Here is a 72,089-nt window from a genome sequence, read left to right as displayed (position 1 = left end):
TGTGACATAGAACTACATTTAACTTAATAAAAGAAGCAAAACAATCAAAAATTTTGTATACAACCTCAGCTAAGCCTGTTACCCGATACGTCGTTTGGTTTACTCTTACCTTGCACTGTATTGTAAATAATTTACCTACCTTATATTCTTCACCTTGCGCTATTCAATTATGTCCATGGATGTCGCAGAGCTGGTAACTGCAGATCGAGTACATAATATTGATAACAGGGTGAGGGATATTACGGCAGCTTGTACTGTACTGATTGTAGATTTTTAGTAGAATTAAATGTGCATTATGCACTGAATTGGACCTATATGTATGGGCATACATATGTAGTCATGACTACAGCACGAAAACTATAGAAAAGTATCGTGTTTTAGGATGATTTAGATTGAGATTTTTAGAAATATGAATTTATATTTGTATACTTTTGTTATTACCAATGTATTAGCAAATCACACCGGTAGCCGCATAATAGGCTTCGCTGAGGTCACATTCTAAATTTAACATGTATACCTCCTTTCATTTTCAAGATGTCTTCCGAAAAAACAGTGATGCTTGATGTCTAATTTTATATCCCCCTGGCGGGCAAAAGGAATCTTTCATGATTACTCAGTGATAGATTTGAATGAGACTAAACCAAATTTAATCGTTGGACATGCAATATCATAAAACTTATTCTTGTCCATAAAAAAATAAATTGTAATGCAAAAATTTTACGTTTAAAGATGAAATATTTCTCTAGATATCTTTCCAAATGATATATTCAAACTTTTTCATTAAATAGGGTCTCGTAGCAGTTAAAAAATGTTGAACACCTCTTCTTTTTAATCTATGCCACACAAAGAGATAGGAAACGATTATTTTGGAGAAATTAAACTGCATATGTAAATATCTCACATGTTAAAATCTCATATGCTTGTATTCAGTTTGCTTACAAATTGATTTATTCTGATACTTCATCGTTGCTATCATTATCGCCCACAAGACCAATTCAAAAATATTTGCTAACGTTAAGCCAATGGAGTAACATTCAGTGTTTGTATTATACAAATGAAGCTTCATGCACAATCGCAAACTAAGGGTCAGTTCGATTTCGAGATATTGTGTGGACTGACAAACTGAAATAATAGGCAAAATTGTTACATGATTTTAGAATAATTGTACAAGACTCTAATCTCGTAAAATTTTGCAGAATATTCCACGTGTTTATAATGCCTTGTATCTAAAATAAGAGATATTTATTCATGGAAAGAATCACCAAATTAAAGGTGCAATTTTCTGTTTTTCGGAACGAAAAATACTTCACTAATTTATGATTTCAGGCATAAAAAATCCATTTTTGGATAAAGATAATTTATTTTTTATAATATAGAATAACTCTCTTTATTATTTGACTTATTAACACGTGCAGCCTAACTATCATACTATTTTATAATGTATTTAATATTAATGTTTTCCTTAAAGCTAAAGTGATTTATTATCGAAGAAAAACTTCTTTCTACTCCAGAAAATGTATACAAATATCAATACTTAAATACCTATACACTTCCAACAATAATGTACCTAGCGACAAACCATTATTATATGTGTATCGTTATTTTCAACTCAGACACTACAATTACAGGAATAACTATCAGTAGTTATAAAAAATTTCTGTGGCAACACTCATGAAGTGCTCGTTTCTGATGAGACAAACAAGAAACCACAAGATGAAAATAAACTTTGTTTTCATAAAACAAACAAGGCTAAACAAATCCGAGTGGAAAGCTCTTGCCATGATACTTGAGGCGATATTGAATTTATCAAGGACCGGTCTCAACAGGTTCATTGCAACAGGTTTTTAAATAAATATATTGCCAAATAACACCGTATACTCGTAAACTCTTGTAGAGCTCATCCATTTCGTGTAAGTAAATTTTATAAAATAACCCAACATATTACAAAATGAAGAAATCAGTTGAAGGTTTGGAATATATCTGTTGATTTGTTATTATTATTATATTTTCATAAATAAAATCTTTTAAATTCATATTTTGCTCATATAAATGTATATACAAATTTAAAATCCAAACTAAACAGAAATTTCTTAGTTTGAAATATTAAATGAATCGGTTGTAATATTATTTACGTTAAATGGACATTTTTGTTTTACTTATATGGATTTCTTTAATGCTTAAATTATGTTTAAGCCTCCTTATAGACAACTCTTGTTATCTTTCTATCAGGATAAAAATTTCTAGACAACTAAAGGAATATAATCTATTACAAGAAATGTAAAAAAAATTATCAATGAGAGAAATATCCATGGAAATTCAAAACAATTCATGTTATTATAATTATTTTCATTTAACCTCATTGCAAAGCAAACCCTAAAATTAAATCTTATCCTTTTGTTTTCTAAAGGAAAATCCAATGGAATGAATGATAAAGTAACGTTTATCTATAAAATTGAATATCTGTCACAAAAAGTAAGATTCATAATATATTTTAATCAAAAATTAGAAGAGCCTTTATTTTCTCTACAGTCTTAATAAACATATTATGTAGAACGGGGAACCTTGTCTACTGCGTTAGTTATATCAGTCTATCAGCCAATTTTCTGGAAAATGAATTCCAAATGGACTGCTTGCCTATTACATTATATAGTGTGCATTTAGGCTACCACTAGTTATTAGAAGAGTCTTTAGAACAAAGTAGAAGTAGTATTGATTGTAATAGGAGTATAGTGAAGTAGAATAGAAGAAGCATTGAAGTAGTATAGTGCTATCATTGTAGTATGGAAAAGCTTTTCTATTTTCAAAGTTTTTTTTTATCAAGGAACAAATTATTTATAACTTCACCTATGCTTACTTTTTCAAGTATCCCTTATGAGATGGCTCTTTGATGTTTGCCTCTCAGGTAAAGTATAGCAGTTGTGAGAGAAATAGTATATTTGTGTAAAATGTATTCAAGTGGTCTAAAATAAAAAGTTAAATAAGTTAGTAAAAATGTTAAAGTTTGTTGGCAAAACGAAGGGAAAAAGTTGGCCTCTGCTTGTTTTTGTGAGGTATAATTACCATCAGGAGTGCATTAAAAGCATTAAACTTAATAAAAATGTATATCTTCACTAAGTAAAAAACTTTAATGATTGACAGGCTACGATATGAAACATTTAAGTGCAAAAAGTGTATTTTATTAATAACAATATTATTATCAGGTAGAGTGATTTTAATTTATTATTATTATCTACAGACGGTGATTCAAGCAGTGTGCTCAGCCCGGCAATGAGAAATAGAAGACTATAATCACGTAACCAAAATGCTAGTATTCTCAATATCCAAATTTCAATTCAGGACAGAGTTACACATATTTTATTATTTTAAACAAATTATTTTTGGTATTATATAATTATATTTACTTAAAGCAATCTGTATTATAGGAAATATTAGAGTATTATGAATCTTTACAAAGTTCATAATTTGAAACTGTTGACTAAAGCATTGTAATGCTAATGAAGGAAGTTGAGAAGTCTTGCTGTAATTGTCCGGAGACAGCAATCATGATCTAACCGTAATTGTGGCCATTAATATTGTCAGATTCTCACATTGGCAACATACTGCGTTAACGTGTTGATCTTTCCAATTAATGAAGGAAAAATACAAGACTGCTTTGCGTTTTCTTATTTATATAACTAATTAATTGTTAATGTAAGGCGTGTTGTATACAAAGACACTAAATATTTACTGTAGATATACTGCGTAAATCCTTAAAAAAAATTACCATTGGGTTAAATATAGTCCAATTTTGTTAGGTAATATAAGCCCAAATAAAGACATATTGCAAGTCATTATAATGTTTAATGTGTATGTTAATAAAGTATAATAATATTAATTTAAATATATTTCTTCATAAAAATTAAAGATGCCTTAAAAATGTTTAAACACCCCAATTACTTATCAAACATGTATTTAAGGAATAACCTTTTTCAACTTTACAGCCCCTGTATGTACACCATACTGGATAAACACTTCAAAATCTTTAACTATTACTTTTGGGTGAAATTTCAAACCCATATAAACATATTATAAGACATTATAGTGTTAAAGACGCATGTAACTAAAAATATGCTAATTTTTATTTAATGTAAATGACAATTTTTCAATTAAGTATTTTGTATTATAATAAGAAGAGTAGTAGATTTTATTTTTTTAAACACACGCTATTAGTTGAAATATACCATTAATTATTTTTACTTATGTTAAAATAATCACTGTAAAGAAAAACAAAAACTATTTACTGTGATTAAAAAACTATTTATTCGCTGATGACATTTTTAGTTGGTATAATTAAACCGTTTGTAGAGAAACCAAACTAATGATCCCCAACTCATATGAGGGTGAGTCAACATCATTAGGGGTTGTCGTGGTTTAAGCCGCAACTCCGCTAGACTACACCCTGATAACAAACGCCGTTAAGTACGTCAATCATTACACTGCGTGTTTTTCATTTCGTGCTACTAAGTTACATTTACGATATTTGTGATGTTAAGTTTCTGTATAAAATAGGACGTTTCAATCAAATGACTTACGTATCAAAAATACTAACGAGAACAAATATTTCAATATGTAAGAACTAAAATACAGAAGTTTCGAATTACATAAGGTTTTATAAAAATTAATCATTATATTCATTAAAATTATTTTAAAAATATTCGAAATATTTTGAATGACAATTTAATGCTTAATCCTAACTGTTATTAAATAAAAATTAATATAATAGTGCCTTTTTCAAATTCCTTGCGTGTTATTGCTATATTTCTCAAATAAACAATTGACAATAACTATATTTACCATAGTTTAGTAATTGAGTAAAATTATATTATTCTACATTGTTCGTTTTAAGTTTTAAATTCATATAATAGAATTATACCGTAACAAGATATTATTATTTCGTTTTACATTGTTTGGTTGAAATAATAATTGCTATTGAATCGTTTAATGCTTTAAAATAATAAATATTATTGCGTACACAATTTAAGAAAATCAATATACATGTAGTAAAATAAATTTAACAGTGTAAACCAATTTAAATACACACCTCATTTCACTTATTAAGAATTTTGCAGCTATGCTGTTCCACAGTTTAGAACAGAACTAAAGGACTAGACCAATTCATTTAAATTAGATTCACATTTAACCCCAGCGGCTCATCATAAACTCTTCAACAGAGTAGAACACCCTCTACACCAATAGGTTTCTCAATCAAAATTTAAATTTTTTAGAATCATTTAAATTTTTTATTTCATCAGGGAGCTTATCTATCAACGCCAACCTCGGATTACCATCAACTCGGATGGTAACCGTTCGAACGTGGCAGTTCTGTGCTGTTGAATACGGATGTTGTCCCAGCCCTTAGTCCTATATTACTGAAAGTCCCTGCCTTGGACCAACTCACACTTGAATCGGCAGTACAGATAAACGTCAAGGATATAGAGACAGGGTAAAGTCAGCAATTCAAGGTCTCTGAAGGAAACTTCTCTATTAGCAATTATCATGTAAAGAACACAACAATTTTGTATTGTTGGCTTTTGTGAATATCTTTTTTTTAAACGATGGCGATTAAGATTCTGATCAAGATCCTTGTCCATTATGAAACTGCAAACGTATTTAATCGCGAATTTACATTTATTTTGGTCAGAATAGAAATATTTGTGTTATTTCTTAACATTTCAGTTTATCCCTAAGGCTTAGGATACTGTAATGTTGCCAGGGGATTACTTCACAAGCACTTTACAGAGTGCCTATAGGGTAATTATGTTTTAAATTTAATTTACTGTTTGTATCTTACCGTGAGTTTGAAGTGAAAGTTGCGCTTTGACATTGGTGTCATGGGATTATTCAACATTATTGTGCTTTGTTGTTACTGTGTGTGGAATGATCCCTTATGTAAAGATTACGTTAGCCATTAACAAGATTTTGAAAGGGAAATAACGCCACCTTAAAACTTATTTAAGATATTTCATAGTTTAGTTGACAAATTTCAAACACTATATTTATAAGAGCAGATTTATATTAATGTAATATTTCAGTGACCTAATAATTTGCATTATTGTGAAACAAAACTATAACTTCCTAAAATCAATTTTACCAATGTATATGATATTTTCACTTTACACAGTGGCATCCACATCATGAAAAACCACGAAGTACTATGTTAGCTTTGTTATCTAATTCAAACAGTACTTATAAATCAACTATGTAAGTTCAGTATACAACTGCTTTCTCGCTTCGTGTACTACACATAACCGTGTTATATAATCTCTCTTATATAATTTTATGTAAAAATAACCTGTCGTATGTTTTCTGGTTAGGGTTAGAATCTCTTACCATCGGAAGGACATATAATGGATAGTTATCACAGGATTATTGGCCGAGCATGTCTAATATCTTACACGGGACAACAACTCATGAAAATAAAGATTTTTACATAACACTCGTTCACCTCACACATATGAACATTATTCGCAGAAAAATACAGTTTTTGTTTAATGCAAATTATATACTGTACGTATTTAAATAACAAGGAATGAGTAAGCCAGACCACGTGTTACGTAATAGGATTCGCCGAGTTTGTGTAGCTATTTCTAGTCTATAAACTATTCTATAAGAATACATTTGTTAGGCTATAATATAACCTGTGCCAATTTCAAATGCTCACATTTATATAGGATTTATCCTGCAATTTTCATTGTTTTTTTTGCAATGTTAAAATTTTCACAAACGCTTAGCAAAATCCCATCTCCAAACTCGGTGTTGCCTAGAAGGCTAAAAGTCGCTTTATTTACGAGATATCATGCGGACAGATAGAGCAGATAGAGAAACTGAAATAAAAAATACAGCACCTGATTAAAAGGCTTTGCTACCGCTCAGCCAATTATTTTTACGTTTTAGTGAAATTTTTCAGTATGATTTTAATTTCCTTTGACTCCATTGTGTTTTTTGTTACTAAAAAGGCATAGGATAACTTATTTTGCTTGATTATTACTATACATTTCATAACAGTAATTACCTTATTTATTTACAATTATAACAAATTTGTTTACATTATTAGATTTACATTCTTACAATAACTTCTAATAATAACACCTAAATCATCTTGTAAGCAATAAGTAACCAACTAAACTAAAAGAGTAGTATTTTAATTAGGATAGAAAGCAATCAGGTGATAGTTGTAGAGAACTATCAGTAATTAATTAGTTTGCATCTATCAGCCATTAGTGTCTCCGATGATCTTTGCTCATATTGTACTTCCATGATGCAAGTCACTCCATCTCAATGTGTTAACATCAGAGACAAGAGCTACAGTGATATCTCATGTATTCACTTGTGCTCTATTGGAGAGTTCTGTGACAGTTGAATAGAACTTCCTCTAAGCATTAGTTACTTAGGAGCAAAACAGTGTTGCATCATTAATAGTTCTATTATAATTTTCCAAAGATATTAGCAATAGTATTATTATTTAATAAAACTATTGTTTTACGTATATAAGGGTTTTAATATTTTTAATAGTTCTTAAAAGGTTTAATACAGCTCTTATTTTACCCTAACTACATTGACAAAGGCATAAGGCTCTTCTTTACTGAAATGTGGTGTGAAGATATATTTTTAACATTTTTACTTGAATTCAATATTTATTAGAATCTATTAATCATACTTGATGTGCTGATCGTCCCTAGATAGATTAAGGATAGATAATATTATTTCGATTTTTTAAACACATGCTTTCGGGGGAGTTTAAGACAAAATTGTATATATCAGAAGTTAAAAATTGGAAGAAGAAGAAGATATTTTATTCAAAAGTCTATGACATTGTTTTAGAAAAGATATTTGGAAAGATAAAGATTGAATTTGATAGGCTGTTTATATTGATAGAGCCGAGCCTACTCAATTTTAAGGAAGGATATAATATGTTGAAGCTATTATTCGTAGCTAAAGATGCTTTATCAAAGTGATATTAATGTATTGTTATTATTCATTCCAAGATGATGTATATATATATCAAGAAATAAAAACGTCAGTATTAATGTGATTTTGAAGCTTACGATTTTGTCGCTTTTTCATATTTTTCAAAATAAAATATTAAAGCAATTTTTATGATTCCTGAACTGTAATTGCAACATATTTTACTTTCTTGAAAACGAAAAATATTAATAGTTCCCATTATTTGTGGAAATTTATCCTTTATGGTGCAATAAGACCAATTTGTTGTAGATTTCTAGACTATTATTGAACATGGAAGGGGCTTCTTTAAAAATACTGTCATCCTCTGGACATCTCCGCGTAGGATTTTTTATCAGCCTACAAAATCCAAAGATGAAAACAACATTATCCGGCTGAGGAATTACAGTGCCTGTAAGAGTTGACAATGTTTGGACTTTCTGCTCATATCATCTGGTCAACATAAGACCGATGATATTATTAAATGTATCATAAGGTGTTTTTCACTGGTTTTAAAACCCAAGCCTGGGAATATAAACAGTGACTGCGTCGTTTTATACTGCTTTAACTGCATACACTGAGGGTAGAAGGGGAGCTTGGTGATGTAGAATTTAACATAGTGGTGAGATACTGTTGACAAATACGTTGGTGAGAAGCCATCACTGTGGCTAAGAAAACCAGCCCATTTCTCAGCAGCCACGTTTTTTTTATCCAGGAAGTAACTTGAAGCAACAGTCTGCAGGAAGCTTGAAGACGAACACTACATTAAACAGAGAAATAGCCAAGATTACCTAGACCAGTGATAGTAATGCTACATTATGGATATACTTTCTCTGTCAGCCGTGATAAACTTCTGTGTGGTTTCATTTTGACGACTTCAGCTACTTTTCATGTTGTATTATATGCAGTGCGTGATATATTAATGTATAAATTAGTGTATATTTTGAGTTTGAAATTTTATATGGTTTGAAATGATTTTGTGTTGTGAATTGATTTGGCGTGGTTGAAATATTTGGTAAATAAATTGAGGTATATGGAAGCTTTTCATACCTCATATCTTGATTTAAGTATGGCATTGAAATGTGTATTATTGGTATTTAATTTCAAAAGGCCTACGTTGGCCTGATACATCCATATTTGTCTTACGGTTTGAGACTGTGGGGCAGCTGTTCTAATTACAAATTCGAAAGAGTATTTATAGCCCAAAAGAAATATGTCAGAATTATTTATAAATTGAATCAGAGTCGTGCAAAGATACCTTCAGAGAGCTTGTATTGTTAACTTTACCCTGTCTCTATATTCTCGACATCGTTCTATACTGTCGACTCAAATGCGAGTTGGTCCAAGGCAATAACATCCACCAATACGAGACCAGAGGTAAAGACAACTTTCGGATTGTACAACATAGAACGAGAGCATTTGAACGCTTGACGTCCCAAGTTGGTGCGAAACTGATAAACACCTGCCTGAGGGATCTCAGTGATTATGAACGAATCAAATCTCGATTAAATCATCTCCTGGTGTCAAAGGCGTTTTACTCCATTGAAGATTTCCTGTTAAGTTGCTGGGATGAACATTATTGAAAATTATTGAAAACAAGAATACAATTAAACCTCCAGTATTATACCTAATATTAAATAGCTATAACTGCAATGGAATTAATGCATATGTATATCATTATAAATGTACCTGACGCATGCATGTAATCTTATAATTGTTGACGCAATAAAGATTATTGTTATTATTAAATAAGGCTACATAGCTTTATTGCTGCTCTGAAAGTATCCAGATATGCGCTTCCTGATGGTACACACCGGCTGCAATAGAGATATCACCTTATTACAATGCAAAATACAGATTTTCCTACTGGAGGAAGACTTTTAGAGGTAAATATTGATGCATTTACCTTAAATATTGATGCATCGCTTTTAGTGTCGTTCGAAATTAGAGCTCAGAAGTATAGTCTTTATTGATATAATCTAAAATTTAAGGTAAATGCAATCAGGTACTTAATTTCTGTAGTTTTAAATAGACACAGACTTTTGGAGAACACGGCTAAAAATGCTTTCAAGAAGTATTTACCACTCAAAATTGTTTTAAAAGTGTCTATAAAAATCTGATCAATGTCCAATTTGTGTCTGACCTTTTTCATTGTTTAGAGATGAACATGTCAATTTTGCAATCTAAAAATTAATGCTCAATCGATTTTAAAGATTCTTTCATTTGAAGCTAATCTAGAAAATGATGATCAGGTGGTAACATTTGAATTTCAATGTAATTTACCTATTTTTCCCTGTTCATTGCAATTGTGAGTACTTTGACAGTTCAAAGAAGTCCAGCCTTTTAGATATACGATTTTCATTTGAATAATATAAAACGTTACCTTAATACTACTCTTAGACAGATTCCTTAATCTACATTTTTCGTGAGGACTAAAGATCAGCGTAATAAAAAGGAGCAAATGATGCGTAGCAGAGTTACCGAATAATACTCTTCTCACAAAGAGAAATAAGTCTCAGCTAAGGAATCAATCTCTCTTCACAACCACTTTGTTACAAAACCCAATATTGTGATAAATATAGTATATTATTACTACTGTATCAATTTTTATCGTCTTATAAATACTTTTTGGAACCATAGTTATATTTTTCTTCTTTATTTATCGTTATAAATAATTAATTATGGATTAAGGTTTCCATATGCTATACAAATATCATACTCCTTCAACGTGGATATCGATATTTTCAACGTCTAGTTCCATTTTGAGAGATCTTCTTAAATTTTCATTGAATACAATTAATTAAAACTTAATTTTAACCCTCTGAACGGATCAGCATAAAACTATACACGAATATTTCGAGTTTTCTTTCAAATTAAATACCACTAACTTATTACTCCAATACAACGTTATAAAAACCATTTTAACAATGTTGATTACACTTGTAACTTAGATGTCTATTTGTTGACAAATGTGAATACGAATCTACTTCTGTTTTTGATCTCAGACGATTTTAACTCGTTTAATCTGGACGAGGGCTTCTTCATCAACTAACTAACGTTGACTGCTCTCTTGCTTCTATGCATATAAAAAATGGGCTTATAAAGGTTTAAAAAATTCTTAAGTTAGGCTTTGCAGTATAACTTGACGAAAGAAAATATTATTTAGTTAACCTAGTATTACGGGTCTGAAACATGCTTTATTGTTATTTAAATACTTTATAATAAAGAAAGAAATGTGATTAAAGCCATGAAAATTGAACTATTACAATCGTCAAACATACAATAAATAATACCAATTTAATTAAGATATAATTTTATTATAGTAAAATAGTATACTTGTTATCCTAACACATAATTAAGTGTTCATGGAAACAAGACTCCTTTATCTTTTAATACACAATTTAATCTGCATGTGTCTAAAGAATTAACCAGTTTGACAGAAACCTGCAAGATTTATTTAAATTCTTAAAACAACGTGTCTGTTTTGAGTGTATTTATTTTAGACATAAATAACTGTTGTGTTACTTCTATGTTTTGGTTATACTTTTGTGTAGACATGGTGTACTTTGCTGCGATTTTGTATAAACATAATATTTTCAGCATTGGATAAATTAATTGGTTGTATTTTCAATTACAATACAATTGTATTATATAACTATATTTGCTTAAGGCCACTTCATATATAGTAAAATATTTAAAAATCTAATAAGCGACAACTACAGGTACATTATAAAGACTAAACTAAAATGTCACATTTAATGAACATCTAAGCCAAACTCGTTTAATATACGACTTGATCAATTATACATGTTGTACATGGTATATAACTACTAGCAGTAATTAATTGATTTGGTTCCCTCAGACAAGTTTCTAAGATTCTCGTTGGTTATGGTGTACTTCCAAGAGTCAACCTGACACAGATCTACAGTGATATCTCTTGTATTTACTCCACAGTAAAAATGGTGAGATTGGTAACTGGTTAACAGGGCTTCCTCAGAGATTTAATAACTGATAACACCGTATGAGAAAACAATACTATGCACTTTAGAGGAATTGTAACATTTTCAATGAGCAACTTTAACACTTCAGATTATTCTCGTTCTCAGGTAATAAGTCGTTGGACTTTTGATTAAAATCTTGGGATTCAAAATATGCCATTTAAACTAGGCGGATTACCTTATGGTATGTTTAACTTCTTAAACATTATATTATTATTAATATATATAATATATATTACTATCAGTAAAGAAATAAGTCAAATCATTTTCTTGAGGTAGTGAAAAATTACAATTCGTGTTTCGATTTCCCAAAAAACTTTTTGTTATAAAGTTTGGTACTGTCAAAATTATTATACTTTGATTGATTGGTTGCCAACATCTGAACCCTACTAAATATTAATATAGTGAACATGCTAGTGCCCAATATTAGTGTCCATTATTATGTTAAAACTTTTAATTTTGGGAAGAATAAAAGAGACGACATTTCAAACAATTATTTGTCTCCAAGTACATAAATTGCCATAATGTTAGACCATAACCTCAAACGACGTTAGCCCTAGGCCTATGAAGGCTAAAGACATTGTTGAAGTTCATGAGACTCCCAATAACGACAAGAGAGTCAGTGATAGTGCAAGTAGTGATCTACAGGATGCCCCTACTTATGCAAGTAAGGCTAAAAATAATTCTAAGCAGTACGTGGCCTGCAGGCCTAAGCCTAACCTACATCAATGTAGTAATAATTCTGATGCAGACAATGAAGGCTTCTGCACTGTGTCCTATAAAGGTAGACGGCAAGTTAAACCATTACTTAATCATAAAGAAAAGACCACAAGCAAGAAACCTAATAAACTTATATCTGGTAAAAATAATAGCAATCAACTCTTAGCTGTGACTAGGCAGTCTTGGGTATATATCACCAGGCTCCAAGTATATGTAAATGAAAATGATATTATAAGTCACCTTGAGGCCAACTTAAACTCCAAAAATTTTAACTGTGTAAAGCTACAAACACGACATAATTCCTACAATTCATTTAAAATAGGAATCCCTCCAGAACTTGAAAATGAAGTAATGAACCCTGAATTATGGCCAACTGGAATTTTAATCGGAAATTATTTCCCTCCTAGGCCTAACAAAAATCATCAGAATGTAAATACTACCAGTAAACCCAATGAAAATGTTTTTTTAGATCCAGTGATAAAAACGACTCAGAACTAAGTATGGCTGTCACACCAACTAAAATAGAAAGGCTTGTACATTTTTCAAAGTATTGTGTGCTTGCAATACTCTTTCTTAATATACAAGGAGTTAGTGATAAACTTCCACTTTTGGAAGATCTTGCAATGCAGGAGGATTATGATTTCATCTGTCTTTCAGAACATTGGTTGCAGAGCGGGGAGATTGATTTCTGCTGTTTAAGTGGGTATAATCTAACTACTAGCTACATACGAACAGTCTTTGGCAGGGGTGGTACTCTCATCTTTGCTAGGGATGTATATGATTTTAAGCCTATAGACCTCTCTAGTTTTAGCCTTGAAAAAACTCTGGAAGTGTGCGCTATTGAAATCGACTCACTTCAGCTCATAATTATTTCTATTTACCGTACACCAGAAAGCAACGAATGGGTCTTTCTTGAAAGCATAGAAAAAATTCTCCTCTATCTCAAGAAATGGATTAATTATAAAATAGTCATTGGAGGAGATGTGAACGCCCATTTTGACGTCACCAAGGACAAAAAATCAGTATTAGATTTTCTCAATGTTCTTTGGCAGTTTAATTTCTACCACCACAACTACCAACCTACTAGAGGAGAAGCCTGCCTGGATAATGTGTTTTCAGACATAAAAAAATGACATTTTTTGCCATACTGTGCCCTGTTATTTCTCAGATCATGATGGCTTAGTGTTTCGTTTATTGTCTGAACGGTCTATTGGACCTGATAAGACTAATGATATTTTTGTTCTACGCAGATCATTTTCAAAACAGAAACTAGACCTCTTCAAGGTAAAAATCAGTAAAATCAATTGGCATAATCAACTGTTTCTGTACAATTGGATTAAACATGGAAATGCAGTTAATAATCCTTTCAACTGTTTTTTGAAAGTATACAGACCGCTTTTGAACAATGTTTCCCTCTCTGTAAGTATAAAACTAAACCCAAATATGTTAATAAGTCAAATCAATCATGGTATACATCAGATCTTGTCAGGCTCAAGGGTCAAGTTAAACTTGCATATGATAATTTTAAAATAAATAAAATAAAAACAACCTCAACAAACTAGCCTATAAGGATTTAGTACATAAATACAAGAAAACAATAAAAGAAGCTTAGCTTAATCACAATGCTAACTTAATTGAAAAATCTAACAATAAATGCATGACAGCTTGGAACCTAATTAGGCCTAACCTACAATCTAAGTCCAACCATAGCTGTATTCCTTTACACTCCAGTGTTCTTAATGACTTTTTTATTGAATCTGTCAGTTCCACCAGAAATAACATTGTAAAACCTGAGACTACTTTTGAGCAATTTCTTAATTTAACACAAATAGATCAGCCTAATTTTAACTTTAAACTTGTAACTTGTGATGATGTCCTTATGGTCATCAAAAAGATGAAAAACACCAAATCTCAAGATTACTATGGTTTCTCAAATTGGTTGATCAAAGAAATAGTACATTATATTGTAACACCTCTTACTTACTGTATTACGTTTGCCTTCAAGGAGGTATTTTTCCTGAATGCCTAAAAATTTCGAAAATCTCTCCAAAATTCAAAAAGGGGGATAAATAAAATCCAGGCAACTATCGGCCTATCTGTCTGGTACCTATCCTGTCCAAGGTACTTGAACACATTGTACACAATCAGGTAAACCACTATTTTGAGTCTTGGTCACTCTTTAATGAACAACAATTTGGCTTCAGAAGTGGACAGTCTTGCATGGATGCAATTGGGGCCATGGAACAGGATATTAGAAATGCCTTTGAACATAAAAACTTTGCCTGGGCCTCTTTTATTGACCTTAGCAAGGCATTTGACTGCGTGGACCATGGCATTTTGCTTCATAAGCTTAGTTTCTATGGGATAAAAAATAAAACTCTTGAATTTTTCAACAGTTATCTCCATAATCGAAGGCAAGCGGTATATACAGGGGGTGTATGGTCCTCTGTCGCTACTAGCAACTGTGGTGTTCCACAAGCCTCGGTTCTTGGACCCCTTTTGTTCATTATAGCCACTAATGACTTACCATAATTGTCTAAGAAGTAATGTATACCTATATGCAGATGACACTACATTGCTTACATGCAATAGAGACCTAAATAAACTTGAAAAAATGGCTAATCATTCACTTAACACTGTTTCTGAGTGGTTTTCTGCAAACTCGCTCTTATTAAACGAGGAGAAAACCCAAACTATGATTTTTGGACTGAGATCAGTACCTCCAATAAATTATTTTAAACACTAGCAAAGAGGTTAAGTTCCTTGGAGTTTGGATTGACCAAAGTTTGAGCTGGAAAAAACAGAGCATCTTTGTACTAGGCTAAGTAGATTAACATTTCTTTTTCGTAGGCTAAGTGACATTTTAACCTGATGACTATGTTAAGACAGTGTACTTCTCACTCTTTCAATCTGTTCTCAGCTATGGAATTGTTTTTTGGGGGAATAGCCCACACCTAAATAATGTTCTAGTCATACAAAAAAACGTGTTAAGAGTTATAGCTAAAGTTAACCATAGAGAACACTGCAAGCCTATTTTTATTAAGTTTAAGATTTTAACTGTTGTTAATTTATACATATTTAATATCCTGTTAACTAGTTTTAAGAACCCCTGCTTACATGTAAAAAGGGCTGAGGTACACAACTTCAACACCCGAAATAAAAACAATTTTGATGTACCTTTCGTTAGACTTGGAAAAAATCAATCTAGTCATAGGATATTGGGTATACAAATGTTAAATAAGCTGCCTAAAGAAGTGCTTAATCTTACTTTTAATCAATTTAAAATAAAACTCCAAAATTGGCTAATAAGTAATCCTTTTTATCATGTAAAAGAATTTTTTGACTTTCCTGCTGCTGAAATCTGTAAGTAATTAACCTAAGGTTTTCAATTCTCTCACTGCCTGTACATTGTTATTTAGTTCTAATTTACCAAATAATTAAGGTTGTTTTCTTAAATTTCAACCACAAAACTTTTATATTTGTGTAGTTTCAATCTCAATTTTATAGTTCCTTTTGAAAATTTGTTGAACAACATGTTTCCTGTTTTTTGACTATACCTCATGCATGTAAAATCTGTGCCTTATGGGTAATAAAGACTGATTCTGATTCTGCTCTATTTTATGATTTTTTGATTACTAAATCGTTTAAACTGAATAAAATGGTACGCGTTTTATATGCTCAAAATCTATGTTTTTCCAACATTTATTGAGGATATGCATTATGATTATGCACACAAAATGTCCATGTCACTCCCCATGTGCCCCCCACAACCCCTTCGCACCAATTTAGTCGCATAAAATTCTCATATGCATGAAACATAGCAAATGTAGTTGTGTGACATTGTGCATTGTGCAGTTTGTAGATTATATCTGCCGTGGTTTAAAAAATTTAAAGTTAATAAAAATAGTAATAAAAAAGTTATACTGGCCATGCAACTAATAATTCTTTTATGTCGAACATCAAATATCATAATAGATAGAACAAACATTTTGTTTATTTGAAATAATTTAGTACTAAGGAGTTCTAATTCTTTTACATACACAAATTGCGTAATTTGATAACAAATAAACAAATATTGTAAATTAAAATTTAAAATTCTTAGTACTTAATACAAATTATTGTTTCACTGCAGTTGATATATTTTATGTAAAAGTAATTGGTTTAATTACTCGTGTATAATTAATAATTAATTGTTCAACAGTTTCTCACCCAGTTATTTTTATAAAAGCCTAAAGAGAAGGTTTACAATGAAAAGGTTAAATTAAATCGTTTTACTAGAATACAATAATAAACACAAGTATCCATTTTATTACAAAAATACAAATAGTTCCCAGTAACTTGTTAAAAAACACAAAGCATTAATGGATAAGGAATAATAAAATAAATCTCACTCCAGATTTCTGAAAAGAGGAAATAATACTGAAAGCAATTCAATTTGTTTCGCGGTTCAAGATCTCATTTTATTCAAACTGGCCTCATTGTGTTTCGTGAATAAGATTTTTAAAAAGGAAACCTTCGTCAAAAAATACAAAATTTAGTAATAAAACTAATACAGCTTCAACTTCTAGTAAGTTATCTTCTGGTGTCAATAACTATTAAACCCGGGGATATAATTTTAAACCATGTTAATATTTGTGTGTGATAGGCCTATCAAACGTAGTGTTTTTCGTCATTTGTTCGTTATTATTCGCACTGTGTTCGAAAATTTTAACCAACGACGACTTCAGATGGATAATTAATCCTCGCTAAAGGTTGAACTGTTTGACGAAGGTACGTGTTGTTTTTATTAAACTATTTGACGAAGATACGTGTTGTTGTTATTAAACTGTTTGACGAAGATACGTGTTGTTGTTTTTAAACTGCTTGACGAAGGTACGTGTTGCTGTTATCAAACTGTTTGACGAAAGCACGTGTTGTTGTTATTAAACTGTTTGACGGAGGTACGTGTTGTTGTTGTTATAAAAACTCTTTGACGAAGGTACGTGTTGCTGTTATCAAACTGTTTGACGAAGGCACGTGTTGTTGTTATTAAACTGTTTTGACGAAGGTACGTGTTGTTATTAGTAAAAATTTAATGTTTGTATAACAAAATATCTGTATGTGGGTCATCATGAGTCATACATACCTAAAAATCTATCTATACAAGGAAAAAATAAATGTTACACTTACACATAAAAGTTAAAAAGTTAAAGTTAAGTGCTGGAGGAGTCATCGCGTTATAATTAGCGTTAAAGTTTCCGGTTCACAGCACGTCGGAACATTGTTTACACAATTATGTCCTTGAGTTTTGACCTTACCGTAGAGACAGATCTTCTATTAACAGGTGTTAAACTGAATCATTGCAAAATTTATCGAACTGAACTCGTGTACATTTATCTTTCAAAACCATCATACATGCACTTTCAATTTTATTTCTTTTAGTCTAGGAATATTCTTTAAAAATTAAAATTCCTTTAAAATCGTGATACAAAATTGTATACAGTGATTTTCCTTTATAGCATTTAATACATTCTTGTAATATATAATATTCAAGAATATAATATATAAAATTTACAGTGGATACAAAAAATCTAATATCGGTCAAACATCAATACCTGTGGAAACGAGGCTAAAAGAAATATGTATAATTATAAAAAAGGAAACATTTAAAAATATAAATTAGTTGAACATGCGTAAATTTGCAACATCTTCCTACCATTAGTAAAAGAAGAAACCCATTCAAAAATTATGAACTGCAAACCATATTTTTGTACATAATACTTTTATAATGTATTAGTTTTTAGTCTTTACATTTAGTTTTACAATTTTATTCCTACTATTTTATCAAATATTTTTGTCTATTTTATCACATGTTTTTCTTTTCTATTTTTATACATATGTTTTTCTTTAAGCAATAACTGATGATGCTTTAACCAGTGAAAATTCTTTTAAAATAAATTAAGATTGTTATAGTTGGTTCTTGTTATATTATACGGACAGAAATTAAACTTTCCAATATCTTTAGTGCCTTCCCTTTCGCTTAACCTGTAAATCTTACGGTTTTATTTCATAATGATATTTACAAACCATATTTTCCAACTTTAGGATATGATTCCTCAGGTATGTCAACATTCTGACATATACATTTCAAAATTGCTCACTTTCGTTTGCCTATTATTATTTTTGTCATTATAATTAGCTATAAATCTAAATTTATTTCCACATTCTAACTTCAGCTATGGAGAGTGCCAATGGCCGAGCAGTCTAACACCCCCTAGTTTGTATATGAGCTATAGATGTGCAGGTTCACAACCTGTCTGTGCCTGTAGGATATTTTATCATGCAATATACCTTGTACTGTATCAACTCTCCCCCTTATTCTGTGTGATAAGATCCTCACAAAGACTAGTGGCTCACGAGAGCGGGCAGAATAAGGCTTGAAAGAAAATCGGTCTCTCCTTCTATTTAAAGAATCTTCTAACTTAAGGTTTAGTTTAAAATATGACAAGGTTCAACAATAATTTGTCTCAATACAACTGTACTAAAAATAGAAAATATTCCCAAAATTGAAATATGATGTTATTATGTAGACTACTAAATTTATAAAAAATAAGAAAATTTCGAAGTAAAATACAAAATATTCACACATCTATGCAGAGGAGTAATTTGTATCTTATGAAGTATCAGTCATTTCAGCAGATACCCTATCATAATATTTGTTGTAGGTATCGTGGTTGTTAAGCGAATTATTTATCCGTCTTTTTTACAAGATTAAATGCTTTTTTGATATTCGTTTCTTCAAGTGTATAGCAATTTTGACAGTATACAGAACATTGACAATTATCTTGACGGTATGTTTTCCGTAATTGCGGATATAGGTTACGAAAGGCAAACTTGCAAAAATATACCTAATTAGTTGAAACTAAAGATAGATGGAAACTATACCACACTCTATATCAGCGTTTTAGTAACATTATGTTATTTTATCCAAATGTTATATTCACACGATAGACTTCTCTCATTGTTACAGATGACACCTGACAAGGCCGCAGGAATTGGTGACACTTATTTTGTCGTTAGTGTCCCTCTATCCTCTATGCTGTTATAACATTTCTTGTTTCACTGAACAATGGAAAATGTCCAGAAAAATCCTGTTTCCTTCACTGCTGAAGGTTTGAAATGAGGTACATTCTGCTTACTCTTCTATGTTCCTCTAATCATCTTGTTACATAAGGCATTGGGATGGGCATGCCTGTCTTCAGCCTAAGGAAATGCAAACGGAAAATAATCATCCATGAGTAAATATATTTTATTTTATGTTACATAAACACAATATGCTGCAACTAGAGGGGCTTAACATAATATAAGGGGACAAATAGCAGCACAAATACAAAATTTAAAAATGACAACATAAATACGAAACTTATAAATTATTATGATTTCGGACTAAGATAATTACAATAAATTATACAATTTATAAGTGGTGACAATACCAACGTGTAAATAATACTAGTGTAATAATATGTTAAGCAACAATAGTATAACTGGTAGAAAATTGTCAACCACTAACAACATATCATTCCAAATAATATATACAACAATAAATAACGCACTTAGTAATAAATATAATTCAAAATATAAAAAGGTATGATTTAATTAATGTGGATAATTTTCAGTGTAAATGTTAGGAATTACACCATATACATGTCAGACGCCTAGTGCGAGAACACACTATGCCACCTTCAAAGGTTCTTGGAGGCTATGGCAGAAGAAATCACATTCAGAAACCGATCGATTTTCCAGACGGACGAATCTCGCTAGAGGGCCATTGAAATCGAAGTTTTAGTGTGTTATATGCGGCTTAAAAGCTCACAATATTTGGTGTTTTTTGGGATCTAAATCAGTCTTAGCTGCGATTTCTGGTCACTGCACATGGGAATCTACAATCTTCCATGGGGTACATCTGCCACATTTAGCCACAATGAGAGAGCTGGAAGATTTAGTTCTTCAGGTAGTGTCTGTACTCCAAATAACAGTAACCAATCTTTATCTAAACTAATGAAAGAAACGCCACTGCAGCTGCAGAACCTCCAAACGAGACTTCGCACCATTTGTTTAAGGGCATCGCACAATACTGACATACTCTATGTGTTGTGTAACTAATGAACAACAAAGAGAGTGTAGGATAGCTGAACTATTAAGGCCTTTGCAACATCGGGATATAAAAAATCCGAGCATCTTGTTTGACAGATTGCAAATGCTATTTGGTGACCATCTAACCTTAATCACTACAAAATGTAACGCCTAAAACTGTTATGATCCGAAATTTTGAAATCTGAGAGTTGAAGATGGAGTAGGAATACAAAATTGGAGATTTGGTTCTATGAAATTTAACCGTAAAACATTGACTGCGGTTCATACACATGTTATTTCTGATGCACCATACTGTTAATGTGTATAAGCTATCTTAAACTCTATGAGCAACTTCGTCTGAGGAAACTTCAGAAAATATAAATTCAATGTCATCATTGCATTAAATTACATGATTATGCGTCTATTTAATGTTTCTGTTTACAGGTGAAATTACCACAATACGGGACAGATATTTAGAGATGGGATTATAACCCAAATTGTTATTAGAACCGTCAAATGATTTGAGTGAGACAAACACGATAAATCTACACTACGTTTTTGTGTAATGTAAAGTTACAGGCTTAAAAAAATGTAATTAAATTATTTGTGTATGTTTATTTTCACTTTTTATTGCTAAAATAGTAATATAAAATAGAAAACAACTGGAACTCATATTTTAAGTGTGTTGAAATATTAAAAATATTATTTAACTAACTAGATTCAATGCATTACTATCTATGCTATTTCAAATAATGGGTATACTGGTGTGGCTGTCTCGTTCTAATTCACATATTTATTGATTGTTCAGGTGAATGAACAACTCGTTTTCAACGCAGCTTGGGAGACTTCACGTTCATTCAGAATTCCTTAGGTCTAATATTTGCTTTCAATATGTCAAACAGTCTCGCAATGTCTACACACCGCTAAGATCGCTGTGTAGTTGAGCGTCATAAGAGTTACTTCTAGCTGTGCTATGTAAACTTTTAAAACTATTAAAACAAAAGAATGATAACAAAGTTAAAAATTATTATTTCAACCAGTTTTCAAACACATTTCAAGGTTTCATATCATGGCCATCGTTATAAAATACAGGGTGTTTCCTAAACGTGTTCCAATATTATTATATTTTGTTCTAGACGTGAAAATGAGCAAAAAACTTCATATGGAGGTATGTCCTAAAACTTTTAGTTTTCCGTCTATCTGTCTGTATGTGATTTTTACCAAAAACGTTATATCTTTTATACCAGTAAAGATAAAGTTATAAAACTTTGCAGGTGAGTTGGCCTTTTTTATGCCCATTTAAAAAAATATGAAAAAATTATCTTTACTCGTTTCAAAATAGCAGCCAATCATAAATTTTTATGTTAAATTCCGCAAACTCGATACCCTGTATGAAACTTTTACAAGAATATAAAATTTTTGTAAACTTTATTCTAAATCTAACAGTGGTTGTTTCATTAAAATCGGATAACAAGCAACTGATTAGTACTATTAAACATAATACTATGTTTTACATACTACACAACACGAAGTATTAGTTTTCTAAACGTTTTACTCTGAACAGCTGATTTAAAGTCAATGAGCTGATTAACGTGAACAGCTGTTTATTTAAGCTATTAAAAGTTGCTTAATTCTGAGTTGGTAAAATTGGTAATATCATTGTTTGCCTCTCCTGTTGCTAATTAAAAGAAACTAAATCATAAACACTAACTTAAATCAAACAATACTTTATACTAAAGTAATTGGAAGGAGACAAAACAACTTTTACATTACAGAAGAAATAGGTTAAGTTAGTTATGAGTAAAATTTAAACCATACCAGAAACATAAATAACTTACTTTGTACGCTATTTTAAAGTTATCTGTAATTTATTTGAAATATTGATGTATTGTTCAAATGAATTCCAGTTTGCTGTCTTGAAGTAGTAGTAGTGTTTTAGATTTCCTTACTTTTATTTTGATTGATTTGTGAAGTATGTTATCTGTAATATGCGTGGCAACCTTTAAAAATTATGTTATTAAGTTTTATACATACTTCATTTCAACTTTGCATTTTTAAATTAATGTAAAGACCTTGTTACTAGTAAGTCAGCATGTCTACTCCTAGGGATAATTGGCCTAATCCCAACGAGAATTCAATCATGCTATTGCTTTCATATGCTTTGAAACATTGCCTTAGGTGTTAAAAAAGCTCGGATTGGCATATGGCCAGTTGTACATCGTGCAATTCTAGTAGAACTTCAATGGTTTTTCATTGACCGTCAATGATCTTTTTATGACATGTTTTACGTCTTACATTGGATTTAATGAAAGTGAATTAAATTTATGTACTTTTGATATAGCCTACTGAATTAAGTTGTGATATATTCGTAACTGTAAATATTTCAACTTGAAAAAAGAACAACACAGTTCGTATACTCATTAAAGAAATACATAAAATTATTTATAATCATAGCGTTATGCGTTCCTTCCCAACTTCAAATGTAAAAACACCGCTTATAAACATGTAGTGCTATATTCTGTAATAACCTTTTTAAAACGCGAGTTATAATTGGAAAATGTTACTATTATATATTTATTAAATAAAATACAATCTATAATAATATATTAATTTTATTACGGTTCTGTTTATCGATGAGCATAAGGGATTCTATCACCCAGTATGTTCAAATGTCCGCGGATGTCTGGAAGCTTTATATTCCTCACAAAGGTATTTCTTATATTCACATAAGAAAGAGAAAATTGATTTTGACCCTTCAAGTCGAATATTCCCTTTACAAGTAGGTCTCAATTTGTCGTATTTAGTATGAATAAATATATTGTGTGTGTTTGATTTTTCAACGTAACTTATATATTTCTGCATGTTTTGTAACATACTATAGTTTGCGGAAAGAATAAAATATTAATAATATTATCCATAATAGCTTTTTGGATTTATAATCAAACAAATGAATATTAATCATTCTTTTTAAACATGTAGTAGCTGAATTATAAAAAGTTGTTTTCATAATCGTAAATGTGATATTATTAATGATAAACTTCAAGGGAAGCGCTATCTGTAAACTTCAATATAACCCAAAAAACGTTTTAACTGCAAATCTAGTTCGTTGCTAACAAAATTAGTTAAGACTACCAATCTACTAAATTAAGACCAATACGAAACAATATTCAAGGATATCCATTACATATATACTTCGTGTCCAAGAGGTCAAAGATCTTGGTGTTTTACTGACACCTTCATTGAACCCTGAGCTCCATATACTGAACATCTGCGGCAGGGCAAACAGGATGCTTGGTTTTGTTCTCCGCTTCTCTAGACACTTCAGCAACATATTAGCACTTAAGACCTTGTACTGTGCCTTGGTACGTCAAATCCTTGAATACGGCTCCCCTGTCTGGAATCCACACCAAAATTTTCTCATAGACGAACTAGAGAAAATCCAGAGAAGATTCGTCAGAGCGGTGGGCATTAGAATAGGTTTCACCTATCAACAAGTTCCCATCGAAGACCTGTTCCTTGATCTAGGGCTCCACCTACTTGTGAGTCGTAGACTTACCGCAGACATTATGTTGCTCCATAAGATCCTCAACGGCAAAATCGATTGTCCTGTTATATTACAAATGGTCCTATTCAAGACTCCATCATCCACCCGATCTAGCGACCTGTTTGTCAGGCAACATCACCGCACCAACTACGCTGCAAATAGTAAGATGGTCCGTCTTCAGAGATTCGGAAACAGTGTTGCCGATGCTGTGGACGTTTTCCACGACAGTACAACACCACTGAAGACGAAGATGGCATGTTTTAAAATTGGAGTAGAAATGCATGAATGACTTTTTCTACTTACTATGCATTTGTAGACACTTTACAAATGCATATAAGCTTATACATTAGACTTATATGTGTATAGTTGTTATATTTGTATAGTTATTTATATTGTTATTTTTGAATGTTACTTTTATTTGAAGTTTATCTCTTTTTCACTACCTCTAATAGCTTAAAAGTAGGCTGAGGTACGGTATTTCATAAATCTTCACTTGATACCAAAGATTAAGGTAGGTACCTGCATGTCTTAAGTTATTACCATCAGTTTCTTGGCTTTTTCATACTTAGTTTAGTCTGGTTTTCGACCATTTAATTTATTAGGATGAATGACTTATTTTGCTTGAGTGGGCACTATATGTCTAGTGTTTTTTAATGGTTGCTGTTTTATTGATATATTGTATCTTTTTATAGGCCTATCTCGTTTTATATATTTATATTGTTATACTTTTTATTGCTGGATGTATCTTTAAATTTATATTCTTATACTTGCATGTTACATTTATTTAAGTCTTTATTAATTTTGCACTACTACTTATCAATTTCCGAATAATGATGCCTTTCATTTAATTCGAATTTTTCCTACCATTGATCAGGGTATGTATACGTGCAAATTTGTTCATAATTATCAGTCACTATTTTTTATTTACAACTAGGATACAGATTAGCAATGGGTTACATGGTCTTAAACTATTTCATTATTTTAGTTTAGCATCTTGAGTAGAATTATCTAATTATTTGTCTAATATTTGTAAAAATGGAGATATGTCCGTTGATATGTAAAATAAATAAATAAACTTAAATTATATACTTTCACAGAAAGTTCTTCAAACGCTATACCAAAAAATAGATTATTATCATTATTTATGGTAATTTTGAACACCTCCTATTGATTTTATAACAAGCGACTTGTGCTATTTTAACTATGAATTTGAATATTTTCCTCTCTATTTACTACCAACTGCTACAGTGAAGAAAAATTTCGAAATATCCAATCTGTAATGTGATGTGTCAACTAGCCAATGTAACTAGTTCTAGTTCCATTCAAATTAGAAAGAAAAGACACATCAGATCATCGAATATTCAAGTAACTGTAAAGATTCAGTGTCTCAGGAACGAAGAACTTGAATGTTATCGCCTAACTAAGAGTAGTACAAGCTCGCCAATACACATCTGGGAGTCGTATAACTATCTCTCGGGATATACTGTAGTCTGTTGGTACACGTCTATGTGGCAATTTTATTAGTGTACAAATGCTCATTAAAAAACCAACACTTAAGAAACCAAATCTATAAATATAATGTACATATAAAATGATTCAGCCTTAACCATTTAAATTGACTGAAATGAAACTTTTATTGACAATTATACGGTGCAAAGAAATATTTATAACTACACGATAGGATTATCATCTGCTTTAGTCTATATGAGTCTTTCGCAGAATTATACCACCGACGTATTATTATTTCGACGTGTTTTCACGTATTTTTGGCATGAAAACTCTTTACATTAAATGGCCGTAGTACGCATTTCAGTATAAGGCGCCTTTCTATTCCATTGTCTGTATAAACTAAAATAAGATATTTATTTGTTACAGCTTGCCTTTGAAGCCTTGTTTCATCTTTTTGCAACTTTGTTATCCCAAATTTGATAGTTAACCACAAACAAAGGATCAGGATTGTAGATCAGAATTGTGACAGTGATATTGTAGACACATAATTAGCGGCCAACAAGAAATATCCACCTTAGAGTTTCAGTTATCAGTACGGAATAACTTCTTTATAGTATGAATCAATAACTTATTAATATTGTGTTTCAGGGCACTCCCTGATTGCATTAATTCTACAAAATTGCATTCATAGGGATGGTGTGTGATAGGTTCGGCGGATAATTTTTGTTAGTTCTGAGAGTCAATGGTAGGGTTGCGTCACGAAACTTTGATTGTTACCGTTAACATGTTTGTAACCTAATATCTCATTCCATAGATACGAGTCCAAGTGCCTATTTTTTGACGTGCTTTAATCAAAATAATAGTAATAATTCTTTATTGCAGTAAGACAACATACTTTGTGTTGTAAGAGTCATTGTAATATATGTATTTATATAAAATATCAGATGTATGTTTTTACAAATAAACAATCGCTATCACGTTAAGTCATACATAATAGTACCATTCACTCCCTCATTCATTCATTATTATCGGGTCAAAATTGTGTGTGGATATTCAACGTAAGATTTAATTAGGCCTAGTAGTGTCAGAAATTCATCAACAGAATAAAAACGCTTGACACCAATACGCTTTTTTTAAATGTTTTAAGCTCCTCATTTGACCAGTATTAGGCGAATGTAACTAATACCATCAAAGATTCTAATAATATAACTATACAAAATCAACATTCCACTATTTATAGCAAGGTGTATGAGGTTGAGTAAATGAGATGTCTTGATGGCCCTAGCTCCATTTATGTAATAAAACGATTTTTCAATCATTGCATGTTCTCTAATGTAATGACAGTTCAAAGCAATATCTTAGTAGTTTCACACAATAAACTCTACTTTTCACGTAAATTATGTGAGTATCTTCTGTTTAACACTATTATGTGGTTATTTATAAATTATATGAGGCCCAAAATTAGAGATTGCTGCTTGTCGTAATACATTGTGGTTCAAAGTAAAGAATGCAGCTATTGCAATAATTAATTATGACAGAAATCATTCAAATACTTTTTAAAATTATACTCATTATTTACCACTGTCTCAAAAACATAAATATAGGAGTGACTTGTACCCCTTGCAGAGAGAGACCGACACCGTCTCCATTAATACATTGATTTATATTTAGAGCTTATAACATACCTGACAGTAATAATGAAAAAAAAATATTTAACTCGTTACTTATTCATCTCTAAAATGGCAGATTTCAAAATAATGTGCGTATGCCAAAGAAAAATTCAACGTACATAACGAGAAAAGTTTGACTCAGCCCATTCAGGTCTGCTGAAAAGTGCTGGAGATGGCTAGGTAACTTTTAATGGTCCAACTTATAAAATGAAATAGGGCTTACAAATCACCATATGCACACCTATGACAATGCTTCGCTTCAAACGGAATTTCTGTCAAGAAAAGATAGATAATCTTAAATGTTGCACTAAAGAGATATTTAAATTAAATATCTACCAATTCAAATTGGCAGGGGTTAGAACCTGAGAAAATGGTTGGGGCAGAGTTCAGTTTGTATAAACTATTGTGAATCATGGGAAATTTCCCTTAAAAACAAAAGCTTTTTCTTTAATATTACCAAATGGCATCTGTTGAAAATGTTTAAAGTCAAACAACAAAAACACCGGTATAGTTATAAATAATGTACTAGACACGGTACTAGCAATTTCGTACGTAATTTTAATTCTAACGGTACTACTTTTATTAGTATCCGTCAAGGCATAAGTGAGCATGACCACTTTAAAGGCACGCTTGCACAAGCTGTGAACCGCAAACATTTTGTATTTTGATAGGTATCAGCTGTTTTACATTGGTTATTAAAATTTGTAAAGATACAAACTATTTTTAAATTGTTATATCGATAACAACGGTATTTATTTCAACGGAATCTGTCAGTGCATAAACGAACTTGACCACTTTAAAGATACTCTTCCAGAAGCCAGAAGCAACAAACAACTAATAACTCTCAACTATGATATGTTTGGCGCTTCCGGCTGTTGAATATAAGTCCCTCGTAATTTAAACTATACTTGAATATGATTTGCTTCTATAATTTTCATTTGCCACTTTTTAAATACTAAGACCATCTAGTTAGTCTAATTACTATGAATGGAATAAGTTAAATTTAAGACTTTGTATCTCTGTGCAGGATGTTGAAATGGTCTAAATTGTATTTCAGGTCATCGAAAAAACAAATAATGTTATAGGAAATGTGCTTAGAAATAGTTAGTTCTCTGCTTGTATGTGTGTTTTTAGATAATATTGTTTATTCCTGAATAGCTTCTAGATAGACAGAGTTCAAAATCTAATACACTATATAAAACTAAAAGATCTTCCAAACCCTACAACTCAAACTATCTGACATATTCAAGATCGTAGCAAAAGAGCTGTGGTAGAGAGAGGTAAAATATCTAATGCCAGATAAACTAGCAGGGTTATACATCTTATGGCAACTAACTATAAATATTGCGTGGTGCACTGGAAAATTGTTTCAATAATGCATAAGTTTCATATTTTGAATTTATTACACCATACCTTTATTTATTTGTTCAGTAATACATTTTGATTCGTTCAAGTAGTGTAACATTTATTTTAATTTAGGAACATTACTGTAATAAGAAAATTACTTCTCGAGATAAGGCCTCTATCAGGATTGTCTCCAACAGCAAACATAAATTATTGCAGAAATGACACAGCTGACAATCTCTCAGCAAGCGTGACACACAAAGTTTGCCTGGAGTTGCTCTGGCAAACACAAATACAGCGAAAGGGAGGGTTAATTTGTAATTAGTGGGAGGACTGCAACTTAGAAGTTGGGTCCTGAATACCTCTTTCTAGCCACTGCTGAAATAAAGTGTCCACAACGTATTCTAAATTAATTATTTGCTCGGTTACCAGATTTCGATTTTTCATCAAATGTGTAATGATCATGTATTTTTGCACGTCTAAAAATGACATTTTTTCTTCTTATGCACAAAACCAAAAAAACTCAAAGAATATATACATATCTAGAAGGGCTTTGTCTGACGGTTGAGATTTTGCTTAAATCTAGACTATTAGTCTAAGAAATCAAACAAATGTTTTAGCTTTATGGCTAAAACCTATCATAGAGCATCTTGTTAAAACAATAAGCTTCAAAGTCTGTGTCAGCAAGATACAGCTGGACTCATATTCAGTTAATGTTTCAGTGTCGGGTTCAGAGTTTCTTTTCATGGCTATGATCGATTTCAGGGATACGTTTAAAAAAGGAATGGCTATAACGCTATGGCATGATGATTAAGTAGAAATCGGTATTAGGAGGAGGGCACCTCAACCTTTAACGCATATATTTACTCTCGAATATAATAAGATTGATTTATCACGGTATCAGCAGTTATGTCACGAAGCCGTCTTCACTGTATCGTGTACATTCTTCAATCTTACAGGGTGGGCCTTAGCTAGTATATTTATTTATTCATTTTGTTTACTACTATGAATAATACTTGTGCGAGTTATATAGATCAATTTAAATCAAGATTTATTACAAGGTTTCTTGCATTAAAGTTAAAAATATATTTCTAAAGGATGGAATTTGAAACACGCCCCTAGTTGCTATGATTACGTTTTATTAAGTTGCGGATTTGTATAGAAAAACAATCTAATTTGATTTATGATAAAAAATAAAATACGATTTGTATCCATGCCACAATATAACAACAACAATCATATCCTTATATTAAGTAGATCGTACTGGTATTAATTATTGTTAAAGAACTTCACCCCAAAGAATTCTAGTTTTCTCTTGGTTATGTTTAACCTTCATCGTACAGTGAGAACAATGTTAGAATTTATCTTAGACTCTGTGTAATCAGATGTACAGTTTAACTTTGGTCTGTAAGCCTAACTTAAGGTCGCGCGATCTTGTCTTTATATCTTTTGAACAGAACCGCATTTACTTTTATGTTATTTAGAAATTATGTCTCAATTCTATGATAATACTGTATGTGTTATACATTTTATTTATTGGTGTTTCAAAATTACGGGGTTTAAAATGTAAATTGCATAACAGGCCATTGAGATTTGTTGTCCCTTAGTTAATTATTATGTGTTTTTTCTACCACGTGTGAAAATAGCACGTGTTTCACTGTCAGTATTGTTATTGATAACAGCCCACTACGTTATGTACCACCCGCAGTCAGAGACTACTCGTCACCCATTCCATTAGCCCCATTAATGTCTGTGACCCTTGTCTGGTCGTAGCCATTAAACAATAAATATATGAGGAGTTGAGTGCATTTTAGAGTACACAAGGATATTTTAAAACGTTTTATAATCTTTAATAGAAGCCAAATAAAAATGTGTTTTATTGTTTACTTGTCGTATTGTGCTAAGTACCGAAAAAACAATTAGTAAGTCTTTACAAAAAGAGGCATTGAGAAACTTCAAAATTCCACAACTTTATTCGAATTAAAAATCTTTTTCTAAATTTAAATCATTGTAAGATCATTTTCGGATCTCATTCATCTTCTCAGCAATTAGCCAACAAGGTTAATCCTCATCTGTTGTCCAGATGGCACAGGTTCAAATTGGTCGCTTCTGTTCCGTTTTAATTAATCGCTAAAATATTTTATATATATATATATATATATATATATATATATATATATAATGTATTCCTTATTAAAATAATTAAATGTGAAAAATATTGCTAGTAGAATTTTCCAATGATAATCTAGTAATAGTAGTCAAAGTTTTAACAAATACATATAAATCCGTAGTAAAATTAATATACAAGCCTAGAGAAAAATTCCCCAGAGAAATTTAGGATTTATTGAATATTTGCTGGTAGTTACTGAATGAATATATAGTGGTATAACAATTATAGTCACATTTATACATTGTAATTTGCCCTTTAGTTTATTTTCAGGTAACATAATTGACTTGTCACATAAAAATTATTCATCGGAAAAAGAAACATTTCATCGTGAAACAACTTTTTCAGTATTCATACTATTCTGTTCTACACTTTTTGGTCTTTCTGAAACTCAAATTTTATAAACCACCTATTCGAAGATGTGAGATTGAAGATGGAGATTCTCTTATGGTAAGTAGATATATTTTTAGGAATGAGCAAGGACTAAAATTAGTCGGAATAGGGGCCTATAAAGATACATGGTAAAAATATAAAACCAATACTAGGCAATATTCTAAGCGAAGTAACTGAAGACCAAGGAAGCCAGACATAGCGAGATACGGCTTTATATAAATTGTATTGTTTTCATAAATATAAGTCTAAAAAAACTAATCTTAGATCATGATGCTATTCATGCCATCGAAAAAATAGTTGGAAATTAGCATATATTAAATCTGTATTATCTGAAAAAGGATGCTATCATCACGTAACACTTTTACAACTGTCTCCTTTATTTTCTCATTATTAATGATAAATAAATCATCAAATCAAATAATTGTAATATCATGTGTAGAGAACAAACTTTTACATTATTTTTATCAAATTTAACGTCATGAGTACCCGTTTCTTATCATACCTATTTTCGTTTATACACCACGAAGGAAAATTTTTATTTACAAGAAAGTTACAAAATAGATATAAAAATCCAAATGTTAGCCCCTTTATTATAATAAACAGTATTTTAATTTTTTTTTTTATGTTCCTTTCGTCAGCAAGCCGAAAAAACTTTTGCTTACGCTTTTAGATGTTAAGACATCACTGTCAAATAAGTAATAAAATCAGTCATTAAAATGTCTCGGAGCTAGACGTCATTATAATGTAAAACACAAACTCGTACACATACACGAACTCGTACATGGACTTTAAATTAAAATATTTTTTATACACTATAATCACGTTTGGTAGGCGTGCTGTTGCGACTCTGATTTCATAGCTACGAGACTGTAACATCAGGATTGTGATGAAGTACCTGTTATCATTGTTGTTATCAGCTGTACAGGGATCAACTAATCAAGAGATGTATTACTTCCCCCTATTAATCCATTGAACATGGAGTGAATTTGAAGTTAAACTTTTCATAAAAATAATAAAATGCAGGTATCAGCGAAAACAATTTATAAAAACAGTTTATTAGTAGACTAAGCTTTTTGCTTTACTTGAAATAGAAACAAAAAATTAAAACAATAACAAAAAGTGTACTGCCAACATTGAAAAACACTAGCAAAAAATGTATGACCGGAAACATTAGACTTAACAATCACAGAAGAGGGAGGTGAGAGAGGGGAGCAGTGCCAGTGTCAGTCCAGTGCCTGTAGGGTTGATCAAGGGTCAGGTCAGTGATAATGACTGCTGCACTGCTGCACCAGTTATGGAATAGTGGTATTAGGGGTTTGCCGTACGATTGGCTCTCGTCGTATCTTAAAGATAGAGAACAATGCGTACGGATTGCGAATGCTCTGTCTAATAGGGTCAAAATGCCCTATGGTGTCCCTCAGGGATCAATATTAGGGCCAGTTCTCTTTCTTATTTATGTCAACAAGTTGAATACATCAATCCAGAATGGAAAGGTGATTCAATATGCTGATGACACGACTCTCTGTATTAAATCAAAATATAAAACTGATCTTGAAGTGAAATCATTTATCGATTTAAATTCATGCATCGAACATTTCTCAAGACTCAATCTGAAAACAAACAGCTCAAAATCAAACTCAATAAATTTTTGCCTTCGGCATCGACAAGAACAGGAGTATCGTCCCGCAGTAATGATGGACGATGTTCTCTTGGAAGAGGCCGAATCCGTTAAGTTCCTTGGAATGTACCTTGATCGAGGACTGACATGGAACTTTCACATTGACAGCATCTGCTCCAAGGTTGCTTCTGGCATTTATGTTTTGCGTAACCTTGCAAAATTCTGTTCTATTGATGTATTAAAAACTGCCTACTTTGGCCTGATACATCCATATTTGTCTTACGGTTTGAGATTGTGGGGCAGCTGTTCTAAATACAAATTCTAAAGAGTATTTAGAGCTCAAAAGAAAGCTATCAGAATTATTTACAAATTGAATTTCAGAGAGTCGTACAAAGATGCCTTCAGAGAGCTTGGATTGTTAACTTTACCCTGTCTCTATATTCTCGACGTCGTTCTATACTGTCGACTTAAATGCGAGTTGATCCAAGGCAGTGACGTCCACCAATACGAGACAAGAGGCAGGCAGGGACAACTTTCGGATTGTTCAACATAGATCGAGTGCATTTGAACACTTGCCGTCCCAAGTTGGTGTGAAACTGATAAACAAGCTGCCTGAGGGAATAAAACATCTCATTGATTCTAAACTATTCAAATCTCGATTAAAACACCTCCTGGTGTCAAAGGCGTTTTACTCCGTTGAAGAGTTCATGTTGAGTTGCTGGGATGAAAATTATTGAAAACTATTAAAAAAAAGAATAAAAATAAACCCCCTGTTCTGTTATACAATTAAATAGCGATAACTGCAATGGAACTGTATCTTATTATGAATGTACTTGACGCATGCATGCAATGTAAAAATTGTTGACGCAATAAAGATGATGATGATGATGATGAATGACCTTGGCCTCTGAAATGCCTAATTGCAATAGCCACTGACTGATTGGTATTTTCAACTGATAAAGAATGTGCATTGAATAAATCATTAAAATACCGAGAAATATTCCTGAACAACATGTGTCACAGTAAAAAAATATTTGTTAGTAGAAAAGGATCTCAGCAGTTATACTTTGGCTATGCCTATATTTTTTGCATACCGAGTGTTATGAGAATGGAAAATGATAGAAAATATACTGTGGAAATCCGAATAATTTATGTGAATTAAAAAAGATTTTATAACAGTTGGCAAGCGGTGAGAACTAATATTTCTTTGAATAGAGTGTCAGTAAGGTAGCGAAGACTTTTTAGAAAACCAATTTTTGCAATCTTTTTTACTTACCAACAAGGAATTGAGAATCGTACGACTCGCTCAACGCCAAGCAATATTTCTAAGTGAAAGCAAAGACTAAATATAACCATAATATTCTAGTTTCAACTCTTTTTCATTAAGGACCGAGTTGCCGTAAAGCAAGTAAGAATCGTCGCAATTTCTTTATATAATGCTAAACTATCACAAGATGAACAGGACAGTTTTATTTTAGATAGTACATTCCGTATTTTACCCTGTTAATTGAAATCGTTAGTACTTTGATAGTGAACACAAGGCCAGTAATTTAGATCTGAATTCGATTTTTATTTGACTATTATAGTATTTTGCAAAAATTTTACTCATGGAAAGATTTAATCTACACTTTCACCAGAACTGAAGATCAGCTTTAATACAAAAGAGCAAACTGTGCGTAGCCGTGTTATCAAATAATACTCGGCTCACAAAGAGAATCGATCTCAGCTGAGCAGTCAATCTCTCTTCACAACCACTTTGATACAATGTCCAATATTGAGCAAGATAAAACATACTCGTTTACTACTGCATAAATTATATTAGGCTTTTAATGACAAAAATTCTAATTTCTTATTTTATTTATCGTTAAAATTATTTAATTGTGTATTACATATTTCAAACTAGTATCATATATCTGCCTCGTGGTAGTACACTCTAATAACGTTATGTTCTGTTTTAAGATATCTTTTCAAATGGATAAATAATACCTCTAACTACAAATAAATTGCAACTAATTTTTACTAATTTTATTGTAAAAAAATGAAGACGATGTTAACACATTTAAATTTGCACCTCTGTTTCTTCATCAACAGCCCAACATTTACTGCTCTCTTATTTCTTGTTCCGTGCATGCCAAATGAAAGGTTATTAAATGGGTAAAAAACAAAAAAGAAAAGTTATTTACTTAATTAAATAGTATTATGGAACCAAACCATTCTTTATTGAACTTGAAATTCTTGAGAATAAAAAACGACGTGATTAACGTTCAGTAATATTGAATTAAGAATATTAGTCATGTTTATTGTAAAGGAGTGTTGTCTTGAAAGATAAAGAAAGAACGATATTAACATTCATTATTAGTGAATTATGGGTCTGACCATACTTTATCGTTTCTGAAATAATAAAAAATAAATAGAACAGTTAAATACTATGTTTTGACTTTATACACAAGGAAATTTTTCGTGAAGAAGAAGTGTGTTTCATTGTATAATTCACATTAAAATATACATATTACCAAAGTAAATCAGTTTTAACGGGAACCAGCAATTTTATTTTTTGTTTTCCTACATTAATTTTTAAGTTATGAGTGTACATAGTTTTTAATAAATTAGGTTTTGTTTTACTGGATAGACGTGGTGTATATTGTGGTGTTTTCTTATTCACATAATATTTTCAGCATTGGATAAGAATACAGTATATGGTCGTGTTTTCAATTACAATACAATTGTTTTCATATTACTAGGTTTGCTCCAGGCCAATTTCTTGGACGTAAAAACTTTAAAAAGCTTATGAACAACAGGTACAGGTACAATTTTAAGACTTTCAAGAAACTAAAGTATGTTGTACTGTACTTACAAGATGCAACGATCTCTCTCTCAATCTTTCTGACACATATGTAAAGTGATATCTCTTATATACTCACGAATACTTATTGTGAACTTTTTGACAGTTGAATCGGATTTCCTCACTGATTGATAACTGATAACATAATATTACAAAAACTACTATTCAAATTAGAAACGTTGTAAAATTTTCAATAACAAATATAAAAATATTACAAGAGTTCCTAAGACGTCCTTTAAGTCGATGAGCTTTTGATTCAAATTGTGAGGTATATTTAGCATATATGGATTGACTTAAAAGGACTGAGTAGTGTTATGTCTTTTTAAATATTCTAACATGCAGTTCGCTTTTGGATTTCCCCTAAGACTTGTTCTGATGGTTGGTATTGTGAAAATGGAAATTTTTCGTTCGATTGGTTGTCATAATTTCAAACGTCTACGACATTATGACAGTAATTATACCAAAAGTCACATAGTTTTATTTTGTAAAAGAAAACTTTTCTTTTGCCAATAACAAGAGATGAAATGTTTAAGAAATTGCACTACAATGTCACGTTCTTATTAGATTTACTTCCCTGTTCACGAGAAGCTTTTATTATTTCCTTAGTCGACTTGAGGTAAGAATTTTAAATTTTAATCTAAATTGATGATATCACATGATCAGGTTTGTGACTGTTTGGTAAATATAACATAATACATTTATAAAGTGGTATATTTTCTGATTTGGTGATTAAAAATCGCTTACCCTATACGAAATTAAAGATTCAACGTTTATAGTAATCCTCTGCAACTGCAGAAATTGACTTCTGCCCTTGTAAATGGATTTCTTTGAATTTGATTCCGAAATCTTAATGAATAATTCATTCGTTCTTTCAAACAGATTTGTCTTACGACTGAACCCTTGTGATTATAATATAGTAGAGAAAATAAAAAGCTTCTACTTTAAATATGCTGGTCTTAGTTAATTTAAATAAGATACTAAAAGTTGCTAACAAACTTGCGAAACACACACGTTTATAAATGAATTGAAACCACTAAAAGTTAAACAAGCTTATTTACCAGTTGCCCAGCAGCAAATTTACTGGAGACCAAACAAATCATCAAAGTTTAATGAGGATGCACTGATGCGGATTAATAGCAGTCGCCTTTACACAGAGGCTAATCACCGTACCGTATGATAGCCGCTAACTGGAGGTTGGGTAGTAAGGGAATTCTGTAAATGTGGTCCAACATCTATTTTAGACTAATGCGCACGCTTAATGGGCTTAGTTAAACAAGGCAGTGATTATTATCAACACTTTTGGATATGTTTGTAAGTTACAAATAACCTTTCGGATAGTTAGGGTACATGGGTTACTATGTCCTGTGTAAAACCCTCAGTAAATCCCACGGAATAACATAAACCACCATCTGAATCGATGAATCTTATATAGAAACGAAGATTTATGCAATATTTTAAGCATAAAACATGGCCGTTCTTGGTATATCGTGCGGGCAAACATATTATATAAATGAAATTTTCCAGTTTCTGAAGTGACTTTGCTAACGATTAGCCAATAAATCACAAAGTTTTGTTTATTAACAGAAAAAAATATGGTTAATTACTCTCAAACCATATCTGACAAGTTGAGCATAGATTGCTCAGGTTTGTCAACAATCATTGCAAAATAACTCATTTACTGTTTGTCTCTTATTATTCTATTATTATAATTAGCTATAAATTCAATCTTCTAGCTTCAGCTAAGGAGAGTGCCAGTTGTCGAGCATTCTAATACGCTTTACGTTGTATATATGCTAGAGATAGTGCAAGTTCACATGCTGACTGTGACTGTAGCACTTTTATTCAGTACACCGACATTATACTGAATATAATGTCCCTTAATTATGTTTGATAATATCGTTGCACAGGTCAGTGGCTCATAAGAACGGTCAGAATGAGGCTCAAAAGGTGATTGGCCTTTCCTTGTATTTACAAAATAAAATCTTCTAAGAAAAGTTTTAATCAAAAATAAGACAGTGCTCAAGATATCTTGTTTTAATATAATTGTGCTATGGTGACAAATTATTTCCAAAAATAAAAGATAGAATTGTTAGGAAAATGTTAAATATCATAGTCTTGCGAATTAGCAATCTAAATATCCACAAATCTGTGTACAAGTCAGGGTTTAATGGTATGAGGAAAAATTCCTTTTAATTTCATTGAGTGAGCAAATATATAAAGTACATTTTCTTACGGTCTATATGTATTCAATCATAGAAAACATTTAGGTCGTTTTTTTCAGCAGATATTAAATATTATTACTATCGGCCGTACTGAAGCTGGAATCATCGTCTTAAAAATTGTCTCGAATATAGTTTTATCTTATTATTTTAGTTTATATAAATGAAATAAATTATGCCAAATTTCAATGCTTAGTTAGATACAACTAAGCTAGATGTGAAATTATTCCACACATCACCCACGTTTATAAGAACATTAAATTGATCCAGCCATATTTTATATACAGTTCTGGAACTTAGTATCGGATATGCACTTTATGGCAAGGTACTAAAAACGTTTATGATATGTAATATTCAACATTTAACTACACATAAGAATCGATTTTGTAGTGAAATTGAGGCTATCAGTCTAGGGTCTCAGTGTTTCCAGTGGCTGTGAGAGTGGACCTGATTTTGGTGTAGCGGATTATTGCTGTTAACAATAATCAGATTGAGCCCAACAATCCATATATATATATATATATATATATATATATCTTATATGGATATATATATATATATATCTTATATGGATATATATATATATATATATATATATATATATATATATATATATTATTTCTGCCATTTTATGGAAGTTTTAATTGGGCCACTACTTTTTTAATTCCACTTACCTTCACACTCATGCTCGTGTCTCCAGGGGTCACAGACTGTTAATAAAATATTCACAATATTATTTGTCATACTTCAAACATGCATTAAATACTGTTATTATCATAAGTTATATAATTTATCTTTAGAATAATTTTTTAAATTTTATGACCCTTTTTTAGTGTTGAGGTTTCAAACGAGATTTATCCTACTCACTCTACTAACTTTCTCCTACCATCCCGTCCCATAAGGAGATAGTCATGGATGTCCTCACTTAGCTGTTAATACGTGAAAACAAAAGAGAAGAGTTGTCTGGATATTTTAATGACACGCATTTTTTGTAGTATTATAACCAAATTCGTTTTTACGAAATAGTCCATTCAACAGCAAAATGATAGTTTGACGAAAAACTGGCTGTCTGTAATAAAGAAGCCAAATTGGTCGTTGATGGTTAATTTCAGCCAATCATGATAAAGCTCTGACCCTTTTAACTCGTGTGCACAAAAGAATGTTTAATATTAGCAGTTTTGTTTTAACATAAGATAACTGAAAACGATTCTCCACAGAGTGGCCGAAATATTTCAAGAATCTAATTATCTAAGCAATGTTTCGACACGTTATAAAACGCATTACACAACAGTTAACACAAATTACAATAATTATACACAGCAATTCACACAAAATACAATAATGATACACAATCATTCACACAAGGTACATTATTGATATACAACAGCTCACATAGGGTGCACCAATGATACACAACAATTTACACAGGGTCCACCAACAATACACAACAATTTACACGGGGTTCACCAATGATACCTAACAATTCACACAGAGTGCATCGTTCCTACCAACAATACCTGACGAATATCAATTCCTATAGGTGTCATAACATGAACGAAGGTGAAGCTCGCGGGTTTAAAAAAGACGCAAGTTTGTTTTCTTAACCGTATTAAAACAAATTTTAATACCGCATAATTAGCAAACCTGTATATATTAGTTACTAAAAAGAGAATAACAATTGTAGCATTTAAATTAGTTTACACATCAGTATGACATTCCTACAGTCAACTTCTGATTGTGACATAAAAGTGAGTAACTATTGTTTCTGTTATACCCAATTTTGAATATACCATATAAGACTTGTAGAAACAGAGTGTAACGCTGTTCTAAAGCTTAAAAGGTTAGCTATGTGGAAGTGGTGATTGTATTTATAGTCTTATCACACATTAAATAAAGTTATATAAATAAACAATATTGTTTATAATGCCCATCCCTTTCAGTACGTTTATTTATAAACTATATATAAAACTGTTTAAAACTCATTATACTTTTCTGCTTGCAGGTAATAATTACCCTTTTTTAACAGATATTTAGAGTTGGTATGATAATTATAATTGTTAATTATAATTATTTACCACAACAACCACAACAATTTACTACTAAATTAATTTTATATGTTTACTTCCACTTACTGCAAAAATAATTTAGTAATTTAGCTGAAATACTAATTTAAAATTCGAAACTACTAAAACCTCTTGTTTTGGGAAAGTGTGGAAATATTCAAGTTATTGTTTGAGATACCAAGTTCAATTAAATTACCATCCATTATTTTTAAATGTTTAAATATTATAGTAATGTGGCTGTCTTGTGCAAATACACATTACTATTCACTGATTTCACAAGTGAACAGCTTGTTTTCAGTGCAGCTTCAGAGACTTCGTGTTTATACAGATTTCTGTAGTTCTACTTTTTTCTTTCATTATGTCTAATCATTTTTTTTGCTTCGAAACAAGTTTAGCTTCTAACAACAGTGTAACAGCTTTACCTCTGTGTTAACACTTCTACAATCACTGTACAGTTGAGCGTCATAAGCGTTGAAGGTTGCTTCTATAACTCTTATGTAGTGCAATCTTTCATTAACACAAAAGGGGGATAGCAAAACGTAATAATCTTTAAAGCACCCAGTTTTCAAATAGATCTGAGGTGATATTTCAGATTTTTGAATAGTGCATAATGAACGTTTGAAGGCAGAGTTTTAGCGAAACCTATCGATCGTGGTGTTGGAAAATTCCATTTCTGTCTGTCTGTCCGCACGATATATCGAACTCAAATCGAAATATTGATTTCATATTCTACATGAAGATTTATGACGACGAACACTGAGTTAGATAATAGTAAATATCAGTTCATGGGGTTTGGCTGAACATTAGTGAACATTTTTACATTGGTCTTATGGGTAACCATGATGGCAACGAAAAATAATAAATACATATAATACAATAAACAGAGTAAATACATATGTAACAAACTCAATATACTCCATCACGGATTCATACATGTGCCATATTAACATATGTAGCCTAACTGACGAATCATAGGTTAGGTTACGATAAGCGGACCCGGTTTTTATATCGAAATTGGCAAACAATATTACTTAATCCTAACCATCGATATAATCAATCGATAATGATTAGTTATTTTGAACTATTAACTTAAATAATCTATATCAACAGCTGTAAACAGCTGTTTCACTGAACGATGGCAAATGTCCGGAAAAATCCTGTTTCCTTCACAATCCTTCCATCGTCAAAATTAACCTTCAAACAAAGAGCTGTAAACACTTTCAAATAATACACGTAGGGTAATATTTCAATTTTACATAAGTAATTTTAATTATTAAAAATGGCAGTCAATTTTAGAAAACTACAAGACATTGCTTTGAAAGATAATACATGCTTTTCGTGGCTTCAACATGTTGTACTCGTACTGAAAAACCCATTATGTGAAATTTGTGGGAAATAAACAACTGTAACTGTGAGAGGAGCAAATATGGTCGTCTTCAGTTTTTCCTAATTTTGGTTATAATAATTTTTAAATTCATATTTTAATTTAAAACATGATTGTTATCGAGGACTATAGATACTTTTATATCGATTGATAGTCTAGAATTTGAGATGCGAATATTAGGTATTGATAACTATATTCTTCGATATAAAAAACCGGGTCCGCTTATCGTACCCTACCCGAATCATACACCATTTTGTAGTGACTTGGTGTGTAGACTTTTATTATTTAAACAATGAAATGAAACTCAATTTAATATTTAAATGTTAATGTTATGTCGAGTAGACTTGCATGCCACTTCAATTCTATATAAATGAGTACTATTATGCTGAACTTTCGTTGAATCCTATTTTTATTATTGTCTGTATGTACCTATGTCTGTATACCTATCCGGAGGTCATCTCGAGAATGAAGTAAGCTAAATATTGTAGTTTTGCATGCAACCTCAGCGACGCCTGTTACGACACGTAGTGAGGCGTTCTTCTACCTTGTATTCTATAAAATAGGTCAAGTAGCTAAAATAGTTCAATAAAGGAAAAAGTGTATCTATTAAAGAAAAGCACTGTATTTACTGCAATTAGGGTTAATTTACGGAAGGGTGCAACTCAGACCTACGAATGATTTTGGAACACAAATTGCATTTCACCTGGCAATGAAACTGCAACTTCTTTGACCTACATTTTCGACTGCGCTGAAGATTAACTTGATACTGGTACAAAGGAGTCAACGGCGCGTAGCCGTATGGAATAACCTTTGGATCTCAAAGAGAAATCAATCCCGCCTGATCCTCTCTCCACAACCGCTTTGATACAGTTCAATACCGTGGGAGACAAAAGGCATTCTCACATGTAGCTGTCAGTACTTCCTATGGCAACCAAGGTTGGCTTATATTACACCTTTCTATATGAAAACCAAAAGTTACTCCACTTTGTTCTCATAAATTCCCATTTTAAATAAATATATAAATAAAGTTTCACTAGCCACAAATTTTAGTCTGTCTTGTTTCAGACACCTAGATACGCATACATTTTTACTATCGCGGGCAAAAGCCAAACTAAAATCCTGCACCGTAACTAGTTTACACAGCTATAGACCAATTTTACATGGTAAGCATCTCAGTTCTTCTTATCTAGGTATTTGTTTTCGCAGACAAGGCAAAAAAGGCACAGGTAATAGCATAAACCGGAAGTAGAATATGATGACCGGAAGTAATTGATTTTCGATGGAAGTAGAATTCCGAGGCAGAAATACGCATACATTTTCCTGATTGGGGCAAGGAAAGCTTAACTGTGGCATTTTAAACATACTTCAATTGAACTAGACATGCCCCCTCGGTATAAAAATATGAAATAAGAGCCAGCCATCATATCAATCAAATCTGATCCTCTTATCTATTAACGCCGAAATAATGTGTACCTGATATGTGTGTTCTCTTTATTCAGTATAACAGAGCTCCAACATATTACCTAATAATTAATTTGAATAAGAAGTTAAAGACAAGGATTTTTAAACTTGTTTACAAAACCACGGAAAACTGCTAGCTTTTTTCCTATTTTATAGTATACTCTTTTACCATTGTATTAGATATTTTAAATTAAGAAATGTTTCTTTATTTTGTTCTATAAGTGGTATACTTTATTTTTAGTTAATTTAATTTAATTATTTATTTAATATTCGTGTAAAAAACATTACTTTACGTGGAAAAAGCGTACACTTTTAAAGTTTTTCTTACAAAATAAAATAAAAAATTATTAACGCGTAGATTAAACCATTTAAAATTGGCGAGTGCAGTCGTGATGGACAGTCATTTATAATTCAGATTATTTTGTAAAATTAACTTACATCAACAGGTTTGAGGACGAATTACTGCTCTAAGGATTTTCAGAGTAGACTTTGCTATTCAGCAATAGATTTATGTAAAAGCTTGTTGCAATGAACCTCACAACAGACACTTTTTTTAGACCGGTCCTTGATAAATTCAATAAGGCCTCAAGTATCATGGCAAGAGCTTTCCACTCTGCTTTGTTTAGTCTTGTTTGTTCTTCAAAACCAAAGTTGATTTTCGTCCTGAACTTTCTTGTTTCTTTAATAACAGCTCTTCATGAGTGTAGTTGCAGAAATAATAAAACTCCCGATGTCTCTACCTATAATTGTAGCGTTTGAGTTTGAATCATCACTGCTATGGCAAATATTTGTTATCACGTACAGTAACTTACTATTCGCTTAAGATTGTTTTTAAGGCTCTGTATTATCTAAGTATTAACATTTTTATGTAATGGGGAATATTAAGTTTTGAGATCTCAACAAATGATGTTGCTTTGGAGCAAAATATAAAAATAAATATTTGTTACTTAAGTTCCATAATTGAAACCTTAAAGGATGTCAGCCTATAGAAAACTGTATATTATCATGAGTTAGAAGAGTTATTTTTTAATAAACAATGGCATGTGGTTAAAATATTCATATATTATGTACAATAGAAGTCGTATAATACATTCAAATAAGTCATATAATGTTGTAGAAATGTGGCACCACATGCCATTGTTTATTAAATAAATGTTTTTCTACAAAATGATAATATACAATTATGTTAGCTCTCAAAACAAATATTTTCAATTTGCATTCTGATATGGCAAAATAGAAATCTATAACAAGAGTATATACAGGGTGACCACCGGGAACCGGACGTTTTTTAAATAAACATAAACCACTTATTTTTTAACATAAAACTTATTTTATTACATAGAAATGTTTTTACTTACATGCCATTTAAGAACAATGTTACTTATGGAATATAAATTCAAATAGATGGTGTCCATTTTCTTGAATGCAGGTTTCTAACCTTTTAAGAAAATCCGCATGTACACGTTTGATAAGCTCTTGATCTATTGCTGCCACTTCGGTCTTGATTGCATCCTTTAGTTCTGTCAAGGTGCGAGGTTTGTTGTTGTAGACTCGTGATTTGAGGTACCCCCACAAAAAAAAGTCACAAGTCGTCAAGTCTAATGACCTTGGGGGCCACTGGATGTCGCCAAAACGGGAAATGAGCCTTCCTGGAAACATCTGACGAACCACAGCCATTGACAAGCGAGCAGTATGCGGTGTGGCACCATCTTGTTGAAAATAAACGTGTTCATTTCTGTCTAGACCTCGTCTTCTCAGTTGTGGACGTAAGAAAGTGTTCAGTATGTGAGTGTAACGTTGGGAGTTGACTGTTACTGAGGCTCCATTTTCACCTTCAAAAAAATATGGACCACTAATTCCAAAAGTGGCAACCGCACACCACACAGTTACACGTTCTGAATGGAGAGGTTTTTGGTGAATTATGCGAGGATTCTCGGTTGCCCAGTAACGTAGATTTTGCTTGTTAACTTCTCCATTTAAATTAAAATGTGCCTCATCACTCATAATGATTATTGTGCTGTCACTATCTTCGAGCAACACTTGCATGTGAACGGCGAAGTCCTCTCGCTGAGCGTAATCTCTTTCCTTTAGCTTCTGAACAACACACGTTTTATAGGATGAAATTTTAACTCACTTTGCAAAAATTTTCCGCACTGATTCACGCTTTAACCTTATTTCACTTGCATGTCTTCTTGCTGAACGACTTGGGCTCCGAATGAGGGCTACTCTCACCCTCTCGACGTTTTCCGGCGTCCTTACGGTCTTCCTTGGGCCAGGAGATTTTTTCTTTAAAATAACTCCAGTCGTTCTCAGATTTTGAACCCACCTGAGAATAGTATTGCGGGTAGGAACCGTACCATGGCGTCCAAGGTTGAAATGAGTGCGAAAAAGCCGTTGTACCGTTGTAACAGACTCGCCATTTTGCACATACGCGTCGTACGCAAACATGCGATGCTCCACTGTCCACTGCTCCATGGCTACTGAAATGGTATTGTATAGCGAGGTCATTCACCACACTCTCCCCCCTCTCCCATCTTGGCTGAGCGTGTACTAGCAATTCCAAAAACGTCCGGTTCCTGGTGGTCACCCTGTATTAATGAAAAAAAAACTGCTAATCATACTATGAATTCTCGTTGTAATTACAATTGAAGTTCTTGAAGGAAACTAATGTAATGAATCAGAATGTTTTACCCGAGTCCTCGAGATTAGATGATAGAAAAATATCACATATTTATACTGATCCGAATTTCTAGTACACTACTGCATGCTAGTATCAAGTCATTATTTTATAGCGAATACAACATTCTGTGCCAAAAAAAGCGCTCACGCATGCGCAGTCAAAGATCCTTTACCAATTGGCTGTGTTTCTAATGTGGTAATTTTATAAATTATTATTTCATTCTTTTTTTTAATGCAGGCGGTTACCATTTTAAGCTTTATTTCGCCTGTATTATCTACTTGTGCTGTAACAACAATAAGGAGAAATCGTGATACATTACGAGGCGATAGGACTGATAACCTTTGTTTTTCCCTTGAGTTAAGGCTATAATCATATTTTATAACAACTCTTCTTTCCGATTACGTATCTGAACAAGATGACTCAAAATAAAAATAAAATACTGTTCAATTCTTCGCACAGATGATATTGTTCATTGAATCTCTGTAACGTATTTAAATTTATGGATTTGTACATGAATTAAAGACTGTATGACCTATCAAGTAATATATATTTGTAAATAAACCTTAATAAATTTATCTTAATTAAATGCCGGCCGAAAGCCAATCATTTAAAATAGTTATAAATAATTTCTTTCTTATAAAAATCAACTGTTCCAACAAGATTGAATTAGAAAAATTTCACGTCAGCTGGACTTCATCAAATGTTATGCACTGTGTTTACATTTATGTTTTATTAATTCTTGTTTACATGTTATAGTTTTGTATTTATTTTTATTTAAAACTTCCTGAAGACGGGGGTATTAAATCCCCCGAAATATTGAAGTGAAAAATAGTTTTTGTTTTCTTCTATTTAACACAGTGATTAGTATATATATATATATATATATATATATATTATATATATATATATATATATATAATTTCAATAAACATTGAATCACAAAAAGTTACTTGCTCCGCCGGGAGTCTTTTTATGTTTGGATTTTTTCAACGTAACAATTCTAATTATAATTATTATAACATCATCATGATTATAACTTTATAATCATTTTTTTTTTCGGAAAATCAAATTTATTAATAACACGAAATACGATAGCTTTTCTGTTTTTGTATTAAAAATGTACTATTAATCATTCCCATAGAAATAATTAGTAGCAATTAGAAAATACTATATTGAAATGTGATATTATTTATGATAAAATAGATTTTATGGTGGCGGAAACGATGTCTAGTTATGCGAATAAATATAATTCAGGAAAGCATCTACCGTATTGCTGTAATGTTGACCTTCAGTTCATTGAACTGCCGAGGTCGAACGTATCTACTTCTGACATGTGTTAAAAGGGTGTCCATTATAAATACAATCCCTCCCACACTAACTCTAAGTCGGCTTGTGTCTACCTTGTATAAGCTAATGTGAAAGTGTATTGTTAATGTCTAAACTTTACTAAACGTTCATTTTGGGGTTGCATTTACTCAGTTTTACTATTACGGACTAAACGAACAGCAAATACTATTAACTTTGTATTAGCAGCATTTAAATTTTTAATTGTGTAAACTAAGAAGTGAATTAGAAAACTAAAATAATACATAATAGATTTAATTTCCATTCTCTCTCATTTCACTGAACTGATAAAAATCTAGTTATAAATCTAAAAAATTCTAATCTGTTATGATCCATTCCATTAACGTTAAAACACCTAACTTGTTAATAGAAACGAGTATTCACAACAGAATATTAATTGAAAATTCGGTAATAAAATCTAATTGAGGGTTATAGGCGCTTAAATTTTGGTGGTATGCAGTGTTCCTGTTTCATTGGTTTTCTCTGGTTCATTGTGCTTTCTTATTCCTATAAATTTTACTTCGAAAAATATGTAATTTTTCGTCTTGGATGCCACTGCTATAATTTACATATTGAAACTTCTAAGATTAGAATCTCAAGTAGTATTTCTAGCTAAGTCTAAAAAATAGGTAGGCTCGATTTTGTAACTGGGTAGATTAAGGTTCATAAATAATATAATTGTTAATATCTTAAAAACTTAAACGGCCGCCATAGTGGATATAAATGGAAACTTAGCTTATTAATACTGTTAAGTTTATATATTAAAAATAGCTGTGATTTTACTTCGACTTAAACAATAACGATAAGGTAACGAAATTTAATCACTTTATGAAGTAATTTTAGTATCAAGATCGATTTTGTTTCAGCAGTAATATAAAATCTAAATTTTAGCCGTCTAGTTTTCAAAATGAGATAGATAAACTTTTATAAATAGTCTACCAAAACAACAAGTTTCATTATATTTTTAATCATAAAAAGGACTTTTAAACAATGTAATATTGGATTGACAAAGGTTTATGCCATGATTATGCTTTGTGTGTAACACTTTTAAAGAAAACGATTTTTTTATTTTCAATCAAACGACAAAAGCTTTGTTATGCATCTCGTTTTGCAACAAAGCCACATATGTTTTCATCAAAGCCAAATGCATTTTACTTTGAATTTAATTTATAAGCATGAAATTAACCATTTTGCATAAACTATGTTAAACGTACCAGTACTGTTAGTGAGTTGTAGGATTTCATTACGAATTAATAAATGAAACAAAGATGTATTTGTTACCGGACAAACCCCGATTTTAGGACAAAAACTAGTTTGGACTAGGATGTTCTAGTTTTTTCCTGACCACACTAGGATAAAACTAGTTTGGCCTTATTGATTACAGGCTGAACTGGTTTGGCCTAATAGCGTTAGGATAAACTAGTTCAGCCTGGTAGAATTGTTAGGCCGAACTAGTTTGGCCTGGTAGCGAACGGATAAACTAATGTAATGTGTGGTGGGGTTGCAAGTCTCGACGTGCTCGTCGCATTACATTGTTTGCTCCTACCGCTCACCTCTCTCAGTCAGTATCCGCTGTGCGTGGAGTGCGAATATGAGTGCGTCTTAGTTGTTATTTGGTTGTTCGTTGTGCTTTACACCGTGCTTTGGAGTGTGTCGTGTGGGAGTATTAGTGTTAGTGAGCTAAGAGAGTGGTACAAGTAACGTATACTTTAGTAGGTGGGACTATGGAGGAAGATTCTGTTAGTGGTGGGCATAGCCAGAAAGAATGGAGAGAAAGATTTCATGACTACATGGAAGAAGATGAAAATATGGTTCAGACCCATACCTCAACTGAAAATAAAAATAAAAAATTCAAGAAAAACCGCTGCTGAAGGTCTAACAAAGCAAGCAAAAAAAAAATGAAAATCACACAGTGACAAGTCACGTCCACACCAGCCAATATTGGAGAGAACGTCATGATACCCATTCCCGATTGTGGACAAGTCTAAAGTTGACCTAAGGAATTATCATTGGAGTTGTTATCGATATCACTGATGAGGGGCTGTACAAAATTGGAACGAAACATGGAATTCTTCAAACACTCTATTGCAGGTAGGCATATGTTTAGTTAATTATGTTAACGTTAACGTTATAGTTTCAAAAATGTTTTTTGAACCCGTGTTTGATCTCACAATTTTACCCTCATCGTCCATATTTTTACCCGAATTCAAACGACTTTTCATTTAAACCAGCCTAAATATAAGTTTACAGTAAATTACAAATGTTAAAAGTTTAATTGTTAATTAAATGTTAAAAGTTAATTGTTTATCAAGAATACAATTCGCGGACTTTTTTCAGAACCCAGTTTGACGTGAGTGCCCAAAGATTCTTCACTGAAAATGACGTGAATATGGGAGAGCGAGATTTCTTTAAGAACCGCAGCAACAAAACATTCCATTGGTAGCGGTCAAGGATTTCTAAAATGTTCTTGTACAACAAGCTGCAAAACAAATAGGTGCCTTTGCAAAAAGAAAAATGTACTCTGCAATTCTAAATGCCATTCCAGTTTGTCATGTAACAATAAGTAATCAATAAACACGTTTAGTTTTGTTCCTCAAAATATCGAAATGTGAATAATTCATTACCCTTAAACATTTTATGATACTCTAATATAGTTTAAAACCCCCACCCCCCCGGCTGCTTGGGTTCTTCTCCATTATCAGACTGTAGAATACACGGGGCTCCTAAAGTTAAAAAGATATCATTCAGTTGGTAGTCAACTTCCTCAGCTCTTTTGCTTTGCAATGGACGAAGCAAAACAAATTTTGTTAAATGATCTTGGTAAACCATTATAAACTTAAATTGGTTATCTGGTTGAGTCTGAAAATCGATAAGATCAACTTGGCTCCTACTATTCATTTCCGAATGTAAAATTGGTTTTGAGACCAGACCTCGTTTCTTTTTGTTTTTTTTCATGTGACATACTTGGCACATTGACAGATAAAGCTGTATTTCTTCCTTCGTAATATTGGCATATTTTCTTTGACGTTTCGGCAAGCGTTCTATCACGGCCACCGTGACCAACTGCCTCGTGAGCAAGCATCGATAACATCGTACAGTTCATCTACCGTCAAATAGTACTTGATGTCTTGGTTTCTCTCACCGGCTGCCACCAATTTTTTTACTCCTCCGATGTCAATTACACCCAAATCGTTTCAGGCGTCTCTGCTGCAAACGGGTCTTCTTATCTGTGTTTGCAAGCAGTTTCGACTTCATTTATAACTTGTTGGTACTTATCTTTTGTCAATACGTTGAAATTGTGTTGATTTCTCGCTTTCACTTTGTAAAACTGTAGTCATGAATCTTTCTCTCCATTCTTTCTGGCTATGCCCACCACTAACAGAATCTTCCTCCATAGTCCCACCTACTAAAGTATACGTTACTTGTACCACTCTCTTAGCTCACTAACACTAATACTCCCACACGACACACTCCAAAGCACGGTGTAAAGCACAACGAACAACCAAATAACAACTAAGACGCACTCATATTCGCACTCCACGCACAGCGGGATACTGACTGAGAGAGTGAGCGGTAGGAGCAAACAATGTAATGCGACGAGCACGTCGAGACTTGCAACCCCCACCACCCGGCTGCTTGGGTTTGGCCTGACCTTGAACCCGGCCACATTAGTTTATCCGTTCGCTACCAGGCCAAACTAGTTCGGCCTAACAATTCTACCAGGCTGAACTAGTTTATCCTAACGCTATTAGGCCAAACCAGTTCAGCCTGTAATCAATAAGGCCAAACTAGTTTATCCTAGTGTGGTCAGGAAAAACTAGAACATCCTAGTCCAAACTAGTTTGTCCTAAAATCGGGTTTGTCCGGTAACATATTCACTGAATAAATTTTAGTTTTAATTATAATACGATTCAAAAAATTATCAATAAGGATAAACATTTCGAAGTAATGTTTTCTTACAATATAGGCTATAACACAACAATTTGTTTTTTCAGATTTCTTTCCAATTTTATTTCTTTTCTGAAAGTCAAATCCCTGTTACATGGGACTTGAGGCCACTTAAGGTGTTACCGCCCAATCTACAACGTTGCGGCAGAAGAACAAAATAAAACGATGATTCTGCTTATGTGATTTATATCAATACATATCTACGTTTACAACCAACCCCTAATTTTTGTAACTTGAATGAAGTAAGTATACCAGATTAAAATTTTTTTTGGTCTTTAATCAAGTAAATCTTTATATGCAAAATAGGAAAATATCATACTTCTCAAATATAAAAATGTTATCTATCTTTTCTTTAGATGACATGCAACATATAACGTAGCTATGGTCGGAATGACTGATTCAATGCAAAACTTCGACTCAGGTGTTAGAGGAAATAAAAATTAATTCTTTAATTATTAAATCTAAAAGAGAAATTACTATTCATAAATATGTTCTATTAGGTTTAAGGTGATTTCTATGAATGTAAGATTAATACTACAAAGATAAAGTAAAAGTTATTTGAATCAGACAGCGTGCATTTGTAACATGGCAATATTTCAGTGTATATTTAAAGACATATGTACTTTAAAAAAATTTAACATTAATTCTGTTTTGCAACATTTTTTTAGTTTTGAAGCATTTTGACTATTATCACACAAAATCCTTGTAGTATTATCAACTTACTAAATAAAGACCAACATGAAACAATTTTTCGGGTATTTCCATTGTATTTCTGGAGTGTATATGCTTTAATGGGCAAGTTTGTAAAATCCTATAGAACACAAAAGTTATATCTCTTAGAAACAATTTGTTGTCATAATATTCCTTTAAATTACTTCCAAAATAAAAAGTAAGAATTTAATAATTTAAATCATTGTTCTGCTATATGCACACGCAATAAATACAATCTATCTAAAGTCAAATATGTAGGATATTTTGGAAATATTTAATGTTGTTTGTTAATCTTTATTTTTATTTTTTGTTATGTTTTGGATATTTATAACTTGTTATATCTTTGAATACTTATTATTTATTATCAAATTTTGTATGATACCTATTTTGTTACTTTATGTAGATTTTTCATCTGATTATATTAATTTTATTTTTCCGCTGTATTCTACTATCTATGCTTGTCTTTGTAAATTGGCTGCTGCCGTTGGAAAATAAAAATAAATAAATAAAATAAATTACTCCCAAAATAAAAAGTAAGAATTTAGTAATTTAAATCATTGTTCTGCCATATGCACACGCAATAAATACAATGTATAAAGTCAAATATGTAGCACATTTTTGAAATATTTAATCTGTTACGTTATCCATAATGATTCAGTGTGTCAGGTACAATAAAATTAAATTTTATCGCCTGACTAAGAGTAGTACAAGCTCGCCAATACACATCTGGGAGTCGTATAGCTATCTCTCGGGATATACTGTATACTGTAGATACATATTTTGGAAATATTTAATCTGTTACCTTATCCATAAAGCTTCAGTCTGTCAGGTACAAGATAATTAAATGTTATCACCTGACTAAGAGTAGTACAATCTCGCCAATACACATCTGGGAGTCGTATAGCTATCTCTCGGGATATACTGTATACTGTCGATAACCGTCTATGTGGTAATGTTTCAAAGATGTTCAAACGGCAGCGCCTCCGGTAGCGGTGTCCCAGATAACGCTCGATCCTCTGTACTACCCAAGGGCGGAGGTATCATGCAAATAGACATCGGTATTTCTGCTGTTATATCCCGATTCTTATTAATTTTACTCCTTAAAAGTACCATCACTTACATAACAAAATCTTTAACGAACTTTGAATTATGTTTTAAAATCATTTAGCTTAGCTGTTAAATTTTTTGAAATGCTATGGACAAAATATGATGGAAATAAGTATTTTGAAGTACTCTATTGGAATATCGTCTGTTGCACAATTCTAGCAAAGCCTCTTTTGGCACTATGTTGACATAGGCACTTTTTGAAGGAACTGGCTGTAGTACACATATGAGTATCTATAAATAAATCAATATATATATATATATATATATATATATATATATATATATATATATATATATATATATATATATATTTGATAGTCTGTGTGAACTAAAGTTAGATCTTCATTCCTAAAAGCGTGTCTTGGAAGCCTTGCTTCGTTTTTTTTAAACATTGTTTCCCAAATCAGGTAGTGAAACCCGAATATAAAATCAGGAGTTTAGTTTGATCCTGATAATCCTACTAGGTGACTCCTAGTATAACTCAAGGTTTTGTATCTCTTACATACATTTAGGCGTTTATTGTTTGTGTAATAATACTACATAATTAGCGGCCGCCAAGAAATCTCCACAATGGAATTACACTTATCTGTATGAAATAATATCTTTATCTCATGAATCAATACTTTTCTCATATTATACTTCTGGATTCTACCTTTTGGTTGTATTAGTTATACAGAAAGATACATAACGGATGAGGAGTGCTGAGACTCGGGGGATTAATTCAGTTATTGCTGAGGTCCGACGCTAGGCCCGCATCAAGGAACTTGTTACATCAAATATTTGTTACTTGACCTCTTACTCACCAGATGGCAGTCCAAGCACTTATGTTTACAGTGCCTCAACTTATAGCATTGGTGAGATACCCCTTATTTAACTAATAATGTAAATTATACGACTAATATAGTTATACAAAATAAAAGATCTGGCAAGATGTTTGACGTTGACTGAAAGATATGTATTGATGACCATAACTCAGTTATTGTAATGAAATACTTTTAAATATCATCCTTCATTTCATTTCATGTTATTTCTAGAAGACAGTTCGAAGCACTGCTTTAGGAGTTTCTCATATTAAGTGTTGCTAATAAAATAGTTAAATTAAAAGTGATTAGCGTCTGTGTAGGACTTTTATGAGATTATTAATTAATTAGAAATTAATTTTTATAATAAAGTACTGCAGCTCAACATTGAAGCATGGAACTACTGTATTGCTCTAATTAATTAGAAAAGGAGACAATTAATGACTTTATCATGTTATGCTTATTATTTACCTGTGTGTCAAAACCTAAACCTAGGAGTGACCCATGCATGATATTTGGTTCCTGGCGAGGTTTATGCCCCATTCAGGGAGAGTCAGTCACCCTCTTCATTACCATGTAGTATTTTATTTATCTCATTGGCGATTTATCTCTAAAAATTAACGATTCCGATATAATTTTCGTATTAAAAATAAAAATATGTTACTGACAAAGTTCCGTACTCATAACGAGGAAAGTTGAACTCAAATTATTCTGGGCAGCTGAAGAGTCCGGAGACGGCTGGATAACTTTTAATGGTCCAACTTATAAAATGAAATAGTGCTTACAAATGACCTTATGCTCACATATGAGAATTATTCACTTCAAACGGATATCTTGTTAGAAATACCTTAATGTAACATCAAGGCAAAACACCTTAGATAGATTACGTATTAAACTCTCAACAATTAAAATTGGCAGGGGTTAGATTCTGAGGGAAATGATTGGAGTAGAGTTCGGTTTTTATGGGCTATTGTAAAAAATGGTAACTGTCTCTTAAAAATTAAGTTTTTTCAATAAGGAATTTAATTACATCATTTTTGAGAGAAAGGATTTACAGATAAAGGAGTCGTATAATAAGGATATTTTAAATAATCACGAAACAAGAATCAGTAAGGCATTGTAATAATGACCACTGCTATGTTCAATAATTTATTTATGATCACTGCAATCTTCACTGGTAGTTTTTATTGCTATACTTATGTATATTGAGTAAACGATTCAAAGCCTGAAAACAAGTCGTTTTACTAGAAATGAGTAAAAATAACTAACGGTGTTATGCACGATTCAAATAACCTTAAGCCTTTACATAAAGCAAATTAGATAGAAATGTTAATCCATTTTGAAATATGCCTTAGACTGTAGTCATCCAAACATTCTTGTATGAATATATATTGTTACTGTAACGTAATGGTATGTCATTGACCTCAAACCCATTAAAAAACACAAAACGACAGATATCTTATAAAATTAACATTTACCTCATGTATAGTATTTCTAATTCATTAAAATCACAAAATACAAGAAAAAAGCATAGTTAAACAACTAAGCAGTGTGGAGATATGGTAATTGTAATGATTTTCTAGTACGAAAACAACAATAAACTTTAACTTCCACAATTAAAGACATAATTCTAATAAAAGCCTTCTATTGAGCATAAGCTCATTGAACCAATCACCAGTTAACTAGGAGAGCTTGAAGTTTACTATATTCATCAGTTGCTATTATTCGTATAGTTCGTATGGTTTCAGTTCGGAGAGATACTAAATCTTCATTTTAAAAGTATAGTATTACAAGGAAGATGAAATGCAAATTTAGTATGTATTTAAATCGAAATCTGTCTCTATTTCAACATTTTGATCTCTTTGAACACAATTATACAAATAGTAAGTAATGTATATACTAAATCGTGTCATTACGCGATGTCAAGAGCAAAATGGTGCTCACATCTTTTATACGAATAGAATAATATAAGAATTTTCATCACTTTTTCTCCACAAATATTTAATTTAAATTTGTCATTGTTCGGCAAACTTTTTTCAAGTTTATACGCAAGTAACCAGAGAGTGCACTCAGATTACCTCGAAAAATAACGTAACAATATTTTGTACTACTCGTTTTTCCTTCGGTTTCCTCGGCATCAAGTTAGCTTTATACGATCGTCAAGAATAGCAACTACTAGATTTTTGTGACAATTTATATATAGTTCATTTTTAGGATGTGGTCACATAAACTTACATTAAAAGTAGTGATATCTTTATATTTAATTATTTACTCGAGTATTATTACTTTTACTTATTATTATTAATTATTTACTTTTTGTACCGTCTGTAATTCTAACTAACTCATTACACAGCAAATTACTAACTTTGTGAAATTTGTACTATGACCTACTTTAGATACAGCATGCTAGAAGAATTTATTGCAGTACCGGCTTAGATATATACAGAGTGAGTTTTATGTCCCGGCACACCTGTATATAATTTAAACGGCCTGAGATATCTATGTGAAACCTTGACCCTACCTATTATAACATATTTTTTTTAATTTATCAAATTGTTGAAAATTCCCCCCCTTTTCTAAAGGAGGGTAAAGGGGGGTAACTAAAAATTTTCAAATACAAACCCCTATCATTTGAGCCCTCATTTTAAAGGTAATAAAAAAAGAAATCCAATAATGCAAACTAGAGGTCTCTACGTTTATTTTAACAGATTTTATGACAAAATATTACAATTGAGTAAGGGGGGGGGCAACTAAAAAATTTTTCAAATACAAACCCCTATCATGTCTGAAGTTTTTACACACGTCTAGCACACTGTCAAACAGCCGAAGGTGAACAGTTTGAACAACTGCTAAGTAAAAACCCATTTAGTAATAATATGGTTATTATTATTAGTAGTAAAATATCAGTTATCCGCGGAATTTCAATCTAATCGCAACATTGAAGGGTTTATTGTTTTAGTCAATAAACAGTTATGATTTTATATAATTGACCTCTATGATATTTTTCAATAAAAACTATGCATATATCTGATACTTGTCATATGGATAAGAGTTTTAAAACTTTAAAAAAAATGGCTTGTTCATTTTTCAGTATTTGTGCTTGTAAAATATTGCATTTATGATTAGAATCAATCACATTTCCGACGCCGACGAAAAAGCAAATACCTGTATATACATCCCATGTTGGTGTTCAAGATCTCATATAGTCACAAATCATCACCTAATACTCCCCTGTGTAATCTTTACTGTACTTGCGGCCTAAGATATATTTAGTAACACAAGTTAAGTTTGCTTTGTTGTACCGATAAAGAAAATATGTACGTATGGACTGAGAATCTACTGCAATCTAAATGTATCCAATTACACTATTTACATACAATTCAGGTCTAATATATTTACGGTGCTACAGTTGCGTTTGCCTTGTTGTCCTAACCAAGAAAATATATACACAAATATTACTTAGATTGAAAAGCCTCCAGTTTACGATATTACATGTGCTTCAATTATTTTTACCTTTTGCCTCGATGAAGAAAATATATACATAAGTATTACTTAGATTGAAAAGCCTCCAGTTTACGATATTACATGTGCTTCAATTATTTTTACCTTTTGCCTCGATGAAGAAAATATATATACATAAGTATTACTTAGATTGAAAAGCCTCCAGTTTACGATATTACATGTGCTTCAATTATTTTTACCTTTTGCCTCGATGAAGAAAATGTATACATATGTATCTGCTTAAATAGACTCATTATTTTGTAAAATCTACATTTGGCGCTTGTGTAACTAAATTCATTTAACATTTCAAGATACTCGTTTATCATTAGTTTTGCGTCATAGAAAACTCATGCCACTGAGGCAAACCAGTTACTTAAGTGCAAACTTTAAAAAACTTTTTTCATTTTATTAGGTTTAATAACAGTGTTAAAAAGTATTTCCAATAAATTACATGTTTTAATTCGTTACTCGTGTAATACGAATTAAAAATTACATAGGCATTTGACTTGCTACCTGCAATACACTGCTTATCATGCAGCGCGTAGTACTTATTATATTTAAACTGTTTAAAAATGTGTAAATTATTTTTTAAATATTTAACTAAAAGATTTTAAAGTTATTTATACTTTCTGATGTAATAATAATGTAAAATAATGTCGAAATTTTGAATAAGATCGACTACTTTTGATCACAGCTTGATAGAAAAAGAGCCTCTCGAAAAATAAATTTTGATATATAAAATTTTTAAAATCCATGTACATCTTCAAAGAATTTACCATCCTCAAATTATTTCTTTCGCTTAAAATAATGAAGAAGCTTCCTCCAAAATCTTAATAACAGATTTTGAGAACAAATTTTCATTATTCATCGGATTGTAGCAGGTTTTTGTAAACGTTTGCTGCGTTGTTAGTTATCGTTAATGTACAAGTTACCGATATTAGTTATTTACAGACACGAGAATTTTGCTCTTTGAGAAGACAAACCTTATAAATAAAGTATGAATGAATTAAAAGTTTGTTTCATGGCATATGTAAAGATTTTGTAAGTGAATAGTATCTTTCTACCGACTTTAGACTTCGTATTCAGCTTTCATCGAGTACAAATATTTGTATTTGTAGTAAAATCCTGACACTTTTGGCGTATACTATACTAAATATACAACAATATTTTGATTAAAAATGAATATATTACAACTATTTTACATACATAGAGGTAAAAGAAGTACTTCTGTCAATTGTCTATAAAAAAACTCAAGTTTTCGTATGTTACTAACTTATTCTGAGTCAAGTTTTACTACAGACTCCCAATCGAAAATGAAAGTTAAGGTTGTGAATTATAAATATTGGTTTTCTTATAATTAATATTTTTATTTTGTAAGAAAATATTTGGGAACATAAGATAAATGTTGAAATTGCTTGGTCAGAAACTAAGCACTAATAGGCTCTGCAAAATACAGCATTATTATACAATAACAACCAACTTTGCTTGGAACACGATCGTCTGGAATACATTAAGGACTCATTTCCACAAAAATGTCAATCAGCGTGTTTGAAATTTCAAAGTTGTCGAAGTCACTTGCAAATGAAAATGCAACGATCTACTCTTTAAGTTTAGTTAAACTAAACGCCAACAAATAACAGGTACTTGGAAGGTTATACTTTGAGCGCTTTTGACGATCCCTAATTTATTCAAGAAGCTTAGGCTAAGTGGGAAGCTTTTATGTCAAATGATCCCTCTAACGGAAGAGTTTAAAGTTAGTTTACGCTCTTTGTACGAGAACTTTATAGATTTTCCATTCATCGACTCTTAAAGCTATTAAATATTATTACATTTTGTGTTTTTGAATTCGTTTTTAAGTCTACTTCCAGATACTTTTCAATTGCCGAAAAAAATCATACAGAATATTAATATTTAAATTTATAGTAAGTGACGTCCCTCCTAGTTTGAACTATACTTAAATATTATTTATTTAAATAATTTTCATTTTCCAGTTCTCAAAAAATTAAACAATCCGATTGGTCTAATCACTATGGATCGTTTGAATCGACTTTAAGATTTGTCATCTCTGTTCAGGATGTTGCAACATTCCACAGATATTTCATGGACCATTCAGGGTATCTTAAGAATAAATAATTTATTAGAAGATGTGTTTGAAAATGCTTATTTTTATGGCTGTCTGTGCACATGTGTTTTCTTAAAAAATCTATTTATATTTTTCAAAAGTTTTAAAAAGAGCATCTGCAATACAAAACCAAAGAACCTTCCTAAGCCTAAGATTCTCATTATTAACGATACTCAAGATTGATGCGTCATTAGCAGTCCTTGGGAGAGACATAAGCAACAACTACCGATTTACCAGCTGTATTATTGCAACTGAGAACAACCAACTACAAAATATCGCGTGGTGGGCTAGAAAATTGTTTCATTAATGAATAACTTTAAATTCTGATTTAAATAAATACGCCACATCTTTATACATTTTTTCAGCACAATTAGGCTAATAATTCTTTCAGTTGCAGGAATATTACAGTAATAAGAAATCTGCTTCTGCAGATACGACCTCTATCAGGATTTTCTCTAGCAGTAAACATAAATCGGATCAGATATTAAACAGCTGACAGGCTCTATGCAGTGTGAAACATAATAAGGTTTCTATAGAGTTGATCTGGCAAAGAGAAATACAGTGAAACAGAGTTTTATTTGCGATTATTGCAATGAGTAAAACTGTAAACGTTTCGTCGTAAAAATTTATTTCCATCCATTGCTAAAAATAAAATGTCTGCCATGCGTTATATCACTTGCATTTAGACAAACACTCCATAAAATATCGGATCTGTGACCTTACGTGTAATGCTTACTTGAGTTTGCAAATCTGCGAGAGATATATTATTTATAATCGTGCAGAATTTAATCTGAACTTGCCATTAGTTAAACTATTGCTATCCGGGAAATGCTAGAGTCCACGTATATTTGCTGTTTTCTTAACTCGTATTTAAGACTTATGTAATTATTTGATGTATTAAAAACTTCCAAAAGTTCAAACCAATGTTCCCTCAAAGAAGCAACTAAACAACAACTACAAACACACACACGCGCGCGCGCGCGCGCACACACACACACACACACACACACACACACACACACACACGCATATATAATTCAAATTATGAACAAGTACTCCATTTGTCTTAATAGAAAGGTCCTAAAGACTTTAAACTTGCTAAGAGCTTACCTTTTTCAAGGAAGAGAGCTCTTTTCATTTCAAGGTCAAAGATTAAAAGTTTAATCTATCTGTTCGTCTGTTTGTCTGTGCAGTTCGTCTTTCATTACGTATATAGTGTGTTTATATACCCTTTGTATCAGTTTACTCCTTCGTGTTTATTTTAAATAGAAAAATAATAAAAGGCCGTAAATTAAAACTGGTACAGTTAAAGTTTCTTGTCAGTTTGTGGCTTCGGGATTTTTTTTTATCATGCATGTTTCACTTGCACTATGTTCTGCTCAAGGAATATTGACCCATATCTTCCAAAATCCATTGATATTAAAGCTACTGCAGATAGTGCTAAAGCACCTGTCTCAAAAATGTGTCCGTAAATTTTAAAAGTCGTGACGAAAAATTTAATTTTCTCGTAATAAATAAAATTACGACATTCTATTTCTTCTTCTAATCTTAACTGTTAGAGTGAATCATACATTCTGTGGAATATCTGTGGTAAAGGTTAAAATGTGTAGTTTGTAATAATAATATTACCGTTTTCAATACATCCATTTAAGTATCTATTTGTTGTTGTTGGTGAAAGGATGGGGTGACTTTTTTGTATCCTAGGTTCGTAACTCTTTTTAATACGAGCAGGAATACCTGTATGTTTGATTAGAAAAGAGGAGTTACAACGTGAGATAAAAATTTGGCTCTGTGCCAGCAATAGGCTTTCAAATAAGCTTATTGACTACATTTCAAGTTATGTTTGTGGAAATTGTGAAACTTTTTAACCAAAAAAATTTTGCATGGAAAATGAAAATTTTGAAATAAAGCTAAATGCAGAACTGCTGATGTGTACGGAGTGTAGTTATTCTTATTTCCACGTATTGTGGTATGCAAATATTTCAAGAAAGTAATAAATATAATTTAAATACCCTGACAGTATAATAATTGTGGAAACACTCTATGGTCATGTTAACATTGTTTTAAAGGTTTTCATACATTAATATTTTAAAGTTTTAATTTAATGATATCTTTTAGTTTTAATACGAGGGGATAAAACTGCAATAGTCATGTCTTATGGATGAGAATATTCCATATCTTAGCTTTGGTGAATGCCTGAATGATCCTTTGATTTGTTTTTATTGAAAATGTTAGTTAAAAATATTTTTTATACAGCAATTCAAACTACTGTATTTAGTTTTGTCTGGATGTAATTTGTGTGAACTTGTGCCTGTATTCAGGTCGGCTTACTTCTGTAAAAGTTACAGAGAGTAGGTCACCGGAAACTTAACTGTGTAAAGAGAGGCCAATTCACTGGTCTTTGCTTGGCTTTGAGTGTGAATTTGTGATTGTTTTCAGCTCGCCTCACCACTGTAACATCAACTGAAAGTCACCGGAAACTTCACAAAGTAAACAGAAGCATCGCTTCACTGACTTTTTTTACGGGTCTTGAGCAATTATACAAATCTTCTGATAAAATATTACACAACGCCCTGATAAAAAATATTGGCGCGTGAAAATAATGTGTGTACAGTTCATGACACAATAACGAGGACATCAAAAAAGTGAAATGAGCTATGTATTATAATTCTACTCAATAATTATCTCGAAATAGATCAATATACACTGATTCCTTTGATTTTCATACGAGAGTACATTTTGTGCTAGTGTAAAAAATAAGAAGGGAAGAATAAAATAGACACTTTGGGTTAATTAACACCTAATTAAATAGGTACAAATGAATTAGAAATATAAAAAGATAACTCTCTAATTATATTATATTTCTACGGCAAATAAGTACGTACTCTAAATAACACAGGTAATTTAAATGTCTTCAAATAAATCAATTCATACATTTTTATTAAGTTGTTACTTTTCAAATACGATGTAATTTTAAAACTGGAATTTTGATTTTAAGCTAAAATTTTAACTCAACTAATTCCCAACATATATCTAAAATAATAATACTAAACTACTAGCTATTTCCGATATGTCTTATGGTTTTAAGATGGTGACAGCTTAAAGTTATTTAATTATACAATTTAATAGTTATAAGTGAATATGTTTACAAATATATGTTGTAGTAATTGAAACTAAATCAAGTCAATGTTTTACAAAGAAATGCATGTACTATAAACAATTTATGTTCTAAGATTTCAAGATTATGGAGTACGGTATATAAATTTTACATGTTACGGTTATTTTAAAATTCCAACATTTAGAGTTATTTTCTCTTAAGTATATAGAAAATTAAACTAATAATGCATCTCAAGTTTGATATTTAAGATGTGGGGTACAGGTAAAATCTAACTGTCTTTTGACCGAGCTAAAAGGGATATTTTTAGTTTTTCTCATCATTAATCTATCTCACCTGTTGCATTATTCACATGTTGGAAACATTCTTATAAGGCCGACCTCCAATATATTTATTTATTAAACGTAACCCTATTTAATTAAAAATAGCAGTGAGATGTTATTTATAACAAAAGAAGTCTTCTTTACCCAACAAAAAGTAATTTTAATAAAGATTCATTGGAATTTCCAATCTCTTTATTCAACCATGTTCTCAGGAATTCCCAATGACTCAAATCTGTAAATATTTTGTGAATTTCGCCCGATATTGATGAAAGGAAATATGAAATACGTGCTTGAGCTGAGGAATAACTTGCGTTGTCTAAGCACTCAAGTTAATTTTTCATAAAAAATTTATAATTAGTTTTAGCTGAGTGAGTTTTAGTGGGGTTCGACATGGAAGGTCAGATCACTGTTTTCTTAGGTAGATTTAAATGCTTTCCCTCTTAGCTCTGCTTAGATATTTCACTAAATGTTATATGATAAGGCTATGACACACGTCATGAAAGTCTGGAGCCCATATATGAGGAATACAATATAACACGATAGAAAAAAAAATTGTAACATGAGAAATGATAAAAATTGGTAGATCATTTTAACAAATTTTCTATTAAATACAAAAAAATTTATCATTTGGTAAATTTTATCCAAGTAAAAACAAAAAAATTATATTTACCAATAACTATGCATAGCCCTTATAAGCATATAACTAAAACCATATTGTGTAAATATTATAAATAAATTTAAGGTATCGTTACAAAATATTTTAGAAGCCCCCAAAGAATTACACTTTTATCAAGTCATATAATAACTATTATTTGATGCGGCATTACTAAAGATAGAAAACATAACAAAGCCAAAACATATAGTTACTTTGGATACAATACATTTCATCCAAATGTAGAAAATCTTAATATTTTCAATTGAACAATTGGGGAATGTTACTCTGACCCAATTTATTTTAACTTACTAAAATAAATGATATGCTATCTTTTTGATACGGATGAAAGTAATTAATTTCAACATAAAATGAAAGATTTTTTTATGATCAAGAATATCATATCAAAAAAATATGACATCGTTATAATATAAACGTCGCAAACCATTTAGCCATTAGTCAAATGATCAAGTGTCAACCTGTTAAATAAAATGGCGTCAAATGCTTTATAAATAGAAATGATTATCAAAATATATTTTTAAACCCTAATCTCGAGAACGGCCGGACCGATTCGGCTAATTCTTTTTGCAAAATATTCCTTGAAGGAAATTTTGTATGAAGAACAAGTTTACAAATTAACCTAAAATATTTATAAATTGTGAAAAATTGTATAATTTATCTTTTATCACACAAACAATTTAGATGCTTCACAGCTGTTGACACATTAAGCTAAAATTTGGACTAATTGGATAAAGGATCTGTTTACGTTAATTTTTCAAAATTAAGTCGATTGTGCTTGATCATTAGTGTAATGGAGATATGAAATAACATTTTAATATCTAAATTTTACATCCAGTGAAAAATTAAATACATCTAATGTAAACTTTTTTTACATCATTACAAAACAAACCTTATTATAAACAAAGCTGTGAATGATTTAGCATGTACCACCCCAAACTGGTAGGCTTTATTGACATTGTAGTATGGCATTTTAAGGCATACCGCAAAACTAAACTGTGGCCCAATAAGTGACTTAAGAGTATGTACTCTTTAAATGAAATAGACTTACCAGTACTGGGATTTTTTGACCGAACAATAAGGTAAACTCATGTTAGTCATCGGGAATATGATTCGTTCCAACCAGATATGCTTTCACACACGCAACACCTGAAATAAGATTCAGTTCATCATCTTAACTTAAAAACCTCTTAACTATAAACATTTTAATAATAATTTCCCAATATATGAGTACTTAAGTTTAAAAAATACGATGGCTGCATCGTATTATGTTATAAATGCTTTTATTAGTTAGGCTACGGACTTCAATTTTGAAAATTGTAAGGGGAACCACGATCAAGAGGTGGTATACCATACGATTGTCTTTGCTATAACTTTTATTTATTCACGTAATGAAATTATGCGTTCTCATTATAATCTGCGTAATACGTAACCAGAAATTTCCTCCTTAAAATTCTATCCTATTTTAATGTTGATATGAATAACGGCTTAACACTTTAAGTAACCCCACAGTCAGAGACCCCTCCTCACCCATTCCATTAGCTCCATTAAAGTTTGCAATCCTCGTCTAGCCGTAATCATTAAACAATAAACTTATGAAGGATTAAGTGCATATTGGAGTGTATAGGGACATTGTGAAAACGTGTATAAACTGTCCTCAAAAGCTTTTATCGCATTCACATACGTGTTGAAATATAACGATTTAGACTTGTAAGGGGAATAGCTGAGTTTCAAAGCATTCATCTCTGTTAAAACTATATGTTTGAATTATAAAGATATTACATGTGTAATCAGTTTAAGGAAATAAAAATAACCTCCCTAACAGATTTATAATAACGTAAGCAGAAAAATTGGAACCTTTTGTAAGATTAAATTATTGAACCGCAAGTAATCCAAATTGGATGGGGAACGATAACAGAAATAAAAAAACCATTAATCGTTCAAGTAGAAAATCCCCTTCTACTTTTAAATCAGGGAAGGATCTTTGTATTTTGTCTTTTTAGTAATCCGCCAACAAGGTTAACCTTCATCAGGCGCCCAAATGCCACAGATTGTAAATGGTAGTTTCGTTTCTGTTTGAATTCATGTACGATAAATAATTTTCGATTTATATATTATATATTATTTATTTACCAATTTTACATACATAGATTGTTTAAAAAGTGTTGTACTTGTAAAAGTGGTGCAAGTCCCACCTGAATTATATAAATTTGTAGTAAAAACAATATAACATTTATCATTTTATCATTATCAATAATAATTATGATTTTCGTCACAAGTAAAACGTTTCTAATTAATTTTACCTATAAGAAAGTATAAGAATCGGTATTAGCATGTTTTTAGGAATGAATACAAATTGGTACCTTACAGCCAGTTCAATACAGCATATCAACTAAGTCAAATTTCACCTTGAACAAATCTTTCCGGTCAATAATAAATGTCTGTTATCTGCCGAATTAAATCTTATATAACATGAGATAAATGCTGATACATACTGAGTAATATTTATAAAGGAGAATAGATAACATTTTAATGGACTCATCCTTGTTCAAAGCAGGAAATTCTTTCCTACTTCCAAATCTGTGCAGAATTATTGTCGGATCTCGTTCATCTTGTCAGTAATCCGTGAACAAGATTAAACCTTCATCAAGAAGCCAGATGCCGCAAGATGTAGTTTGTAGTTTCCGTTCCATTGCAATAATAACTCGTAATAGTGTTGTATTTATATACAATGTTTTGAAAATTCAAAAATTCAAATATTAATAATGTTAGCTATGGACTTGTAACCAATCTAAACCAATTAAAACTGTGACAGTATTCACAGATTTAACAAATACATATAAATCCTCAGTAAATATAATATGAGATTTACTATACAGAAATTTACTATACCTGTAAAGACAGATTTTTTCACTTTCAACTATATGCAATAATTTTAAAAGGGTTGTAAAGAGAATATTTTTGTAAACCATTAACTATTTCACTGTATTTGGTTCTATAGTATTTGGGATTTCTGAAATTGAAATTGAATAACCAGCCATTCGAAGATGCGACATATTTTAATAATAAGTACCTGTGTTTGTCCAATGTGATATCATGTACATTTTAATGTAAACGTTTTATAATGTTATTCAAACGTAAATTATTGCGTTTCAAATAATGATTTATTATCTGACCGTAGTACATGAACTAAACGCTAAAGATTAACTGCAACTGCAGGCACTTTGGCAAACTTTCAGCGCCTTGATTGATTCTATGAGCTTTCATGTCAAACTGTCTTTAATGGAAGGAGTTATAGTTTGTTATTGCTCTTGATATTATATAACTCTCCATATATAATATCGCTTTATATTTCACTGTTGTCTCTCTTGTGTTATTTTGTTTATAAATTATGATTTAAAATTAAAACTCCAAACCAATAATTTAAACTCTCCACTCTTAATACAAAACCCTTACCTTGTAACTAAACAAGTATTATATTATATTTTTAACGAAAACTTTTTCTTTTAAAATATTTTTAATAAAACTGTGCAAATATTTACATATTGTACGTAGCAGTTTATCATATTTTTAATGGTTTTTATATTAGTGACAACTAAAATATTTCTCATCTAATGTTACCCATCATAAAGATATAAAAATCTGTATGATATAGCTTGTTTTTATGAAAGAAAGGAATTGGTACCTTAATGACAGTTTACTACAGCATGTCAACTAAGTGAAATTTCTCCTTGAGCAAATCTTTCCGGTCACGTACATTCCTTTCTACAGCAGCGGCCGGATTAGATTACATTGAACGTTCGTATGGAACATTAATGTCTTTCCTGTAACAAAATAACGGAAACGAGTACGTAAATGTGTATATTTACGTGGTACTATATCTTTATTACCGAACATGATTGTTAGATTTAAAGTTAGTATTTTGATTGCCTAATAAGTAAATTGTATATTGAGTTTGTTGTACATGGTAATATTTAGTACATTCCCGAATACGATTGTTAATTTTGAAATTATTTTTTAATATTGATGAAACTTATTTAAAAATATCAGGCGATTTGTCAAATCATAATCAATCAAAAATCAATTCGAATTGATTGCTTATTAGGTATTTAATGCCTTCTCTAGCATATATCTTAATGGTTACAGTAAACAACATAAGAACATATATTTAAAATAAGATAAAATAAGTAAAACTTTATACTATATAATATGAATTGACTTAACTGATAAACCTTATATAAGTAGGCATGCCTAGAGGACCGGAATAGCCTGAGATGTAGGCATGAGTTGTTTAAATTTTGTTCAAAAAGAAAGCATAACAAAAAGTAAAAATATGTAAATTTGGAAGAGTAATTTTATACCTTGAATGAGTTACGTGACAAAAGTGATTATAATTTGGATATGAATAGCTCAACAGTGCAGACAGCAAATAAACTATAGAGGGATAATATAATCCGAAACTGAGGGGTATGTGGCAAAGGAAGGTGGGGGATAGTCAGGTCCACCTCCGGCCAGGCAAGATCAAGATTTCAGGTTCAATATCAGTGTTTTGCAGCTAATCAGATTTTAGTATTAAATAATAAAACCTATTGAGAATAAAACCTGGAATTAAAAGAAATAGTCGAGAGATTAGTGTAGAGAACATAAGAAATAACCCATTAGTTTTTGAAGGTGATTACGTTTTATATTATATAAGGTGTTTTAACTCCTTACGTTTGTGAACTTTTTTAACCTTGTCTCCCTGCCAGCCATGAGGGTTCATTTGGTGTTGTTCTTGTTCTTGTTGTTCTTGTTGTTCACGCAAATTTCTTGATATTGTTCAAGCTTTAATTAAAAGAAATAAATAAAATTATAGTGGAGAAAGAAAATGACAAAATAATGTAATCCATAATACACATCTCTAAGAATGTTTTCAATAAGTGAAATGGCCACAAGAATATAGACATTTTTCAAGCAAAGCATACCATGGTAAGAGTCAACAAATCTACTTTTAGATAATATAAATTATTACCTTACCATTTTATCATATTTAAGATCAAATATAACAGTACTGTTCCAGCTTTAACTTTAAACATATTTTTCCGACAATTTTTACTTTTACTGTTTTGGGACCATTTTTCCCACTGTATATAGAAATGTATGTATTTATACACTTGCTTCCCACCATTTGATGCGTTAAATTATATTTTATCTCATTATTGTAAATATAAGGCATTACACAACTATGTAGGCCTATTACAAAAATTTTTAAGTATATCAAGTATATGGTAATAATAAATAAAAAATAACTTCCTAAAAAGACGTTTTTCCCTAATAAACTGTATTGTATGATATCACTGAAAAACATACGAGTTTTTTTGGACCGGTTATGTATTTTTAGATTTTACGAGTAATTCTAAGTTCAAAATAAAGGATATTTTTTTTAATTTCTTTTGATTAGCAGCTTTACGCCTAATTAGTTTTTTATTAAATCAATTTTATTTTTGCTGTTATCTTTAAAATTTTTACTAAACTTGGCAAACGGGTTCTTTACAGAAGAATATCTTACCTGTTTGTTACACCCTGTATATACAATAAAATTTCATTATTTATGGTGCAAAAAGTTGTGATAAATATTTGCCTGAGTGATGTTTTCTTTTCTCATTTAAAAAGTATATGAATTATCACGGCGGCTTGCTTCCCGTAAATTTTTTAAATACATTTTTTTATTTTTACCCTATACATTAATTTTTTAGTATTACATTTGATTAACGATATGTTTACTTTTGTATATTTAAAGTAAATTAAATGCATACATTTTTTTAGTTTTTTTTTTCAAATTTTCGAAATCGTACTATATCATGACAATAATTTTGACTCTAATACAATTTCAACCATCTTCGAACATTATGGGTCACTCGTTTAGAAGGCGAATATTGAGTAGATTTGAAACAGTAGTGAAGTTTCTTCTGTCCTAATTAATTAGTGCAACTGTTGCACGTTTAATTCGTTGAACCGCGATGGTTTGTGACTAAAAATCACTAAAGTTTTTTTCTGAGAAATTGATACCAAACAACTGTTGGTCTTAGATTTAAAATTTACTGTCGATGTATCCCAACAAGAAAATAAACGCAGATTTCATTCATATATTTTAATATCAACAATTAAAAGGGTAAACAGCCATCCAAATCGTTTTTAGTTATTAAAGGACGTTAACTTCATCAGTACTTTTATATTTATATTTTATATTTATTAATTTATATTTATATCTCTCTATTTCAATCATTGACTTAAAAAATGCATGTCATCAAATACCAATCAGACAAGAAGATAAACATTATACGGCTTGTAAAGCATGTAGAAGACTGTATAAATTAAAAAGAATCCCATTTTGTGTCACCACCAGTTTGTATTACCTTACGTAAAAACATTCAGTTTAATCACTAAGCTTTTATTGTAACGGCGTTTAAACAAGGTTTGCAATGCATTAAATGGTTTAAATTCGTCATTGGTGAGATCCGGAGTAAAAGTTGGATATTAAAATTGTCTTTGCTATGTGCATCACTTTTGATCAAGCACTGTATTAAAAATTTAAATTTAAACAAATTCTGCCTCTTTGCCGAACTTCAACTGAAAGTGTTGACAGCTGTTTAATTTTAGTTAAATTGGGATTATGAAACATAAATATTAAAATTTTGTCCGAATTCTAACATACATCAGGTAAATTTTCAGATCGTTATGTTCTCACAAATCTTCCTCGTATTAAACAAATTTTTTTACAATTTACAATTTGGTCCAACTGTTCTCAAAGATTAGCGCTTAGCAACACATTTAGAGATGCATTTTCATTTATAAGACGTGTTGTGTACATATTGCATTAATCTAATCAAATCAAGTAAATAGTCAACTCCGTATAATTCATAACTAGCACAAAATATAGTTTTTGATGTATTTAGTCTGTAACAGTAACTTAATCTTGAAACTGATTTATGAAATAATATTATACTATTAAAAATAATTGTAATATACAGATGCGTGTTAGCTAAAACGTTAATGGAATATAATGAAATTGAACAAAGTAGTATAATTGTTCTACATATTTTATTATTTTCAGTAAGAGTTGGCATAAAACAACCCAAAGCCAAAACATCCGTGTTTTGATTCAAGCTGTTTGTAAGAAAGTTTCCTTTGAGACAACGGTTCAGTCAGTAATGTTTTCTTTGAATTTGTGAATTCCATTTTGCATTGGCTTATTCCTTCAATTTGTATGCATACATGTTTTAATAATCCATTACTGTATAGTAATGTTACGGCATAAAGTAAGAATTAATCATAAAAAGAGCATTTGGAAACATGCATGGTAAGTATAATAAAGAAGCATTTCTATCATGCTTGGTTTTCTCATACGGTACTGAAGTTATTTATGTTCATTTTACTTAAATATTCAAAGCATATAATTAAGGATAAGTAAGTATAATCGTGTATGCATTCTATTTCAACTAGCCTTATACTTGATCTATAAAAATAGTTTCACTTATATATTTTTTAATTAATGTTGATATAAGAAAACTTTCAATGTGACACTTGGTTTTAATAAAAGTAACTAAATCTCAAATTTATCCCTTTTTGGAGAAAAAAGGCTTTTTATCGGTGTGTAGTCTAGAAGAAAGAACCAGAAATGAAGTCCACATATAATAGAGTGGATATAAGGCACATAAATTTAATTATGATGAATATTAAAAATAACGAGTTTTGGATTTATAAATTCAGCAAATTGTTAACCGGATGTTGGATCTTCTACTAATACAATCCCTACAAAAGCTCACCGCTATTTAAGTGTTGATATTTTCTTACACATTTCAGCACATATCTTTCTCGTTAAGAAAACATTATCACGTCTTTCTTGTAGAATGTTATAACTGAAAAATATTAACTATTTTAGAGCGATGTTCATGAACAAGGGTCAGTTCTGGTGGTCTTAAACAGTTCATCTCCCAACATAGACTCTAGTTCATAAAACCTTTTTTATTAAGATTATTTTTTCTTTAAAAGGTTAAATTTAAAAAAGGACCATGTGGTTCTAAATTTGTCTCAGTAAATAAGTGTTACTATCCTATAAAATTCTAAGCGTTGTGTAAATTACAATTGCAATATTAAAACATTTCTAAATATATTTCCTGGACCTTATTTGTAAACGTAGGTCACGCTGTATATCATTTACAAGAGTTGGTAAAACAAATACAATGATTTGAACGAAATACAATTCTGCAAACTGAAAAATGGCATTCATATAACATTAATGAACGCTCTAAGTGATAGAGAGTTCCTATGTAGTTCAGAGGGTGATGGCATTGAACTATGATGTGCAGGAGATGATAGCTGTAGCTTATTTAATGTTCATAGTACAAGGGCAGTTATCCCACACTGTTCACTCAGAGTCATATAGATTTGCCATGTAATTCAGAGGATGGTGGGCATTAAACTGTGATGTACAGGATATGGTACTATAGCTTATTTAATGTATACTGTACAAGGGCAGTTGTTCGATACTATTCACTAAGAGTAATAGACAGTAAAGTTGCCATGTATAATTCATAGGGTGTTGGCATTGAACTGTGATGTACAGGATATGGTAGCTATAGCTTATTTAATGTACACGGAGCAAGGGCAGTTATCCTCCACTCTTCAATCAGAGTAATAGAGAGTTGCCACGTAATTCGGAGGGTGGTGGCATTGAACTGTGATGTACAGGATATGGTAGCAATAGCTTATTTAATTTACACGGTACAAGAGCAGTTATCCCACACTGTTCACTCAGAGTAATA

The 72,089-nt window shown here is 31.2% G+C and overlaps 1 protein-coding gene across 1 annotated transcript; it reads left to right on the top strand.

The window, feature by feature from the left end:
- The first annotated feature begins 12,542 nt into the window (after positions 1-12,542).
- On the top strand, positions 12,543-24,643 carry LOC124371121. Its single transcript, XM_046829436.1, has 2 exons — positions 12,543-12,645; positions 24,015-24,643. Exons 1-2 carry the CDS (start codon positions 12,543-12,545, stop codon positions 24,641-24,643), a joined length of 732 nt encoding a protein of 243 aa, XP_046685392.1.
- The last annotated feature ends 47,446 nt before the right edge of the window (positions 24,644-72,089 follow it).

The sequence above is a fragment of the Homalodisca vitripennis genome, unplaced genomic scaffold, assembly GCF_021130785.1.
Source record: "Homalodisca vitripennis isolate AUS2020 unplaced genomic scaffold, UT_GWSS_2.1 ScUCBcl_914;HRSCAF=3862, whole genome shotgun sequence".
Classification (NCBI taxonomy): Eukaryota; Metazoa; Arthropoda; class Insecta; order Hemiptera; family Cicadellidae; genus Homalodisca; species Homalodisca vitripennis.
Note: the sequence above shows the minus strand (reverse complement) of the source record. Positions and strands in the feature narration are given on the sequence as shown.

Coding starts and splice junctions, on each gene's coding strand:
- LOC124371121 (XM_046829436.1), top strand. CDS start 12,543: ATGAAGGCTAAAGACATTGTTGAAGTTCATGAGACTCCCAATAACGAC. Junction 12,646..24,014: donor GGATGCCCCTACTTATGCAA/GTAAGGCTAAAA, acceptor TTCGTGTCCAAG/AGGTCAAAGATCTTGGTGTT.